This window comes from Leiobunum rupestre, chromosome 1 (assembly GCF_980474605.1).
Source record: "Leiobunum rupestre chromosome 1, qqLeiRupe1.1.hap1, whole genome shotgun sequence".
NCBI classification, from domain to species: Eukaryota; Metazoa; Arthropoda; class Arachnida; order Opiliones; family Sclerosomatidae; genus Leiobunum; species Leiobunum rupestre.
The window spans coordinates 36,611,000-36,682,441 of NC_143384.1; the positions used below are offsets into that span (position 1 = coordinate 36,611,000).

At 37.8% G+C, this 71,442-nt stretch overlaps 5 protein-coding genes and 1 non-coding gene across 12 annotated transcripts in view; 3 read left to right on the plus strand and 3 right to left on the minus strand.

Annotated features, from left to right (window-relative positions):
- Positions 1-19,162: 19,162 nt before the first annotated feature.
- Positions 19,163-28,931, plus strand: Smurf (SMAD specific E3 ubiquitin protein ligase). Of its 3 annotated transcripts, XM_090179288.1 has the most exons (19): positions 19,181-19,199; positions 19,291-19,362; positions 19,574-19,612; positions 19,691-19,799; positions 19,875-20,008; positions 21,652-21,814; positions 22,999-23,082; positions 23,293-23,494; positions 23,569-23,701; positions 23,778-24,027; positions 24,087-24,362; positions 24,459-24,570; positions 24,627-24,845; positions 24,904-25,082; positions 25,150-25,287; positions 25,366-25,486; positions 25,548-25,749; positions 26,343-26,427; positions 26,975-28,931. In XM_090179288.1, exons 2-19 carry the CDS (start codon positions 19,308-19,310, stop codon positions 27,072-27,074), a joined length of 2,601 nt encoding a protein of 866 aa, XP_090035414.1. In that variant the 5' UTR covers positions 19,181-19,199; positions 19,291-19,307; the 3' UTR covers positions 27,075-28,931. The 3 variants fall into 3 exon arrangements, with proteins under 3 accessions (XP_090035410.1, XP_090035419.1, XP_090035414.1); XM_090179284.1 differs by having other exon boundaries at positions 19,163-19,362; XM_090179293.1 differs by lacking the exon at positions 22,999-23,082 and having other exon boundaries at positions 19,164-19,362.
- Positions 28,932-28,957: 26 nt separating this feature from the next.
- Positions 28,958-35,117, minus strand: LOC149962251 (uncharacterized). Of its 3 annotated transcripts, none has more exons than XM_090179314.1 (2): positions 34,934-35,117; positions 28,958-30,394 (listed from the first exon to the last, which is right to left on the minus strand). In XM_090179314.1, exon 2 carries the CDS (start codon positions 30,339-30,341, stop codon positions 29,289-29,291), a length of 1,053 nt encoding a protein of 350 aa, XP_090035440.1. In that variant the 5' UTR covers positions 30,342-30,394; positions 34,934-35,117; the 3' UTR covers positions 28,958-29,288. The 3 variants fall into 3 exon arrangements, with proteins under 3 accessions (XP_090035440.1, XP_090035437.1, XP_090035430.1); XM_090179311.1 differs by lacking the exon at positions 34,934-35,117 and adding an exon at positions 30,457-31,039; XM_090179304.1 differs by lacking the exon at positions 34,934-35,117 and adding an exon at positions 30,451-31,039.
- A 3,750-nt stretch (positions 35,118-38,867) lies between these two features.
- LOC149962252 (diacylglycerol lipase-beta-like) lies at positions 38,868-45,441 on the plus strand. The gene is given in 11 exon segments (XM_090179299.1): positions 38,868-39,057; positions 39,494-39,573; positions 39,806-39,914; positions 40,680-40,845; positions 40,916-41,065; positions 41,145-41,281; positions 42,380-42,774; positions 42,777-42,900; positions 42,962-43,475; positions 43,798-44,173; positions 44,721-45,441. Coding segments are annotated over 9 exon segments (2,067 nt in total). The 5' UTR covers positions 38,868-39,057; positions 39,494-39,573; positions 39,806-39,819; the 3' UTR covers positions 44,831-45,441.
- Positions 45,442-55,719: 10,278 nt separating this feature from the next.
- Prx5 (Peroxiredoxin 5) lies at positions 55,720-57,138 on the plus strand. Its single transcript, XM_090167565.1, has 2 exons — positions 55,720-56,145; positions 56,725-57,138. Exons 1-2 carry the CDS (start codon positions 55,758-55,760, stop codon positions 56,928-56,930), a joined length of 594 nt encoding a protein of 197 aa, XP_090023691.1. The 5' UTR covers positions 55,720-55,757; the 3' UTR covers positions 56,931-57,138.
- Positions 57,139-58,040: 902 nt separating this feature from the next.
- TRNAS-UGA (transfer RNA serine (anticodon UGA)) lies at positions 58,041-58,122 on the minus strand. The gene has a single exon. It is a non-coding gene; the product is annotated as a tRNA-Ser (tRNA).
- Positions 58,123-59,725: 1,603 nt separating this feature from the next.
- Positions 59,726-71,442, minus strand: part of LOC149962255 (sulfotransferase 1C2-like) — a 17,142-nt gene continuing 5,425 nt past the window's right edge. For all 3 annotated transcript variants that reach the window (XM_090179320.1, XM_090179327.1, XM_090179335.1), the window contains exons 3-8: positions 65,663-65,720; positions 65,450-65,598; positions 63,786-63,917; positions 63,578-63,715; positions 61,082-61,227; positions 59,726-60,510 (exon numbers count right to left, since the gene is read on the minus strand). In XM_090179320.1, coding sequence (XP_090035446.1) covers positions 60,264-60,510; positions 61,082-61,227; positions 63,578-63,715; positions 63,786-63,917; positions 65,450-65,598; positions 65,663-65,720 — 870 coding nt within the window. In that variant the 3' untranslated portion in view covers positions 59,726-60,263. The remainder of the gene's footprint in view (positions 60,511-61,081; positions 61,228-63,577; positions 63,716-63,785; positions 63,918-65,449; positions 65,599-65,662; positions 65,721-71,442) is intronic.

Consider the following 71,442-nt stretch of genomic DNA (forward strand, 5'->3'; position numbering starts at 1 on the left):
CTTAGTACTAAAATGCTAAGAGAGCTCGCGCTCTTGGTCACGTGCCTTCCTCGGCGTCTGCTAGGTGTCAATTCCGCTGGGAACTCAGTAAGAGCAGAGATCCTGGCAGTTATAGAGATGCCAAACTCCGTCGAAAACCTGACAAAAAAATGCAAGCATCAGCGCCGCCCTTCGGCCGGAAGGAAACGCCCGTTTCAAGCCGAGAGACGCAAAAATTGTAAACAACGGTAACAATCCTAGGATCTCTGCGATTACTCCCCACGTACAGGCGTCGCTGCGATCGGCAAAAATTTGAAAAAAACTGGTTTGCTTAGGGTATAGGGAGTTTCGCATCTCTATAACTGCCAGGATCTCTGGTAAGAGCCTGCGTTACGTTCAAGGAGCTTGATTCCAATCTAGGGTACGTAGTTATATTATCTTTGATTTAATCCTTACGTCAGTCAATATGAACTTAAATTGAAGTGACCCATTATTCCGACTTTCCCATCATTTTCTCTCACACAACCTTCACAATAGCTTCATTTTCAAGCGATTTATTGCAGAAATAACAAGACTTAGCTGGGTGGTAAATTTTAAACGCGGTTAAGTCAACGAAGGCGAAAAATAGTAAGACGCGTTTCGGGTACAACGTGAAAACCGTGAATACTAAACAACGATTGCTCGTATGTAAAATGTTCATAGAACATGTTTTGTAGGAAATAGCTGGGCCCTAATGTTCGTAATTGGGTTTATAGTCGTACATACATTTACTAACGTAGATATTCACGATAAACCATTACTGTGCACTGGTTTCCCCCTAACCCCGTATGAGCGATTTGCGAACTATCCTAAAGGCGGATGCACACATAGCCTTCGCGCGCGAAATTTTGCTGGCGTCGCGTGTTTGGGCCTTTAAAGGCTCAAACACACATACGGTTCGCAAGCGATTTCGCCTGCGAATTTTCGCGCACGCGCCCATGCGCCATGACTTCCATTCTGTCACGCGACGCGACGCGATTTGCCAGCGAAATTTCGCGCCAGTGGCGTACCTAGACCCGTTGACGCCCGGGGCGGGTCACGAATTTGCCGCCCCTCCCAATTTCCAAAAGAGCCAAAACGCAATGTAAAGTATATATAATATAATATTATATTACTGTAAATAAGATTATTGTTTTGTACAATAATTATTGTACGTCTGGTAACGCTGATTTCAAGGCAGTCTAACAATGTAAGTTAACGTGAAGTAGAGTAGAACTCGTAATTCGTTAAGATGTGATAAACGTATTTAAACAGAACAAAATTGTTTGCACTCTTTTCGATTTTCGTGCTATAAAGGTTTTAAAATTATATTTCCCCATCATAGCGTACGTAGACACGTATTATACGTGTCTACGTATAACTATACGGTATAATTAGTATTTAGTAAAAATTAAAACGGATTATATATAACGGTATATTAGTATTACCTAAAAAAATTTATGTCGTCTTGTGTGGTCGTGCACAGTACTACATCATAACAATATGGAACGTTTGAAGGAAACGATAAAGTTTTGGTTTCACTTTAGATCGGTGTTGCCAGATGGTGGGAAATTTTCCATATTGTGGGAATGTTTTGGGTTAATTTTGGCTCTGTGGGAAAAGGTAATTTTTTTAATTTGACAATCAACAGAAAGCCCAAAATTATCTAGATCGAGCTGTGTATTTTCGTGAATCTTGTGATTTTATAAATAATATAAAGGAGGTGCCTCCTAATACTGCAATCAATCAATGCACAAGCCTAACAACCAAAATTTTTAAACATGGTAATTTCAATGAAAATTAATTTTAAAAAGTAATTTTTCAAAAATTTTGAAAATTATGGAATGTTTTCCGTTATGTTTTCCTTGGAGGCGGGGATAAATATGGGTGTGGGAATTTGTGGGAAATTTACTACCCAGCAATGAGAATTTCAACTTTCAAACATTGGCAACACTGCTTTAGATTATATATTGATAATATTGTTAGATTTTCGATTTTAAACCAAGGGTTAATTCAAGATTAATAAACTTGGTTAACAATTTACTATATGTATTATCAATGTCATGTAAAATTAATGAAGTAAAAACAAATACAGAAAAAAAATAACTTACAAACTTAAAAGTCGGTGTCAATGTCAAATGAGTAATCTACACTACACAGATATATTTCAACTATCCGTATAATCCGTTTCCGTTAATCTAAAAACTGAAAACGATCAGGTAAAACTTCGACGGACATTTATCTACGGTTATTAGTACGATAGTAGCCGCCGGACTCAGGAAAGTAAAATTCGTATTTAAAAACTTGTATAATTCTAATATTTCTTCATTTATAATTATCCCCGATTTATCAAAAAATCTTTTCCTAAGGATTGAAAACCATGTGCCGTGATAGAATAAAATAAAATCAAGGTCATAAAATGAACTAAAGAGGGGCCCTCTGGAACTCCCCAGGGCCGTAGCTAAGTCTCAACAAATTTTTGGATTTTTTCAATCCTTTTGAATTGTTTTTTTTTTTAATTTTTGTGGGGGCCCCTAGGCATGTGCCTAGGATGCCTTCCCTTAAATCCGGGCCTGCTCACTACGAGAAAAGACTAAACGTTAACCATTACTAAAAAGACGAATTGTTTTCTTGAGTGAAAAATGCCGCCCCAAAGAAGGTGCCGCCCGGGGCGGACCGCCCCTCCCGCCCCCCCCCTAGGTACGCCACTGCTTCAAATTTCATCGTACAGCCTACCTTAATTGACCGGTTGCAAGTTTCCAAGCGTGACGTCCTAAAAAAAACTCAATGGTTTTTGCTCAACCAAGGCACCAGGCCCGTTTTACTTGCACCCTAACCTCCTAAAATGTACTTCCCGCCAAATATCAGGGCCTCTTACTCATATATTTAATCTAAGTTTGGCTTCAGGAGAAATCCCTGGTTGTTATAGAGCTATCAATGTCACTCCGATCCCAAAAAAGGTGACCCGAATCTTCCTGAAAACTATCGACCAATCAGCCTCACCTGCCAAGTCGTTAAAATTCTGGAATCGCTTGTCAACGACGCGCTTTTAAAAGTGCTACTTGAGTAAGTTGAGTCATCCTTTTTCTCAAGTCATCAGCGTAGCTTTCTTCCATCGCGTTCCTGTACAACTAGCCTGTTGGAAGCCACAAATATTTGGACTGCTGCTCTAGAAAAGGGTCAACCTGTCGACATTATCTATCTTGATATCACAAAAGCTTTTGATCAAGTTCCTCATCATACATTATATCGACGGCTTCGGTATGCAGGAATAACCGCAGAGGTACTAACGTGGTTAATGGCGTTTCTCTCATATCGCGCACAACGCGTTGTCATACGTGGTTCCAGTTCTACTTCCTGCGCAGTTTCCACCGGTGTGCCCCAAGGGTCCGTGTTGGCTCCCTTGTTGTTCGCAATTTATATTAACTATGTACCTTCTACCGTCTTAAACTAATTTGCCAGCCTGTTTGCTGATGATACTAAACTCATTAAAGCTCTGGCATCTCTGACCTCTTCTACCGAACTGCAACAAGATCTCTTCCGTGTGGAGGCTTGGGCTGCTGAGTCTGGTCTCGGGTTCAACACATCGAAATCCAATGTTCTTCACCTTGGAAAAGACAACTTACTACCTTCATGGACAAGCGATATCGTCAGTAAAATCTGTTCGAGATCTTGGCGTGCAAGTGGACGAAAAGCTATCCTTCTCTGATCGTTGCACGATCATTTGCAAAGAAAATCTGGTCCGACGCACTTTTCACTTTAAAACACCTAAAGTCATTAAGACCATTTTTACGACTTTCATCTTACCTTGACTGGATTTTGCTTCACCAGTTTGGTCCCCCCACTTAAAAAGGGACTTGGACCTCATAAACAAGTCAGTCAAACAAACTCAGTAAATTAATGCCAGCCCCTCGGAACGAAACAGCTGCGTACCGACGTAATTTTCTTTATATACCAACTCTTCAAGAGCGTCATTCGGCTACAGACTTGGGTTAGGTTTTTTCAATTTTATCGGGCATAAGTATTTATAACTGTTTGTACCGCGTGTGACTATACATCGAACCGCAAGCACCATTTATATACTTACAATAAGACGACCGGAGGTGTTACTCACCGATTTTGTTCAAACTCGGGGATTTAGTAGATAGACCTTAGACCAAGAAACACAGGGACGTCGCACGGTAGATATTTCGCAGTCGACGCTTCGTTGCGGCTGCCTATTTCCTATTTATCTCGCGCTGTGAGTAAATTTTTATTGGCTATTTGAGTCACGTGCACAGCCCTACAATCTGTCAGCACGTGGCCTGCAACCGCATGGCTCCAAAAAACGAAATTTCTGGTATGTTTTTTAATATTTGTGTCCCTAAAATATTAAAAAAATATAAAATAATTTAAAAATATGTAACTCTTAGCTGATTATTTATTTTTCAAGTTCTTTAAAAAACGTTATTTTTATCTCTCATGGATGGCGCCTATTGTCTATCTGTATCACCTAACCCCCCTCTCCCTACCGCAGCCGCAACAAAGCCCCGCCGAAAAATAAAGCGTTGGGTATGCTATGAGCGAGACGTCCCTGTGTTTCTTGATAGACCTTCATGTAACTTGAAATTTCCCCAAGGGAAAAGTTTCAATGGGCTTCCGTTTTGCCATGGCAACCCAAAATGTTTTTGAAAACTAAACCTAAACTTTTCTTTACGGGATTTAACATGGGAAAATCTTAAAATAAATATTTGATAAAATTAAACATTTTGTTGTAACAATATCTTACTCAAATAAAGATTTTATTTTTTATTTTTGGTGAAATTCGGGTCATTTGGGTAAATTAACGTAAATTAGGTTAGAATAATTAAATTTTGGGTAAATGCGAATAGGTTTAGGTGAATGCGAATAAAATTTGGGTAAATGATAATAAAATTTGGAAATCCGAATAATATTAGGTAAATGGAAACAAAATTGGGTATCTGCGAATGAGTTTGGGTAAATGCCAATAAATTTGGGTAAATGAGAATATGTTTTGGTAAATGAGAATATGTTTTGGTAAATGCGAATAGTATTAGGTAAATGGAAACATAATTGGGTAAATGCGAATAGTATTAGGTAAATGGAAACATAATTGGGTAAATGCGAATAGGTTTAGGTGAATGCGAATAAAATTTGGGTAAATGATAATAAAATTTGGAAATCCGAATAATATTAGGTAAATGGAAACAAAATTGGGTATCTGCGAATGAGTTTGGGTAAATGCCAATAAATTTGGGTAAATGAGAAAATGTTTTGGTAAATGAGAAAATGTTTTGGTAAATGAGAATATTTTTTGGTAAATGCGAATAGTATTAGGTAAATGGAAACATAATTGGGTAAATGCGAATAGTATTAGGTAAATGGAAACATAATTGGGTAAATGCGAATAGTATTAGGTAAATGGAAACATAATTGGGTAAATGCGAATAGTATTAGGTAAATGGAAACATAATTGGGTAAATGCGAATAGGTTTAGGTGAATGCGAATAAAATTTGGGTAAATGATAATAAAATTTGGAAATCCGAATAATATTAGGTAAATGGAAACAAAATTGGGTATCTGCGAATGAGTTTGGGTAAATGCCAATAAATTTGGGTAAATGAGAATATGTTTTGGTAAATGAGAATATGTTTTGGTAAATGCGAATAGTATTAGGTAAATGGAAACATAATTGGGTAAATGCGAATAGTATTAGGTAAATGAAAACATAATTGGGTAAATGTGAATAGGTTTAGGTGAATGCGAATAAAATTTGGGTAAATGATAATAAAATTTGGAAATCCGAATAATATTAGGTAAATGGAAACAAAATTGGGTATCTGCGAATGAGTTTGGGTAAATGCCAATAAATTTGGGTAAATGAGAATATGTTTTGGTAAATGAGAATATGTTTTGGTAAATGCGAATAGTATTAGGTAAATGGAAACATAATTGGGTAAATGCGAATAGTATTAGGTAAATGGAAACATAATTGGGTAAATGCGAATAGTATTAGGTAAATGGAAACATAATTGGGTAAATGCGAATAGTATTAGGTAAATGGAAACATAATTGGGTAAATGCGAATAGTATTAGGTAAATGGAAACATAATTGGGTAAATGCGAATAGTATTGGGTAAATGGAAACAAAATTGGGTATCTGCGAATGAGTTTGGGTAAATGCCAATAAATTTGGGTAAATGGAAACAAAATTGGGTAAATGAGAATATGTTTGGGCAAATGCGAATAGTATTGGGTAAATAGAAACACAATAGGGTAAATGAGAATAGTATTGGGTAAATGGAAACATAATTGAGTAAATGTGAATAGTATATATAATTGGGTAAATGGAAACAAAATTGGGTATCTGCGAATGAGTTTGGGTAAATGCCAATAAATTTGGGTAAATGGAAACTAAATTGGGTAAATGAGAATATGTTTGGGTAAATGCGAATAGTATTGGGTAAATAGAAACATAATAGGGTAAATGCGAATAGTATTGGGTAAATGGAAACATAATTGAATAAATGGAAACATAATTGAATAAATGGAAACAAAATAGGATAATATTGTTCCATAAGTTTGTCACTTTGGTGAATATTTTACTGAGAGCTAGTAACGGAGTGACGTCAACACAAGAAAAAATTCTCCCCCTAGCGAGGCGCTGTCGAAGGCTACGTGTGACGCGTTAGTAAGCGGACGTCAAATGGCGACGAAGCCCGTAATTCAGTCTGTCTTGTGAATAGCTCTCAGAAAAACGTTTGCATGTGAAGAATAGGAAGTGTCACAATTATGTTATAATATTATATTATGACACTTCTTGTTGCTTTATTGGGTATTGCTTTAATGCTAATTTTCTAACCGATCCTTTTTTCGGCACTGATACTCTCTTCAAGCTGTGACTTGGACTCGCGTCTTACCGTTTTGGATGACTACTTTCTGATAAAATTTAAGCCTAATATCGGAGAGCACGTTCCGGAGTCGCGAGGGGCTTTGGCTTAGTTTTGAAGCCCGCGTGCGAATCACGCGTGATAAAAAAGCATGACCTCGTGGCGCCGAGAAAAACGTTATTTCGGCTTAGTGGAAGTCTCGCATATTTTAGACACAAGAGAGCTCTGTGCTAAGAAAACATCTTGATTACGTGCTAACTATGAAAATCAGTTTGGTTGTAAATCTCGTTAATTGTCATACTTATTGTTATTAAGTTACTTATGGTATTACGTATTGCGTATTGTATTGTATTGTATTATATTACATTATATCTATCTATCTATCTATCTATCTATCTATCTATACAGGATTGAAATGGTTCGACTTTATTACGAGAATGGTGATAACGCTCGAATTGCTTCAAGAACGTTTTAACTACGTCATCCACAACTTCGATCAAATCACGCAACAATTTTAAGAGTTGTAATGCTATTTCAAATAACCGGAAATGTCAATGGAAACATTGAAGAACGTACATGTAACCAATTAATGGAAATTGTACGTAAGCTACGCAAACGCAACATCTTTAAAGTAATTAGCCTTTCAACCTGGTCTCTGACGTAATTCATTTTCGGGCTACTTGTCTTTGAACTCGTTTTCCTATTTCGCAAATCAGGTAAGGTTCAAGCTAGTTAGCGATAAAATGTGACGAACTTCGTAACTCTTACGGTTCTCACGATAATTTTCGAATGACCTTGAACCAAGTCTTCAAGGTCATGGAAATTTTCATAGTCGGTTGACCCTCTGAGCGCTCTATAACACCCTAAAATTTCAAAATCGTAGCTAAAACACGTTTTGAGATATTCGCCCTGGTCCCTTTTTTAGTTGACACCTGTATAATAAGGAAAGCTTCGTACGTTGGTCATTCGTTCGTTCGAGAATTTGGTTAGCCAGTAAGGACTCGTCCACGGAACATGTGTCAGATTTATAGCCCGGTGTACCGGTAAGATTCAAACCACACCACCGGAGGTCTATTATCAGAATGCCCTACGCCGGCGTCCACAAGCCCGGACAGGTGACAAAACCAGCATGGGTAGCAGAACCCCACTACTGATGGTCACACCCTCGACGCAAGCCACTCAACCCAGCAGAAGCTGCAGCAATGGTTCGATCAGCTCGCCACTTCGCACACAGCAGTGGGAATGAGAGCGGATGCTCCGGCAACTCCGGCCAACACCCTACCTAGAAAGGTAGAGAGCCAAACCCTTTGGAAAGAGCTCCTAAAGGGGAACGACGAGCACACAGCAGCCCAAGTAACCCCGCACAGCTTGCACCGGAGATCCCGGTGGACCCCAAAAGGCCGGGAAACAGGGCCGCCGTGCCCACATATGGAGGCCCGTCTCCCCACAGCAGGCTACCCAATCCGCCGAGGTGGCCAGAGAGAAATCGAGACAGCCTTTCTCTTCGTTACTGAGCTGGTTTGACTAAGAGAAAGTGGTCCGCTGAACAGAAGGGAACCGAGACTGCCTTTCGCTTCGTTACTGAGCTGGTTTGACTAAGAGAAAGTGGTCCGCGGAACAGATGGGAACCGAGACTGCCTTTCGCTTCGTTACTGAGCTGGTTTGACTAAAAGAAAGTGGTCCGCGGAACAGAAGGGAACCGAGACTGCCTTCCGCTTCGTTACTGAGCTGGTTTGACTAAGAGAAAGTGGTCCGCGGATTAGAAGGGAACCAAGACTGCCTTTCGCTTCGTTACTGAGCTGGTTTGACTATGAGAAAGAGGTCCGCGGAACAGATGGGAACCGAGACTGCCTTTGGCATCGTTACTGAGCTGGTTTGACTAAGAGAAAGTGGTCCGCGGAACAGAAGGGAACCGAGACTGCCTTTCGCTTCGTTACTGAGCTGGTTTGACTATGAGAAAGCGGTCCGCGGAACAGAAGGGAACCGAGACTGCCTTTCGCTTCGTTACTGAGCTGGTTTGACTAAGATAAAGTGGTCCGCGGAACAGATGGGAACCGAGACTGCCTTTCGCTTCGTTACTGAGCTGGTTTGACTAAGAGAAAGTGGTCCGCGGAACAGAAGGGAACCGAGACTGCCTTTCGCTTCGTTACTGAGCTGGTTTGACTAAGAGAAAGTGGTCCGCGGATTAGAAGGGAACCGAGACTGCCTTTCGCTTCGTTACTGAGCTGGTTTGACTATGAGAAAGAGGTCCGCGGAACAGATGGGAACCGAGACTGCCTTTGGCATCGTTACTGAGCTGGTTTGACTAAGAGAAAGTGGTCCGCGGAACAGATGGGAACCGAGACTGCCTTTCGCTTCGTTACTAAGCTGGTTTGACTAAGAGAAAGTGGTCCGCGGAACAGAAGGGAACCGAGACTGCCTTTGGCATCGTTACTGAGCTGGTTTGACTAAGAGAAAGTGGTCCGCGGAACAGAAGGGAACCGAGACTGCCTTTCGCTTCGTTACTGAGCTGGTTTGACTAAGAGAAAGCGGTCCGCGGAACAGAGGGAAATTGAGACTGCCTTTCGCTTCGTTACTGAGCTGGTTTGACTAAGATAAAGTGGTCCGCGGAACCGAAGGGAACCGAGACTGCCTTTCGCTTCGTTACTGAGCTGGTTTGACTAAGAGAAAGCGGTCCGCGGAACAGAGGGAAATTGAGACTGCCTTTCGCTTCGTTACTGAGCTGGTTTGACTAAGAGAAAGTGGTCCGCGGAACAGAAGGGAACCGAGACTGCCTTTCGCTTCGTTACTGAGCTGGTTTGACTAAGAGAAAGTGGTCCGCGGAACAGAAGGGAACCGAGACTGCCTTTCGCTTCGTTACTGAGCTGGTTTGAGTAAGAGAAAGCGGTCCGCGGAACAGAAGGGAACCGAGACTGCCTTTTGCTTCGTTACTGAGCTGGTTTGACTAAGAGAAAGTGGTCCGCGGAACAGAAGGGAACCGAGACTGCCTTTCGCTTCGTTACTGAGCTGGTTTGACTATGAGAAAGTGGTCCGCGGAACAGAAGGGAACCGAGACTGCCTTTCGCTTCGTTACTGATCTGGTTTGACTAAGAGAAAGTGGTCCGCGGAACAGAAGGGAACCGAGACTGCCTTTCGCTTCGTTACTGAGCTGGTTTGACTAAGAGAAAGTGGTCCGTGGAACAGATGGGAACCGAGACTGCCTTTCGCTTCGTTACTGAGCTGGTTTGACTAAGAGAAAGTGGTCCGCGGAACAGAAGGGAACCACACTGCCTTTCGCTTCGTTACTGAGCTGGTTTGACTAAGAGAAAGTGGTCCGCGGAACAGAAGGGAACCGAGACTGCCTTTCGCTTCGTTACTCAGCTGGTTTGACTAAGAGAAAGCGGTCCGCGGAACAGAGGGAAATCGAGACTGCGTTTTGCATCGTTACTGAGCTGGTTTGACTAAGAGAATGTGGTCCGCGGAACAGAAGGGAACCGAGACTGCCTTTCGCTTCGTTACTGAGCTGGTTTGACTAAGAGAAAGTGGTCCGCGGAACAGAAGGGAACCGAGACTGCCTTTCGCTTCGTTACTGAGCTGGTTTGACTAAGAGAAAGCGGTCCGCGGAACAGAGGGAAATTGAGACTGCCTTTCGCTTCGTTACTGAGCTGGTTTGACTAAGAGAAAGTGGTCCGCGGAACAGAAGGGAACCGAGACTGCCTTTCGCTTCGTTTCTGAGCTGGTTTGACTAAGAGAAAGTGGTCCGCGGAACAGAAGGGAACCGAGACTGCCTTTCGCTTCGTTACTGAGCTGGTTTGACTAAGAGAAAGTGGTCCGCGGAACAGAGGGAAATTGAGACTGCCTTTCGCTTCGTTACTGAGCTGGTTTGACTAAGAGAAAGCGGTCCGCGGAACAGAGGGAAATTGAGACTGTCTTTCGCTTCGTTACTGAGCTGGTTTGACTATGAGAAAGTGGTCCGCGGAACAGATGGGAACCGAGACTGCCTTTCGCTTCGTTACTGAGCTGGTTTGACTACGAGAAAGTGGTCCGCGGAACAGAAGGGAACCGAGACTGCCTTTCGCTTCGTTACTGAGCTGGTTTGACTAAGAGAAAGCGGTCCGCGGAACAGAGGGAAATTGAGACTGCCTTTCGCTTCGTTACTGAGCTGATTTGACTAACAAGGAGACTACCCGAGGTGCAACTCACCGATTTTGTTCAAACTCGGGGGTTAAGTAGGCCTTAATGAATCATGAAAATTCTCAAAGGGAAACGTTTCGACGGGCATTAGTTTTGCCATGGCAACCAAAAATGTTTTCGACAACACAATTTCCATAATTCCTTACCGAAAAAAAATCTTGAAAAAATTAAAAATTTTGAAAATGCCAAAAAAATTGCTTAATTTTGATCAAATTTAATAAAAATTAATAAAATATGAAATATTTATCAAAATAATTCATAAATTTAATGAAATAGATAAATTTTAACAATGTCTGATCAAACAAGATAAATTTGACCAAATTTGACCAACATCATAAATATTATATATATATATATATATATATATATATATATATATATATGTTTAAAATATTTTTCTTTTTACAAAATTTACATCAGCGTGTCATGTTAATTTTGTAAAAAAAATATAATTTTTAGGCCACATTGCAAGTTGGGACGAATTTTGCCGCTGGAGAGCTCATTTTGGGCCTCTTTTACCCGTACTAATACAGCGGTCTGATAACTACGGTTCATTTACTTTTGATATAACTATCAGCTCGTGGGGGGAAATTCCCTGGTGGGAGCTGTGGAGTTCCTGTAACATGGCTGAGCGCTGTTGCTTCGGAATAATGACTCTGTTTCCCAGAAAAAGAATGTTGTGGAAATTTGAAAGCTCATCTTTTCGTTTGCGAAAAGGTGTCATGGCTGCATCTCTAGTATTTCTTTTCCATCCTTCTTTCATGTGTTCGTACAGTGTTGAAAGTTCATTGTCTTCCCTGGTCATTTTGGCCAATTCGTGAACTGTCAAGGTGTTAGGACCGTCCGTTATTTCTTTGATTGCATAAACATAGTCAGCTGGAACTGGCGTATGTTCTTCATCAGATGAAATGGGTAATGGCAAAAATAAATAGACATAAACAGAAAGTCTCGCATTGGAGGCAAAGTTCGCGCCATGTAATCTGAGAAACTACTTTAACCCCTTTCGGCGGTGCCAACCCCCTTCGCGGACCGTTACAAATTTAGGGCATTGCACGAGGTACATGCGAAAACTGGTTTTAAAAACGTCGCTCTCCGCGAAATAGCTAGCAGCTAAGTTCGTAGTCTCCGCGCGCACGTGTGTACCAAAATCAAAACTTAATGTTTTAGTTTTGTGTTATAATGATGGAAAATTCTCGGAGAGTTATGGATGTTATTTTTAAGAATTATGGTGAAGACGTAAACGTATTTATTTCATCCCATTTACTTAAAGGAATTATAAATCCGAATATTTCAGTGTTCGTTTCTTTCTCTTCCACAGATTTTGGATATTCAGTTACTAAGCCTAGGTCTACCTTATCTACGTCTTCTAACGCTTTGCTTTTTTTTTAAATATCTTCATTGTTTTCAATTTCAACGAGTTCAGTTCGAACTCCAGTCGTATGCAACTCTTTTATGTATAAATTACATTGACTTGCCTGGTTTTTAGAGTTTTCTGGCATTAATGCTGGGGTTTTTTTCCGAGCCATTTAGAACTGAAAATTAAGCGGACGATCGAAAGAGCTTATAGGAAATCCCGCCAGGGTGTTTAGCATCGCGAAACACTACTTTTACAAATTTCCGACCAAAATTTTCCAATGCTTTACAGGCGATCTGATTGGGTGGCACTCAAAGGGTGGGAAGCATTGGGGGTTTGCACCTTAGATTTCATGGAAACCAATTTAACCAAAGGGAAAGGTACAGAATACCGCAAATGCGAGACTTTCTGTTTATGTCTATTTATTTTTGGTAATGGTGACCTGCTTAAGGCGTCTGCATTTTGGTGGTCAGCACCTTTCTTGTATCTTATTTCATATGAATATGCAGCAAGTAGGAGTGCCCATCTTTGTAGCCGTGCGGCTGCCATCTGTGGTACTGGCTTGTTGGCTGCCAAAAGTGAGACCAATGGTTGATGATCCGTTAAAAGGATAAATGTTTTTTGATATATGTAATCTCGGAATTTCTTAACTCCGAAAATAATGGATAGGGCTTCTCTGTCTAGCTGTGAGTAGTTTTGCTCAGCTTTTGTTAAACTTCTTGATGCAAAAGCTATTGGGCGTTCATGGCCATCTACATTATGCGAAATGACAGCACCTACTCCTACTGGGGAAGCGTCACAAGCCAGGACGACTTGTTTAGATACGTCATAATGTACTAAAACATTTGATTTTTGTAATGTAGTTTTCGCAGTTTGGAAAGCTGTATCTTGGTCTTGCCCCCAATGTCATTTAGTTGTCTTTGGTAAGAGGTTGTACAATGGTGCCAACCTCGTGGCGTTGTTAGGAAGAAATCTGCCATAATAATTTAATATTCCCAAAAAGGAGCGTAGCGTTTCTAAATTGGTTGGAGTTGGCGCATCCATAATGGCTTTCATCTTTGCTTGTTGTGGATGTAATCCAGTCACGTTCAGATGATGTCCTAGAAAGTCTACTTGGGTTACTATGAATTTGCATTTTTTCCTTTTTAATTTGAGGTGACAATTTCTCAGAGTTGTTAGAGCCTTGTCCAAATGGAAAATGTGATCTTCTTCAGAGATGCCTCCAATCAATATGTCGTCTTGAAAAGGCAGTGCTCTCTCGATTTTGTCGAGTATCTGTTCCATTAGTCTTTGGAATATGGCAAAAGAGGAAGCGATGCCTTGTGTTAGCCGTGTGAATCGGAAGAGTCCAAATGGTGTGTTAACCACCACGTAATTGCGTGATTCCTCATCCAGTTCAATTTGGTTGTAGGCTTCTCGTAAGTCTAATTTCGAAAAAAACTTACATCCCGCAAGTTTAGCAAATAGTGTTTCTGGTTTTGGAAGCGGATATTTATCCACGTTCAGTTGTGGGTTGACTGTTCCTTTGAAATCGCCCACGATGCGAATGCCACCATCCGGTTTGATCACGGCCACTATGGGTGATGCCCATTCTGAAAAGTGTATTTCTTCAATGATTCCTTCTTGTTTCATTGTATGCATACACAACAGTAGGATAATTCCGTTTCCACACCACCTACGTGAGGTAGGAATCTAGGCCCTTTTTTATCTAGTGAAGGAGTTGTCCCCCGTAGGCATAATCCTCCTTAACCGGTAACGGAAACATGAACAAATAAAATAAACAGTCGAGAAAAACCGCTCTAAATATTTTTGTGGGAAATATGATAACCACTCGAAATATTTTTATATTTTTGTGGGAAATATGATAACCACTCGAAATATTTTTATATTTTTGTGGGAAATATGGGGTGACAATTTCAAAAATTACCCAGAGTGGTTGGGCTAAAGGGATACAAAACAAACAGAAGCGATTTCACCACGTTTAGAGATGCACTTACGAAAACCCATGCCGCCCCCTCCCCTTCCTTCACACGCGGGGCTCTGGGGAGGTGATAGTTCCCAAATTCCACAGAATGGCTGGGCTCCGAAGAGTCGCCAACAATAAAAAGGAGCACCCTCCCCCACCCGAATGGAAGCGAGAGGCAAGCGTTGAGGAAACCGTGTGTGAACGAAAACGCCAAAACGCCAGATGATCAGTGATGCCAGATCGTGGGATAAATCCCATATCGTGGAATTTTTGGGTATTTTTTTTTGGAAATGGGATAATGGGTTTTCTTAACCAAATCAAAGGGTTTTGTGGGATTTTCCACTTTTTGGGAGATTTTCGATCGCCAGTTCAAAATACCCACGAAAAGTTTTCTAAAGAAATATTGAGAAAAAAGAAAGTACCCCCTTCCACCTGTTCGGCAGCTTCGGCTCGATAACGGTCCTAATTTTACTTTTAATTCTCATAAGCCACTGTACCCACCCTTAGTCCCCCCTCCATAAAGAACGCAAGGCGCCGCGAGCCGCAAGGAAGACCGGGGGGGATCATGACGTGCGCCAAGTTCCAAGGAAGGCGAAAGGTCGCTGCTGCGGTTGCAGCTGGCCTTCGCATTTCTTGGAATTCGTCCACAGTCTTATCTCCTAAACAACTTGGGAGTAGAGAAAAACGAAGCTGTCCATTGTCCAATTTGAAGAGGAGCAAGGGTCAAATGGGTGGGGGGGGGGCGCATTCAGAGGCTTAAACTATCATCACGTTACTGTGGAATGCATATTGCAGACGCTTTATTGAAAATCCAGCAGCAGTTCATGAGCTTCTCGCATTGGCCACTACGTGGCTCTATGTAAACTGAAAAGGCTAAAAATATCAATTGCACTAACTTTAAGCCAGAGCCCCGACATTTCAATCTTCACAATTCAAAAATGTATAATGAATAAAATGGTAGAGTTGCTACCTATGGATAAGCAAGGAGGATAAAGTAAACTAGTTCTTTAAATATTTTTCCAAAAAAACAAAAATAAATAAAATACAAAACAAAAAAAACTAATTTAATTCAGTCCCAAAAAATTGTACCTGTTTTCCGAGGAGTTTTCGTGAATATATAGGGGTTGTGGCTTTTGGGCGGTTTTTCACCGAAACTGTGGGATTTTTAACTTTTGAACATTGGCAACACTGCAGATGATCACCGAATCCCGATTGCCCGGCTAGGTAGTTGTGGCAAGGATTCTATATTTTAAGAATCCTGGTATAACTATAGGAGAACTAGCTGAGAAGCCCGCCTTACAGGTGGGCCCTCAGCTAGTGGTGTGTTTCGAGGCACCCTTTTCCCCATATTCGAACCACCGCCGTAAGGCCTTCTCCCCCTTTTTCCCATGCGAGAATTACCGTGGCACCCTTTACCCCATAGTCGAACCACCGCAGTAAGGCCCCCGACCCTTTTTTCCACGTGATAATTTCCGTGGTACCCTTTACCCCATAGTCGAAGCCCCCCCCCCCAGTAAGGCTTCCTCCTCCCCCTTTTTCCCAGGGGATAATTTCCATGCAGGCCCGTAGCCAGGCTATAGATGTAGACCGGGCGAACCGTAATTTAGGAGGGGCAAGTAGTATTAAGTGCCGTCTTTATAGATTTACTTCGAGGAACGCCAGGTCGGGCAAACCCCCCCCCCCCCCGGGCTACGGGCCTGTTTCCATGGTACTCTTTTCCCCATAGTAGAACCACCCCAGTAAGACCCTTCCTCCCCTTTTTCCCATGTGATAATTACCATGGTACACCCTCCCCCCTTTTCCCATGTGATAACTACCGTGGTATCCCCTCCACCCATTACCCCATGTTATAATTACCGTGGTACCCCCTCCACCCTTTTCCCATGTGATAATAACCGCGGGCCCCCTTTCTCCCATGCGATAATTACCGTGGTACCCCCTCCCCCCTTATCCCATGTGATAGTTACCGTGGTACCTTTTTCCCCGCAAAAATAACACAAAAACTCGCAGGCGTCCCAAACTTATCTGAACTCCTTTAAACCCCCTGTATCCAATGGCTGTTTTACTCTCGTGACGAACAAATAAAAATACGCTCGTCCTTTAGTCCCGATTTACAGTGCGAAATTAGAGCCAGTGCAAAATCCGATCCGAAATTCCAAAAACAAACTCAATGACAAAAATATACTCAATGACCTAGTATTAAGGCGAAGCGCTAGGTAGTAGGTATACCTTCGGTGTGTACCTCCGGGTACCTTCGGCGAAACAAATTGGACGAAAGGGTCTTAGAGTTTTATTATGTAGATACTCAATGACCTAGTATAGGCGAAGCGCAACGACCACGGGTTATACACAGAGAAATTACCTTCGGCGATGTCACGTTAGACCCGATTTCTGAAATATACTCAATGACCTTTTATTAAGGCGAAGCGCTAGGCATACCTTCAGTGTGTACCTCCGTATACCTGCGGTGATGCCACGTTAGAGTAGCGAATGAAAGTCAGAAACAAAATGCGACGAAAGGGGCTTAGAGTTTTATTATGTAGATATGGCTAGCTTTCTACGGCCTTTCCCTCTCTGGTTTAAAACGCGAGCGTAGGAGGATTCTACCGTGGCGTAAGAGAACGACGTTATTGCCTATACTAGGCTCGTGTAAAACTAAAAACTGTCAAAAGGAAGGTGGTTTCTCTTCGCCGGTTCTCGGACTAAAAGTGTACTCTTTTTACCCTTATTAAACGTTTAATTCGCTTGTTCCGGGGATGAGAATTACTCCGGGCCATAAACTATTCGCTTGTTCCTGAGTATTATGGCTACTCTTTTTACTCCTGAATAGAAGGTGTAAACTGTAAAGGAGTAAATCGGATTTTGTCGTCTGCTAAAAAGGCCACAAGCAGCCATTTTGGAAAAACAATTTTACTCCGACTCAAACTATTTTCCACCACCGGGACAGAATCAGAGTAAAATGACGTCATAGCCTTGCACTTCTTACCCTACTCCGAAATCTGCAAAGGAGGAAATGTGCGTTCTTTAATAAGTTAGAATGCCGATTGTCAAGTTTGTTGAAAGCCAAACGCTTGGTTTCTACTAGGTGGAGAAGTGGTGTGGTGCTGGCTTAGATAGAGGGAATACTGTCGGAGACCAAATAATTATTTAAAAAGTAGGTTAATTCATTGTCCTCTGCAACGGTTTCACAACTAATTCGAAGACATTGGACACCAGTCCTGTACTCTTGGATTTACGTTTGGAGTTGATAAATTTAATGAAGATTTTGGGATTAGATTTTATATTAGAGGGGGTAGTGAGCTCCTCTATGAAACCGAACTTCCACCAAAGAGTACGATACTCTTCGAGGTTCGATGTCGAGATCAGTCGCCGAAATAGTTTCCCCGGTTGTTCCTTTTCACGCTTACCAAGACGGAGCTCTTTGTTTGCGAACTTATGACGACACTCTTTCTGTGGAGTGATGCAGAATAAAAAGCAAAGATAAATGTTTTGTATTGTTTTCAAATGTGTGCTTCTTCCCGACTCCCGAGGTGCAGGAGATTAAGTAGGTCCGGTTTGTTTTTGTAGTACGGTTGCACCATGAACGGTGGCTGCACAGCACGAGGAAGGAAGCGGGAGTAGCCCTGAGTTCATATGGTAAAAAATTTTAGTTCATTGTAGCATGGTAGCATGGACCGCATATAAACCATAGAAATCTCATAGGTAACTAGAATGCTGCCGTGTAACTGGCAAATGGGCCAAACGCCATGGCAGACGATAACCAGATCTCGGCCAATCAGAGCTCAAAGAGTGGTTCTGCCAAGAATTTAATGTCACCAGAGAGAATGACGTCATCTATCTCCCGCTATAGTAGCGGATCCAAGGAGGATTATTATCCTCCTTGGCGGAACCACTCTACGGCCTCTCATTGGCTGAAGGTTCAAGGCGAACTGGCGTCAAGCTCGGCCGTAGGCGGCAGCATTCTAGTTACCTATGAGATTTCTATGATATAAACGATCCGTGATTGTAGGTTGTAGATAAATTTTCATTACCTCAACAAGCACTATATAAACATTAATATGCAGGTCCTGGCTCTCGGAAATATTACTTTTGGCGATTTCCTTGAATATTGTTTTATTTAAGCGCCTATTTCAATTATCAGCTTATTTTCTTAACTAAAGTGATTTCGTAGAGTGCAGAAAGGTACTGCCCATCCTAGCCCTAGATGTTAGAAACTGTAATGATATTTATTGTTGAAATTAATACATTCAACAGCATAGTTTAAGAAATAAACAGAATTCAGATTCCAAATCAACGCCCTCGAACTAGAAAAATTTTATGAAACGAAAACGATAATAATGCGTTTTTAGAATGTTGGGCCATAGAAATCTCAGATTAAAATAATATCGCGTGGGGATCTCGAGTTATGGAATTTTAAAATGGACCAAAATGTTTTGGGTGGACCATCTTCTAGGCCGGGAGTAGTGGCTCACTCCTGTAATCCCAGGCGTCCGGGAGGCAGAGTTTGTGGAAGGCCGTGTGAGGACGACTACCAATCCCCCAACGGGTGGTCGGGATACTTCCGCCACGGGTGTGTCCACCCCTGTCCACACGTATCCCCCCGTTGGCGTGGCCGTTACACATATCTCACCCTGATTAATCAGTTATTGTGTGTGTGCTGGTGTCTAAGGCCTCTGGTCGACACTGATGTTTGTGTATCTAAAAAAAAAAAGGACCGTCTTCTAGTACCAGTTAATTAGCCATTCTCGGGCATTCTTTTCTCTATTCTTGTTTCCTTAGAAAAAAATGTTAAGCATTTTTAGTGAATGGCGTAAAAAGGTAGCCAAGCAAAATGCGTTTTGTACTACCGTATTTTTGTTCAATTTAAGTGTGTAGTTTTGTAAATTTTTTTAAATTAAACATGAATTAGTTAATTAAGGAAAATAAATGGCTAATCACTCCGCGGGACGCAGAAATGGAGCCATGAAAATAAGGCTTACGAGTAAATATCAAATTTTCTAAATACCAAGGCCTATGCCCAAATTCTTAAATTTGTGTTTTGTTTAGGCCGTTTCAGGCCTTGTTACAAGTTCTTTACTATTTTTTTTTTAATTGATAAGATCATTAAGCATTCCTAATTTAAAACCATATTTGGAATTGTAACTTTTTAAATTACGACTGCAGCTAATATTCCAAATTGCATTTTGTTTCAGTTCTGTGTGCTAAAAATCTTGCAAAGAAAGATTTTTTCCGTAAGTGTTAATTTTAGTTATGTTAAAGTTCAAACTTACATGTTCACAGAATTTAAAGTTTTGATTTGTTTTAAATAGGTCTTCCAGATCCATTTTGTAAAGTTAGCGTTGATGGATCTGGTCAGTGTCACTCAACTGACTGTTGTAAAAATACTTTAGATCCTAAATGGAACCAACATTACGACTTGTTAGTATATTGTTTCTTACAACATATAGACTAGTTATACATTTTACTGAGATTTTTTTTTGTATATTTATTTAGGTATATTGGGAAAAATGACTCAGTTACCATTAGCGTTTGGAATTATAAGAAAATTCACAAGAAACAGGGAGCTGGATTTCTTGGATGTGTTCGAATTATGGCCAATGCGATCCAAAGACTAAAAGACACTGGATGTAAGATACTTTTTTTCAATAGTGGCGCCTCAGGATAAAACTACTTTTTAAATTTATTTAGAAAATATTTTGTAGTAAATTACAATTATCTTGTTATAAGTGGGTTATATTTCCAAACCTTATTGTAGGCCTTTGAGCAACTAAACTATTGCAATGAGCCTGTTTTCAGTGGGGTTTTCTAAGCCTTAATTTGAAAAAATTAGGTGAGTTAGATACAGTTGGTAGGTCAGATTGAATAAAATAAAAATTTCTATTGTCAAAACATTGGTTTAAACAAATTCAAAAACGTAATATACTGTTAATATATTCTTGGGCTATTTGTTATGTGAACAGAAGTAAAAGTAAAACACTGTTTAGTTTAGTGAATCTTGGATCAATACGGCTATTTTTAAGAATAGCGCCCCCTCCTATAGTTGTTTTGATTGTGCTGTAATATAGTATTTTTCGCAAGGAATCTATTGCTGTTAAAATTATTTTGCGGAAATGAATACTTAAGGAGATATAGTTAATTTAAAATTATATATAATTGGTCGCGTGCGCATGCGCCCGTTGGTCTAGCACCTGTGTGATCGGCAGAGAAAAAAGAATCATTTGTGATAATTCTTGATGCGTAAGGCTTGGTTCTCTCCTCTAGGTGGCGTTATAGACGGCCCATCACTTTTTTTAGTATGGGGTTGGGGTGGCGCCGCGCGCCCCCAGCGCTTGAGTGAAGCAGGTGCGTGGTGCCAATGTATAGTCTTTGGACAATTTTTAATTAACTATTTTTCCTTAAGTATTCATGTCTGCAAACTAATTTTAACGCAATAGATTCCTTGCGAAAAATACTATATTTTAGCACACTCAAAACAAATGTATAGGAGGGGGCGCTATTCTTAAAAATTGCCAATACTACCCTGTAGCTGCCTATTATTTTCATCCCAAAACTAGTATTTTTATATGCGAGATTTCATGTGATATGATCAGCTTTGTTATTAGGCTATTGTCCACAATTATGCCTTCCATTTGAGTCATGCTTAACATCTTGAGCAATTCCTTCCGAAAAGTTATGTACATTTAAAAAGACTATAATTAGTATATCAGTGGGGAAAATCTATTAAGCTACAAAATTTTATTTCCTGGTATTTATGTAATCTTGCACTTAAATTTTTATCACTAAGCCTTGTAGCAATCTAGTGGAATCTCAAACCTTATCCGCTGTAAATTTCCAAATATAGAAAAAGCCAATGAAAAGAAAAAATTGTCTTAACTCTACAATTAACTGAAGGACAGTCACTACATCAATTCTTTTTTTCTGAAACAAAATTATCTCTTATCCACTTGTCAGGGGCTTTTTTCATCGGCGTAGTTCAAAGTGCGTCTCTTATAGCACCCTAGCCTCAAAGGTTTTACTATTGAAAAATATTATACGCTCCATTTAATCTCAAGCCGGAAATGATCTAATCTATGTTTTATCGGAATTAAATTTTCGCACTTCAGCATGTTAGAATTCTTATTACGTTGTAGAAACGTGAATGCCACAGATCTCCTTCGAAGGCTATCATGAAAACTGTCAGGCAAAAATTTAAAGAATTTTGTACGGGTTTTTATAATTATTATATTGCTTGTTACTTACGTTAATTTTCCAATTTGAATATCTTATTTAGATCAAAGGCTTGATCTCAGTAAAAGCAATTTTGAAGACCCTGAACCAGTTAGAGGACAAATTGTCATAAGTCTACTGTCAAGAGATGGTCATGGATGTGGTAGTCAGAATGTTGTTGTTGATCATCAAGGAAATTTAACTTGTCCAGATGAATTACCGGAAGGGTGAGTGTTTTTAAACTAAAACCCTTCTTAATGTTCAAAATTAACAAGGTTTAGGGATTAGAATGTTATTCTTCTGTATCACTCTCTTTTAACATAATCTAAATTTTAAAAATGAGCTGCTAACGTCACAAAAAAATACATTGATTTAATTCAATTGTTTTAAGATATTTAGGGACCTGGTTATTTTTTATTCTTAACCACGGCCAACTGTGATCTTACGCTATAGCGGCCAACCCCCACTCTATGTTAGTGGAATATAGTTCTTAGAATAGTTTTTGTGTTGAAACCAATATAAAAAACTATATGAGTGTAGCACCACCCTCGTTATAGCCTTGCTCACGGAATTTCAGCGAATGGGTTGGCAGCTATAGCGCAAGATCAAAGTTGGACAAAATTAAATGACAGTTAAGCCACGGCTCGTGGCTTAACTGTCATTTAATTTTGGTTTAGTTCAGTTTCTTTTTTAAAAAGAAAAACCCTAACCAATTAGTGTGGTATTTTTTTATCATTATTATTATTATTCAAACGCGGTTTTCCTCTAACATGTTGAACAACCTTTAAATTTTTTCATAATTGAAAAGGAGCTTGGTAGTTATTATATTCATAACTATATAACCAGTTTAGACTTGCATACTTTTTATATTAAATTCCGATTATAAGGTTTCCCATTATGATTGTAGATAAGTGGCATTGACACCTAACACTTAACTAATTTACCTTCAATTTGAGCTTCCGTGTTGTTTAACATCTTCCTTTTAAAATTTAATTTTGAGGCTGGGGATTTTAGGGTTCAACTCTCAAATTAGAAATTACATTACTTCTATCCTAGAATGCTTATAACCACGAATTTAGTAGTCTAGTAGAGTATTTTACGTCATCCCTAAAAAAGTAGATCTTTATGTTCAGGGTGCATGAGACCACCCAGGTATACCCCATAAACAAAGGGATGTTGTAAGTCAAAAAATGACTCCCCACATTCTTGTCCTGGCAAGATAGAAGGCTCGTATTTAAACCCGTAGAAACCTATAGTATTCAGAAATGAACACTTTCAATTCACCTTTACTTTGAGCCTTTTCTTATTTCCAAATTTTCAAGTGTTTTAACTATGGCAATAAAGGCAGTTTTATGATGGTTAAAATTTTTTATAATTTTGAGACCTATTTTTGGGGTTAAATTTTTTCCAGGTGGGAAGAGAGAAGGACAGCTTCGGGAAGGGTTTATTATGTCAATCACTTCACTAGGGCTACACAATGGGAAAAACCAACCAGGTAAGGGATACCCTTCTCATTACAAACAATCGATGTTTTCCACAATTTTCTTTGTTAGGTAGAGAGTTATGATAGGCCTGGAAATTTTTTTGACATATAGCTCTGCATCATGTTTAAAATTTTATTCCATGAAAGTTTTAAGGAAATTATTAAAAAAAACTTTAATTTAAAATTTAAATGTTAATCTGATCTTTTCGTTTAAATCTTTAGAACGGGTTATGAAATTGAACACAGTAGCAGCAGTAGTAGTCATGGTGTAAGCGCTAATAGTCACAGTGGAAGTAGTCGAAGCCACTCAAACTCTCGGACTTCGGCAAATGCCCCAGCGACTAGTAACAACAACAATGGCAGCGTTGTTACAAGCCCAACAAATCCAACTAGCAACTCCAATTCTGAGAATAACAATCCAACAGTATGGCATTTATTCTTGTTTTTCCGCGTAACAATGTTTTTGAAGCTTGCTGAACTTTCTCTTATTTCTTTTAGACACAAACTACTTCTCAGTCTGCTCCAAATCCTCCCAATAATCCTCATTCAATGCGTCGAAGGTCAACAAGGCATCGGAATTATTTGTCCCGAAATCAATTAGTTGAAGCTGCCCAACTTCCTGATGGCTATGGTCAGTTACATACGTATATTCTTTAAGCTAATATTAAGATAACAACCTGTGTTCTTAAAATTCCTCATTCTTTTAGAAATGAGGACAACGCAACAAGGACAAGTGTATTTCTACCATGTAGCTACCGGGGTTAGTACATGGCATGACCCTCGAGTGCCTAGAGACCTTTCAGGCATAAATACGAACGATCTAGGCCCATTACCCTCAAACTGGGAAATGAGGCACACCGGGAGCGGTCGTGTTTACTATGTTGATCATAATAACAGGACGACGCAGTTCACCGATCCTAGATTATCGTCTAGTCTAGTCCTTCAAAATATTATGAAGTAACTGTGATGAATAATTTTTTAATCCTTAAAGCAGTAACTAATTTTGGCAATTGCAGCACTAGACGAAGCGGTAATTTTGACCAATTAGCTAATAGAGTTAATCCTCCAACTGAATCAAATGCACCCCCTCCCCTCGAACCAAGACGGTCCAGTAGTCACTCTCATTTAAATCATAATAGCCAAAATAACAATAACAACAATAGTAATAGCAATAGCAACAACGGAAATGAAGCTAGCCCAACGCCCAATATTGGGTCTCCTACTAGCAACCTTGATAATTCAAATCCAGCTTCGTTGATGTTAGTTGATGGAGAAGAATCACCACTGCCAAGGTAAGTTTCAATTTACTTTATGGTTTTGATAGACATATTTTTTTGTCTAAGCCATTGCTGCCTCATATAAAATTAATTTGTACTTTATCGATTTAGGTATAGAAGAGATTTAGTCCAAAAACTAATAGCATTGAGACAAGAAATTCAGACGTTGCAACCTCAGTCTGGTCACTGCCGATTAGAAGTCTCTAGAGAAGATATATTTGAAGTATGTTTGAGTTGGATTGATGTTTAATAATTTTAATAACAATTATTGTTCCGCAGGAGTCTTACAGGTTAATAATGAAAATGCGGCCTAAAGATCTAAGGAAACGTCTTATGGTCAAATTTAAATCTGAAGAAGGTCTTGATTACGGCGGAGTGGCAAGGGAGTGGTTATACTTACTTTCACACGAAATGCTCAACCCTTACTATGGACTATTCCAATACACCAGAGATGATATATATACCTTGCAAATCAATCCCGATTCTGCGATTAATCCCGTAATATTAAATGTTAATTAATTGACTTTGTCATTTCTAAAATTTAATTGAATTTCAGGAGCATCTTTCTTATTTTCATTTTGTGGGTCGCATTATCGGCCTCGCTGTCTTCCATGGCCATTATATTGACGGAGGCTTTACCCTACCCTTTTACAAAATGCTGCTTAATAAACTAATTACTCTCGATGACATCGAAGGGGATGATCCTGAATTGCACAGGAGTCTTACGTGGATGCTGTAAGCTTCGACTTGTAACTCCTTTTAAAGATAAGAAATGTAATAGAAAAGGTTCACTTTCTTTTAGGGAAAATAATATAAATGGCGTTATCGATACTACATTTGCTGTCGAACATAATGCATTTGGGCAACTACAAGTTCATGAACTAAAACCTGGTGGAAAAGACATTCCCGTTACTGAAGATAATAAAAAAGAATATGTTAGGTTAGCGGTTAATTTGTCTTACCAATTCAATAGATTTTCAGCCTTAAAACATATTTTAAATCTTAACCTCTGTTTCAGGTTATATGTAAACTATCGTTTTATGCGTGGTATAGAACAACAGTTTCTAGCGCTACAGAAAGGTTTCAACGAACTCATTCCCCAACACCTTCTTAAACCGTTCGATGAAAAGGAATTGGAGGTACGTGTAATTTACTGTACTTTATCCAAACAAGATCTTTAAATTGATTTTGTATTTTCAGTTGGTGATTGGTGGATTAGGGCAAATAGATTTAGAAGACTGGAAAACTAATACGCGATTGAAACACTGCACACAGGACACTAACATTGTGAAGTGGTTTTGGAAGGCGGTTGATAGCTATAACGAAGAAAGGAGGGCCAGGCTTTTACAATTTGTTACTGGCAGCTCGCGCGTCCCCTTGCAAGGTTTCAAAGCTCTACAAGGTATGTAGAAATAAAGATTTCTTTGTAAGGGTTGGTTTTAACTAGTGTGAAAACTCTGCGACAGTAAGAGTAGATGCAAAGAAAATTGTATTAGACAAAATGAAGCTTTTTTGCATCTACATTACATTGTGATATTTTTACCCTAAAGAAAAGCAGTACTAACCAGAAGACTACCCAAGGTGTTTATCCCAGATTTCGTTCTAACTTTGGTGGTACGTAGACCTTTATGTAACTTGAAAATCCCAAAAAGGGTGGACAAGAATGGCTTTTCGTTTTGGCATGGCAATCGAAAATGTTTTTGACAACTTTAAACCTGATTTTCTCTACAGAAATTTAAGTTTACTTATTTACCCATATTTAAACAAATTTACCCAAACTTATCCAATTTATGCCCATATTTACACTGTCTACTTACCACCAGAGTTTGAACAAAATCAGAGATAAATACCTCATGTAAATAAGTTAAATGCGAAAAAGTAAGAGGAGACCAACTATTAGGGGAAACTAAACTTTATTAGGAAAACAAACTCTGTACTTTGGCCTATAGGCCTTCTGGGCAAATTCAAATTATTTTCGTTTCATCTGCGAATTAGGTTCAACTGGTGCTGCTGGCCCTCGTTTGTTCACAATACATTTAATAGATGCAAGTACGGATAACTTACCAAAAGCGCACACATGGTACGTTGCCTTTTTCTTATTTTATAGTGCTAAAAGGGTTCATACAGATTTGGAAAACTAGGAAATATTAGGGAATTAGATAGTCATTAGAAAAGTGAGGGAATTTGATAGTCAGCAAAAAATTCACATTACATAGTAAAAATCAGTGAAATTTATGAGGGAAAGTTGCCCTAAAGAGTACAAATTTAATTATGATTGGCCTTTATTACTTCTCTTATATGTAGTAATATAGAACCCATTTATAACGTTTTCCATTTGACTGCTCTAGAGCGCTCTAGGTCGCTCTAATCAATATTTCATGTTCCATTAGTGTTTTAGGATCTGCTCCGATCAAATTTCGCGTATTCCATTTCCCACTCTCAGGTGCTCTGAGATCGCCTAAAACTTTACTGCCAATTATTATTATTAAAACGGTTTTCCAATAGTTGTATGAACCTGGCTAAGGTTGTTAGGTTAATGAGAGTTCTGGCATTGTGAGTGACGTTGCGCGAAATGCAATTTATTATTTTTAATGAAACTTATTATGTGTTGTAATTTTTGTGTTCAGTTTTAACCGCATTGATATGCCGCCTTATGAAACGTATGAAAAAATGTACGATAAACTTACTCAAGCCATCGAAGAGACTTGCGGATTTGCAGTCGAGTGAATGATAAACTCAAATACATTAGGGGAAAAAATTTTAAATCTACAATATTTCTAGTACTTGCTGTTTTGCCAACGACAAAATTCCAGTGTGGGCTACAATTAGGTGTTTCTCACTATAACGGCTAGTACATAATAAGTGTTCTTAGAGCGTTAAAGTTTTCTAAATCAAAACAATTGAAGGATTCTATAATAAATTATTATGGCTGCTGTTATATTGTAGTAGGTGTATTCTAAAAAAACTCTTAGATCTGAAAAACTAATAGGAAAAAAATTGCAATTACTTTGAAAGAATGAAATTACCGGATTTTTTTGAGGTAAAGAATTGAAGAATTTAAGATTTGCACTGTGAAATTTGCAAATTTAGGCATAGTGACATTAACACAAAGCAAAGTCCTGAATTCATGAACCGAAGAAATAAATCTAGTTTTTTTACGAAAGGAGTGGTATTTATTCAGTGAAGCTCGATTGGTATTATGAAACTCCGCTTGCGTGATTAGATTAAATGGTATACTTAAATCTTATTAACGCAAATTTTGTATTTGCTTAATTTTTCCTCATTAATTGGCCATTTAAATGCGGTGGGCAAATAATGTAAGAGAGAAAGCACCATGATAAAAATGTACTTCTTTGACAATGATGCACCTTTATACAAATATTTGCATTGACAACCCGCATTGTTGGTCCAAAAAAATTTGCGTTAAATAGATTTGGATATGCCTGTTTTGTAAAAATATTGTAAATATGTTGAAAATGAATCTAAGTTTTCATTTAATGCGTATCTAAGATGTAGATGAGAACTTTAGAGCGCAACGAAACAATGACTTAACAATCCTGTGGTCTTTTAACTCCTCCTTAAAAATGTAAATAGTCATTTTTTAGTTTCTCTAGGATTTACAAATATGAAATTACATTATGTATTGGGTTATTTTGTTTATCATTGCCTTCCAAAGTTTTATATTTTCACAAATCACCGTAACTTTAGCATGTCTGATTGAATGTTTCCCTTCTAATGTTAATGTTTTACTCATAATACTCCCCAAGAGCATAAGTCTGTAATTACATTCATAATTATAGACTTATGTCAAGAGTTATCGAAATTAAGTGATTTTTTTTATTATAAATTGTATTTATAATTTAATAATTGAAATTTTTTATCACCTCTTTTGGAATATTTAAAGTTTACTCAACTCCATGTATTTTTTTTTTTTTTTCAAAATTGCATTACTCATTTTAATATTGGATATCTTTTAAATATTTTTTTGTATGATTGTGTAGATGATTATATACAAAGTTGGTTGTTGAGCACCCCTCAAAATCTTAAATTAACATTAAGTGTATAGGATGATATTTTTTTCTTAAGATCATACATCCTTAAGAAAAAGCTACAGCCTTGCTTTATATTGAAATTTTATTTAAAAAATAATTTTTGGTCTATATTCACTGTGTGCGTTCTTGGGTCTTTGTTAGGAAACATTGTACCTATCGTTAAGACGTAAGAAGTCTGTCAGACATGACTTCTTTTGGTAGAGTAAATTTCCATATTTATTAAATCCCTTTAGTTTGTAATTAAATGGAACCAATTTATGTTACTAACATTTTTCATACCCTCGGACATACCTAGTCAGGTGTCAAAATTGTTATTTTGTCTAAGTTTTAGGGGTCTCACCTTGCATGGGTTCACGTCATGTATATGCATTGGTTTTTGTCACGCAAATTTTGTTTTATCACTTTTAAAGTGGCTATATATCAGTATCATTTGATAGGGAGTTGCACGTAGTTTAAATTAAAGTTAGCCACATTATATTTGAAAGGGAAAAAGTTAAAAGGCCTGAGACTGTTAACTAACTACTGTTAATAAAAAGAAGCTTTTTATACGTAAATTTGTGTTTGAGATATTTTTACCCCAAAAACCTTATGGTTTAATTTTATTTGTTACCAAAATCAAAAATAACAAGCAAACCCAATACTGGTTTTTCTAACAAAGTTGAGGTAAGTTGAAGAAATTATATGGAATTTCTAACAAAATAGAAGAAAAAAAAATCAAGTTCTTTGGAACGAGCAAAATATGAAAATAAATGCTATCGGGAACTCTCATCTACGAGATTGGATAAAATTAACAGTATACTGATTTCTTGTGTCAATACATTCATCAACAAATGTAAATGTTTGGAACTAAGGACAAGAAAACTGAGCCTATAGCTTCAATTATCGCAAATCAAAGTAAGGCTGCAGATTTGTATGCAGTTAATGAGAAAATGTTGCTCTTAGCTTTGAAACTTTCAGATCTACGACGAGGTTTATTTAGATTAGTGAAAATCTTAGGCATGCTTAAAGAATTAGATCTAGTAACCCTTGCGGGAGTTATATTATCGATGCTTATAGTATTTGTAACCGTTTCGGGAATTTTTGACACAGTTTGATTCATTTTTATTTGCCGCTTTTCTTCATTTATATCTTCAGAACTGCTGCTACTTCGAGATTGCTCGGACAGTATATTCATTTTCTTAAACATTTTCTTGAAGTGACAAGAAAGTCTTTTCTTAGTTGTAACTCTCTTTCCATTAGAGTCGGTTCTTTTCAATCTACGCCTTCTATTTCTTCCACTAAAATGTTTTGGTAGCAATTTCTCCATTGCTGATTGTGACTTATCATTTTCAAATATTTCATTTAATTTATCAAATGTGGGGTAAGACCTTAATGGACGCCATTCTCCTGAAGCTTTGGTGGATCTACGCAAACGTCTATTTAATCTTTCGTTAAATTTCTTTTGCTTGGAACGATATCCTTTTAAATTGGCACTTTCTGACTCAGATGATGAAGTTTGCAATCGTACAGAAGATCGTGTAGTACAACGGCTACCTTCTGGTAAATTTGGCAACATCTTTGAAGTGTCCGAAATCTTAAGCCTTCGTGATACTAGATGCAAGAACTCTTTTGTTTCTGGGCTATAGTTGTTATTTAAAGAATCATTGGAGGTATTTTCAGTGTCTGTATCAATATCAAAGTTGGCTTCGCTTGCACTATCTTCTTTGTTACTGATAAGAGATTCATCCGTTCCACTTATGTCAGAATGTACACTACAGTCTTGCGGTTCCTCAATTTCCAAAATTGTTGAATCATTTTTCTCTGTGTTGGCGGTTTTCGATGGATATGGCGTTTGATCTTTTAGGAAATTATTAACTAAAACCTTTCGGCGGAGATCGTATGGTCGAGATCGTGAGCTGTGACGTCTTGCAACTTTATTGCGGTGATGTTCCGTTAACTTCATGTTGTTTTTTGTTTGATGTACAGTCCAAGTCTAAAGTTGCGCAAAGGCTTAATCTAAATCATAAATGATTTTTTAAATTCGTAACTTTTCAAAGTTATAAATGACGTACCTTTACCGGAAAATTTAACTTTTTAAAAATGTAATATAAAAAAAATTTAAAGATTCGTTAAAAATTAAGTAAGTGAAATGTTCGTTATTCAAGTGGCGAGTTTTCGAAACTCATGACCATAGAAATGAGACTAGAAGCATGATTAGATTGTGGTGAGATGTACGAGTTAGAAGGCTGCCATGAGAGTGGAATCGCCAGTATTCTTTGTGGGAGCACGCCATCTATTTTAAAATATTTAAAGTTTAATTTTTTTTAATAGATGGCACACTCCTGGGTGTATTAGTAGCGATTCCAGTATTATCATAGAAAGAGAAATGAGACTAGAAGCACGGTTAAATTGTGGTGAGATGTACTCGGGAGTTAGAAGGCTGACATGAGAGTGGAATAGCCAGTATTATTTGTGGGAGCACGCCACCTATTTTTAAAAAATTAAAGTTTCAATTTTTTTTTTAATTGATGGCACCTAGGAGCAACAAACACAACACCCCACACAAGGAGAACGCAACCCGTCAAAAGTCGTGGAGGTTCTTGCGTACGTTTTTCATTGGCTAGACGCTTTAGCGCCTGCTGCCGTCGGAAGGGGAAAATTCGGAAATTGTCTGCCCACCCCCCCCCCCCCCCGCTCGTAAACGTTCGGCGTAAAGGCTCGTGACGCTCGTCCAAAGAAATTCGTACACATCCATTCGTTAGCGTGTTTAAAGGCTAGCTGCGTTCTCCTTGTGTTTGTTGCTCCTAGATGGCACACTCCTCGAGGGGTAAGACACTCTGCGAACTCGGTGTACACTGCCGTACCTTTGACAGTGCTAAATGGAACTCGCGAACTCTGGAAAATATGTACCTTTAACAGTGCTAAATGCTCGAACTCGGTGTACAGATTATCTGAGACTGTCTTACCCCTCGGCACTCCTGGATGGATTAGTAGCGAATCCACCCTCATGGCAGCCTTCTAGCTTGCCCGTTTTCCTTGAGATTACTGGATAGCGCAGTGGTTCTAGTCTCATTTATATTTCTATGAGTCTTATGGAAGCCTTCTGGCTTGCCCGTTTTCCTTGAGATTCTCGGATAGCTAAGTGGTTCTAGTCTAATTTATACACTCTTTTTTTAGGAATTTTGCTGGGCTCGTTCATTTTGAGTTTACCCCCCTTAACCCCCATTCTGTCTATGCTCATGGCAGACAATGGCGAAGCAAACGCTATGACAAGTTGAAAACCCAGGGCCTGTTTTCAGTTTTTAATAATGAAAAAGTTAAACAAGATGGTCCTCCTAGCACTCTTGATTTTACCCCTTTGATTAAAAACTGCAGCTCAACGCTGGCATAGGTAGATAGAGAGAACTAATACCCATCGAATGACTCCCGAATTAAATTTATATCGAGTGCCGTATGTTAAGGGAATGCTAGCCAGGGGGTGCCACATGGTGGTATTTAACATTGACAATAGCAAGCTGAGCTAGGAGCCGCCACTTGACGATTAACCAGCATGGAACGTGCACGATATAATTTAGGTTATGAAGGAGTTTGATTAAAGCTATTTTAGATATTACTCAGTAACTTTATTTATAAAGCAAGTCATGAATACCGTGTCAGAAGTGGTGGGCAAAGAATAGTAAATTAATCTTTCCCATTAAATTAGCAACTTATCCCCTGTAATACCAAAGACTATATATTCCCTTCACTACATAGACTGGCGTCAGTAGTGTATGCATGATTTTTAAAAACCTTGGACTGGCGTGTTCAATGGCTCAACTTGCATACGATAGCAGACGCTGGTCAAAATTTTCACCGCGCTACAGTAGTGCATGGAATAACCAGAACAGTGCTACTAGTGGCGCCTCTAACGGCGGGTCAAAGGCTTCTCCCGTGTTTCGAAAGTGTTAACAGGTTTTTTTGTATGGAGACGCCTGTCTGGTAAGCGAAGCGTATATATAGTCTTTGGGTAATACCAAGGCCTGCGTGCAGTTAAGCCTTGCCGGAAGCAACCTCATTTCCGCATCCTACCAGCGACAACCCAATGGACGTCACCTTGTTCGAATCAAGCACCATGGAAATTTCCCAAGGAAGGCCCATTTCCAAAACCAATGCTGATGAAAGGTCATCTCGCCCAGCATTTCGAATACTTCCGGGAAAGCTATGAAGACTATTTATCGATTGCTCAACATACCAGAAAGGGTAAAAGTAGCACTTCTAAGGTCCTGTATGGGGGAGGAATGCAAACAAATTGTGAAGTCTCTTCCCATACCGGCTACGGATCTAACGGATGATGTCCATATTTTAGATGCTTTAAAGACTCATTTCAAGCCTAAAATCAACGTGCTTTATGAACGATCTCTATTTTTGGCAGCTCGGCAGTTACCGCTCGAAACCATCGACCAATTTTACTTCAGGCTACGGCAATTAGTAAGGGATTGTAACTATTCAGCGGAATTGTCAGACGAATTTGTACGAGACAAACTATAGTGTTATCCACGACAGACTTAAAAACCAAAGACATGTTATATAGAGAAGATCAGTTGATGTCAACAGACCAAGCACTGAGCTTTCTTCGGATCACGAGAGGGCGAAAGCACAGTTGAAACAGTTGGATACTCCGGCCGCTAGGTTTGCTAATAATTCTGGATCTACTACACATAATGAAGACATTTAACTACAGAAAACACATACTCCAGCGAGAAGGACCATTTCGAGAAGGGAACACTTTATCCCAAGGGACACTACGTAGTGGTTATTCCCCAAGTTCGGGACAAAAGGCTGCAAGTATTGCAAAAGCGAGCATTTTCACGCGAATCGTCCTAGAGACTGTCCAGCCTATGGAAAACAGTGTGGGTATTGTCAACTACTGCATCACAATTCGGCTGCCTGTTAAAAACGACAGAGAGACCATCCAAACCATCGTCATACAGTTCTTCAAATACGGGAAACTGGTCCAGTAGCTGGGCAATGCCAAGTTAGTCAACCATTATATTCAGCAGCCGCTAATCAGCATGTATGTCAGCGGCTCGCGACAGTTCCGCTGCAACAGCAAGGATATTGCTACCCGCACCAGCGAGATAATATTCAAGATATATTTCTGGTTGAAGAGATTGCACATGTTGGTCGAGAAGGAGTTTAACCGAAGAAATACTACGGAACTATCCAAATTCATGAACCAGAGCAGCTGCAGCCTGCAGAATTATGTTGCCAAATAAACACTGTAGCAACTTGTAACATATAATATCATATTATTATTGCTGTGTCGTTAAGCAGCATAGCAACCCACCGTTGTTGCCTTCCTCTACCCAGCTGCGACTGTATGATGGATCAATTCTTTATCCGAAGGGAGAATGACGTCTCCAATATTCTATTGCAGACAAAACGCACACTATTCAATTTCAAGTCCTACAAGAGCGTCTTACCCCTTTGCTTTCTGCAACCACGTCTATAGCGCTGGGGTTAGTCACAATGCACAATGTCCATCAGACGTCGGAAGAAACTAAAATAGGAAATATTTGTAGTCCAGTAGACCAAGCTCAAGCCGAGGCAAAAGCTAGAATTGAAGTGCTCGGGCGCATAGGAGAGCCATATCATATCGAACTGGATTCCTCAGTGACACCGGTGCATCACGCTCCGAAAAGAGTGGCGGTGACTTTATTGGATCCGTTGAGAAGCAAGCTTGACGATTTGGCTCAGCGAGGCATTATAGAACGAATTAGGAAACCCACAACCTAGTCTAGTAATAGTCTGCAGGTATGGAAAGCTATTCCTATGTTTTGATCCGAAAGATTAGAACAAGATTCCCAGAACTCATATGCCAACAATTGACTCCATACTGCCACGGTTACAAGGCGCGAAGATATTTTCCGTGTTAGATGCGAAAGACGGATTCTATCAAGTAGAATTAACAGAAGAAAGCTCTGATTGCACGACCTTTTGGACGAGGGGTAAGACAGTCTCAGATAATCTGTACACCGACTTCGTGCATTTAGCACTGTTAAAGGTACGGCAGTGTACACCGAGTTCGCAGAGTGTCTTACCCCTCGCTTTTGGACTCCGTTTGGGCGTTACAAATATAAGCGCATGCCTTTTGGGCTCGGTTCAGCTTCAGAAGAATTCCAAAGGAGGTTATTGAAGCTGGTGGAAGGATTGGATGGCGTAGAAGATGTTTCTGACGACATATTAATTTTAGCAAAAGCGACATAAGACCCAAAAGTGTGTCAGCACGGTATAATGTTTAATGAGAGCTTGTCGCGAAGTAAATATCATTTCAATCACGATTTAATCATTTCAATCACGATTTTATCATTTCAATCACGATTTTATCATTTCAATCACGATTTTATCATTTCAATCACGATTTTATCATTTCAATCACGATATAATCCGATTTAATCATTTCAATCACGATATAATCCGATTTAATAATTTCAATCAGGATTAAATCCGATATTTCGTCATTTGAGGGTGACCTAATAATCATGTTAGTGATCTGTCCCTCGTTTAGAAACGTACCTTTATAGTGCGGCGAGCATTTTTGCGAGCCTTGCCTTTAGCCTCTGCGTTTCGTTTTCCAAAATAAAATGGCGGTCTCATTGAAGCTCGTCGCCAGTCACGTTTTATTGAAAACCGAGAACGCGGTTTTTTGATATATTGAAACGTCGTTTTTTATTAAAAGTTAAGCAATGAATCTGTCACTAAATCTTGTAAGAATAATAGACGCTTCAATAAAACATCTTCAAGGAAATTGCCAAGAAGTAATATTTCCTAGAGCCAGCGAAGCTTTATATAGTATATAACCAAAATTTAACGGCCCCGGTGACTGGGCGCCATAGACAATACACAGTACCATCCACCGTCCATGGCTGTACTAGCGTTTACAATAAGTGACCGTCCATGAAGAGAGAGGCGTCGTCTTAGTTTGGCAATGATTTGAAATTAAAATAGTTAAAAAATAATTAAGAGTTTACCGCCCCTTTGAATAGACGCTTGAATAAAACATCTTCAAGGAGTAATATTTCCGAGAGCCAGGACCTGCAAGTGTCTGTGGATATAATGCTTCTTAAAATAATGGAAACTTTTCACCTATAAATATAACGTCGTGTTTTTGTTAAGCCTTAATTTGTCAAAAAAAGGTCCCTGGTTAAAACGAAATACTTGTACAAGCAAAAGCGACATAAGACCCAAAAGCGTGTCAGTACGGTATAATGTATTATGAGAGCTTGTCGCGAAGTAGTCTAGCTTCTCAGTAAATATTTTTAAGTGCGCAAAGGTAGAGTTGACACACTTTTGGGTCTTATTGGTCTTATGTCGCTTTTGGTACAAGTGAAAAGTGTACATTATTTCAACAAGCACTATACAGGGTGTCCAATAATAAACGAAAAGTAATAACTGAAAAACGTTTTTTTTAATTTCAAATTTAATAAAACATTCCTTCTGCAAGGGGACATTTACTAGTGTAAAATTGAATGACCTTAAACCATGTATTCAAGCATTAATTATTTTTTCTCGCAAAACTTCAATTTCCCGGTTTCTAATTAATCAAATTTGGTCAAATCCAAGTTATTTGAACTAATAGTATGGCGAGCAACAACTTTCTAATTGGAACCAAATCCGTAAACCCAACGGTTCTCGAGATATTTTTGAATGACCTTGAAGACATGGTTCAAGGTCATTAAATTTTACACTAGTAAATGTGCCCCTGCAGAAGGAATGTTCCATAGAAATTTTAAATTAAAAAAACGTTTTTCAGTTATTTATCTTTTTTCGTTTTTTAGTGGACACCATGTATAAACAGTAACTTGCAGGTCCTGGCTCTCGGAAATATTACTTCTTAACAATTTCCTTGGAAATGTTTTATGGATTGGAGCGTCTATTTGAGTTTTCCATTGAGTTGGGAATATAGTACTTTCACTCTTCCAGTGAGCTACCTGAGAGCAAAAGTCAAGTAAGTCGAGATACGTGACTATTGAAAGAAATTCAAAATAAGAATGCTTGAGTGTTTTTAAACTAAGGTGACCCAGTACAAAATTTTCAATATATATTTTAACTCTATTTATATCAATTTTCATTTTTAGATTATCATTATTATTATGCTAGATTTCGAACTTAAAACTGTTTTTTCTCAAATAGAGGTTTTCAGACTTGCTTGACTCTTGCTCTAAGGTAGCGAGTAGCCATGGAGGAATAGTAGAGGAGGGGAAAGGAAAGAAGGCACTAAATCCGACAGCGTAGTGCCAGTTCGAGGCCAGAGCTGCCAGATATAATTTTACCTTTACCGCCCAACAGCTCTTCAGGAGACCAATTTCCAGCCCAATTATTATAAATAGGCCATATTTTGTAAACAAGCCCAAATTCTAGCCCAATTTGGCGAGAGTTTATTTTTTAAAATGCGCGCTTTTCAAAATATTGGTGTTTATGTGATGTTATAGTTTTAAGTATCATGGGAAATTTTATATTTAATTGGGCTGTAAAAGAGCCCAACTGGCAGCTCTGTTGGAGGCATGGAAAAAAAAGCGGGGGAAAGTCGAGGTAGACTTTTTAAAGAATTCAAACCCTAACCGCTGCCTGTGTTGGAATATATAAATAGATAAAAGTCTACCTCGACATACCCCTCGTTTCTACATCCCCCTTTACGCGATTTCTGAAGTGGCGGAGCTGCCAGTTGGGCTCTTTTACAGCCCAATTGGGCTTCTTTTTATGTCTACTTGCGGGAAAAAATGAATTGGGCTGTTGGGCTGTTTTTTGGGCTACTTTCAGAGGTTTTCGATAATATACACTAAAATCGGTAGGATAACGATTTCAAATGAATACGCTTTAAAGCACTCCGAAATATATTACTCTCAATATATGTACAGTTTTTCTTCAAAAATTCAATTAATTTGTACTTAAAAAAATATTTCGAATAATAAAAATTGGAGTTTCTATAAAATTTCCCATGATACTTAAAGCTATAACATCACGCAAACACCAATATTTTGAAAAGCGCGCCTTTTAAAAAATAAACTCTCGACAAATTGGGCTAGAATTTGGGCTTGTTTATAAAATATGGCCTATTTATAATTGGGCTCCTTTGAAGAGCTGTTGGGCGGTAAAGGTAAAATTATATCTGGCAGCTCTGCAGTGAAGAGGAACGTCAGTGCTTAGCCCAATCAGAACTATCAATACCACTCCAGGGCTATTCCTGAATGCAGTAGCCAAAATTTTTATTTGCTGTGGCTGGTGTATCGAGGAACACTTTCTTGACATCATGTATCATTGCTCACATCTATCATTAGTCAGCGGCGCCACAGATCTTCCAAAGAAAATATATATTTTTAAACATCGTCTGCTCAGGGCCGGATTAACCAATAGGCCGAATAGGCCTGGGCCTAGGGCACCAAGCCTACAAGGGGCACCAAGAGGTATCGAAAAAAAAATAAAAGTACAAAACTTTATTCATTTGCTTTTCACAAAATATATTCCGGAGTAATTTTAGTAAATGCGTCCACCCCTATGAACCAAAAACGTTTGATTGTCACATTCTCTGACGGACTGCCGTACTAAATCTGGCAGCAAAATGAATTTTCCTTCCATTTCTCAATTATAAATTGAGGAAGCGCCTAGCTCGCTTCGCTCGCTATTGAAAGGGGGCACCCAAAATTAACTTGGGCCTAGGGCCCCATAAAGTCTTAATCCGGCCCTGCGTCTGCTTATACTCTTTTCACGCTATTAGATAGTTTCTTTTCGCCTGTTCTCGGACTCAAAGTGTACTCTTTTTACCCTAAAACGAACTATTCGCCTGTTCCGTTGATGAGAAATACTCCGCCCCATAAACTATTCGCTTGTTCCAGAGTATAATGGCTACTCTTTTTACTCTTTCTGAAAAGGAGGTGTAAAGGAGTAGATCGGATTTTGTCGTCAGCTAGCCCATGGACTAATTAACAACAGAATTTATCTGCTGAAAAGGCCACAGGAAGCCATTTTTTACTCCGACTCAAACTATTCGCCAGTCGCCACCACCGAATCGGAGTAAAATGACGTCATAGCCTTACTCTTCTTACCCGAAATCCCCGAACAAGCGAAAAGAAACCATCTGTTATAGCGCCACTATCTTAAATTATTCTTACCGCTGGCTTGCGGTAGATGACGCCACTGACTAATGATAAATTCGTATGTGATTTCAAGAAAGTGACCCCTGTCATCAAATAGAAATTCTGGCTCTAGAACTACTATATCCTTAACTCAATGGAGTTTTATTGGAAGATTTTTATAAATGAAGTCACAAATCAGAATCGGTAACATCATCATGGTTTGTGCAAGTGAAGTTATTTTTTTTGGTAAATTTAGGTGAAAAATTAAAAGTCATTTATATAATACTTTAAACAATAATACAATTCGTAGAGTGTAAATTTCAAAAAGTTAAAAGCCAAGGCTTACCGTCCGTCAAAGAACTCGAAGTTCAAGTTAGTGGTATCTTGGATTAATAATAGGACTATTATTAATCCAAGGTGGTATTTAATCGATGGTAGTATAAAATTAATACGCGCGGATGGCGGGAACTAATCGAAGGTCATAACGTTTAACCACGTGGTATATCTTATTAGAACTTCAAATAACGTCGCGAGAGTTATTTATTTACGTGATCTGCACGTTGCAGGGTGAGTGAGAATAACGATTGTCCGGGTAGTAATGTTGATAAACTTTTTTTAAGTCAAAAGGTATTTGATGACTTGATAAAATGTTCAAAGTTTATTAGATTTATATTTTTCATACCAATCCTGGTTAGCTGCTCCAGGAAAATATTTACAAGCATATTTGAACTTTAATCGCTGCCTATAAGTTAATCAGCGCTGTAATCCTAAGTAGATTATACTCAATTTTTTTAGGAGACCACTCGACATTCTGGAAGGATTAAAGATACACCTTTTTAGTGTTGTTTTTCCCCATTCTTATTTAATAACACATTTACAATATCACACTGATAGTCAACATTATTAAAATATTTTCCGTAAATTATTTTTTCATAAAATTAGGTTAAAACAAAAGCAAATATTTCACTTTTTGTCTGTTAATTTTTAAAATGTTTGCCCTTAGGGTTGAAACTTTCTCTTGCCACTACACTTCAGCTTATTAGAAAGAAAAGATGAAATCCAGGATAAAACCACTATGAAAAAGTATGATTACTATTATTTCTAATACTCAATTAACCTTAGAGGAATAAAACATCCTTGAACGTGTTTATTAAGCATTCCAAACAGGTTTAAGTAGTAAAGTCCTCTGGCAGTTTAGTTTTAATGTCTTACACTGTCTAGTCAGTTTTAGTCTTCTATACCGTACCTGATGTTATTGATATGTATTTTTCAAGGTCTTCCTTTTAGTAAAATTTAACTTTCATTTATATTTCAGTTGTGTTGAGGAAAATGCCTGGTTTGGTAGCCTGTAAGCGGCGCTGGAATGTTGGTAGTGATGATCTGTTTTTTCCAGCTTCGATTGAATTGTCAGTGCGGTCAGCATGGTATGATTATTCTTTTTTCTTTTTATTATTTGACATTTTGATCAGATTTAAATCACAAGTTTTATCTGGTTTTTGGCAAGAACTATATTTATTTTTGATTCATTATGATCCATCAAACATATTTTACATAACTCATTTTATTCAAGCTCTCTAAAATTAAACAAATTTTAATTTTATATCTTAAAAAACCAGCTTTGCTTGTTTTAAATACTCATAAACAACTAAATTTATTTAGATACTCATAAACAACTAAATTTATTTAGATACTCATAAACAACTAAATTTATTTAGATACTCATAAACAACTAAATTTATTTAGATACTCATAAACAACTGTATTTATTTGGATGCTCATAAACAACTAAATTTATTTGGATGCTCGTAAACAACTAAATTTATTTGGATGCTCATAAACAACTAATTTTTTTTGGATGCTCATAAACAACTCAAAATCTTCCAAATGTATTTAGATGCTATAATATGTATACATTTTCAAAAGAATTGAGCTTATTTAGACTAACTGGCCCCAAAACTTGTTTACCTACAACAAATGGGTATAAATTAATGAAGTTAACTTAATAATAATAATAAAGCTTTTATGCAAAGGATATTTCTATCAGATAAAACCAATTTATTATATTTTAGTTGTAAATTATTTTTTTATTAAATTAAGCTTGAGAATAGATTTTTATGTAGGATTTTTAAAATGGACATCAGCTGTTTGAAAATTATGGTTCATCTTTAATAACTCAAGTTTTGTTATAGGCTCATAGTGGTGTTTGCCATCTTTGTGAGTCACGAGTCACATGAAGAATGCAATGGTGCTTGGTTATTACATTTGTACCTGATTGGCCAGCAAGTTTGGCTATCGCTAGTCATTTTACTCAATGCAACTATTATTTACGTTAGCGCCAAAGGCACAATTGCCCAGGTACAAATATTTTTTAGCTTTACTTTCGGAAAATTCAATCATTCACTATATAATATTGTTATTCAAACAGCCTAAACCAAGAAAGAATATGCCATATCTTTTATATTTGCGTGGATTTTTTCTGTTTGTGGAGTTTGGCTGGGCTATTGTTGGTTCTATTTGGGCATTTAAACTTGAAGAAATTTGGTGCGAATCAGTTAATATTGTCGCAGTTGTGCAGGTTTGTAAATATTTTGGTTGTATAATTTATTAATTTTTTAACAAATATAGTTTAAAATTGTGTGTGAATTTTGGTTTAGGCTACAACAATTGGCAGTTGGTTCATGCTCGCTTGTTTTTCATTTGGAATCTGGTTGATCTATGATCCTATGGGCTGCGGTATTAAAAAAGATCCTTCTTGGGTTGGAAAAAAGTCAATTAAAGTTTGGCAGCGTCGGTAAGTATTATTATCTTATTAAGACATGTTTATGATGGTTGGGTATTAGCATAGACTAAGAAAGGTATACCTTTCTTAGTCTATAGTGTTAGTCCTTGATGGAAAGGACTTAAAAGTGCCCTGAAGCTAAACTTAAAAGTAAAAGGAAAATAATTAAAGTAATGAGAGATTTATGTTTGACCTTCAAAGATTTGTTTACCAGTATTTTCCTAGATTCTAAAAATTAACTTTTTCAACTTGCTATTTTTTCTATAAATTTTATTTTTCTTTAAATTTTAAAAGGCTTTTAGACATAAGTATTTTAATACATTTTTCTATCAACAACTATATCTTAAACTATTAAATTCACTTTCTCATAATTATTTAATAACTTTGAAGTTCACTTAAAAAGTGTCCCATTTTCTTAAAACCTTGCATTTAAAACAGGGTTGCCACAAGTCAGGAAATTTAAAAAGGGCATAAAACTGCAGGGAATTTTTAAGAATTTGTAAAATTCAGGGAAAAGTCGGGGAATTCAATTTTATCTTCCCAATTTTTTAAGGTAATTTTATTCTAGATCTATAACAAATTTTATGATTATCATTTTCTTGAAAGTTTGGCTAATTTTTTCAACATTCCAATAGCCTTTTTACTGAAATAGAAGTCCATTTAAATTTATTAATTTCTGATAAAAGTAAAATAAAATTTTGGGCTTAAAAAGTCAGGGAAAACCTCTTAAAATGGTCAGGGAAATTTAATCCGAAAATTTTGTGGCAACCCTGACTAAGTTTTTTTGAAATTTCGGTATTTTCTTCATTTCTTAATATTCTTTAAGCTTAGATTAATTTTAAAATTCGAATTTGGACAAATTATTTTTTGTGTAATAATTTTGGAGGAAATAATTACTTTTTACATTGCAAAGTTTTCCTTGTAAAAACAGATGTTTTTCGTTGCCTCATTTTTTAAATTATACCCTATTTATGCTTTCAGAAGTAAAACTAAGCACACATTGTTTGAAATTTAAAAAATTTATTATTTAAGCATAACAAATTTTCTTTATCATTGATAGAAATATTGTTAGCTGATTTATTTATTATTATTCACTTGATTTTGTTTCAGATTTAAATTCCTATTCTTCAGCGCTCTCTTTGATGGAAACTCTCGCAACGCTTATCGCGGTGTTGCGCAAGTTGTTGCTGATTACTTTCAAGATGTTGATTTAGTACCATCCGATGTTGCAGCGGGATTAATATTGTTGCAGGAAAAGTTGTTACACGAAAATGAGCAAAAAGGCTTGCAATCGCCATTCATCCATTTGGAAGATTTAGTCTCTAAAGCCGGAGATGAAAACAGCAATTCTGCAAAATTGCACGCAGATAATAACAAGCCTGAGTGGATGAACATTGATAATGCACTCTATTTTCACAAATTTGCTGCTTCGATGTATGGCAGCCCTTATTATTTATATCTTCATTGTCTGAAAGGATTTTGTCGATTATGGAAGTATCTTAGATGCTATGTTTCTTAGATTCGAATCGCATCAAAGGTGAAAATTGTTGCTTAGGCAGCTTGGCCACTTTGAAAACTTTAAGTGTTATTGAAAATGAAGAAGATATAATTTTTGCATCTTTTAAAAACAAGTACGATACCGTCATTGATTGTTTGTTGTGCGATAGTAATTTAAACTTTTTATCATTTTAGGGTTTTCGAATCTCCTTTTTCAGTCATATTAGACCACAAGTCAAAATCTGTTGTTGTTGCCATTCGGGGCTCACTTTCATTGCGAGATTGTTTGACAGATTTAGTATGCGACAACGAACCATTCCACGTTGAAGGTTGCCCAGAAAATGTAACATGTCATCATGGAATTTATAAAACTGCTCATTGGATACGCAACAAGTTAATTGAGACCAAAGCTTTAGAAACTGCTTTCACTCGCTGCCCCGAGTACAATTTGGTTATAGCTGGGCATAGCTTGGGAGCATCTGCAGGATCTCTTTTAGCGATTATGCTGAGGCCTTCATTTCCTAACATCCGATGTTTTGCATTCGCTGCTTCGTCTGGATTGATTAGCATTGAAGGCTCAGAATATTGCAAGGATTTTGTTTTCACCTTGGTGTACGGAGATGACTTGGTTTCCAGATTGAGTATTCATTCCATGGCAAAGTTGAAAAAGGATATTATCGAGTGTCTACTTGAATGTGATAAACCAAAAGTGAGTTAAAGGATGTTATTAAGCTATTTTATGCCTCTTATTGTGAGAATCGAGGTTTTTCATGCCATATAATTCATTTGGGCAACCCTTTTAGCTAGTTGTAGTTTAGATCAGTGCTTGAAATGGACTTATTCATGAACCAGAACGTGTTTTCTTTCAAAACTGAAAAATGGGAGCTGTGCATTACAAAATAATCTTTACGAACCAAAACAATATGCGGAAAAACCTTTACGAAACGGAACGGCGTTCTGGTCCATTTTGAGCACTGTTTCGGATTTAACAAGTGGCTCTGAGATAATGTCATACTTGTTTGATTTTTTAGCATCGAGTGTTTTTGCAAGGTTGCTGGTCAGTCATAACTGGAAAGCCATGCAGAGACAAGTCGACAACATCTACCGAACCCTCTCAAACAGTGAACCAAATCCGTCCTCTTTTTCCCCAAATCGTTGCAGACCAAACTGAAAAGAATAATACTTTCCCAAGCAACTTGGAGACTGTTATCACAATTACTGCTCAGCCTACTGAAACGAGGCCCTCTTTTAATCGTTCCGATAGTGTTTATGTACCAAATTTCTCGTCAATAGATACCACAAGAACTAGGTTACATCCTCCAGGTTCTCTTTTACATATATTTTTAACTCCACATGGCCTAAAAGCAACGTGGAAAGCTCCTGAACATTTCAACGAATTTGTCATAAGTACGGCCTATTTTTTTAAACTATTGTTGGCTGATATCTTAATTAAACCAATATTGGGTGCTTGCTCGTAGCGTTGTAAGCTTATTTCATAAATAAGCCCTGCCTTAAAATGGCCACCATTATATTAATTTCAAAGATCGCAAGGCAAAACGCTACGTGATCCTGCAAAATAATCACCTGACCACCAGAAACATCTTAATGTCATGTCTGACCCATACGCGTTACCATAGCAACGAACACAAGCCACATTTACGAGCAAGCTACGAAATCGAGAAATCGTTACTGTTACCAATACTTTACTGATTTATACTGTTACAATTACACAGCTTATGGTACAATAATTGGGGGCCTGTGGTAGGCGAATTAGCAAATCCGTATTTTGGAGAAAATTGGAAAATATCGATATTGGTATTTTTAAAAGCGAACAGATTAATGGGTAAAATCGCAATATTGGTAACTGATACCGATATATCGGTTTTGGTCCATCACTGTTTCAAACCTTACAAAGTTTCTATTTAATTTATTATAAACGCATTACTTTTAACAGGCACGGCTATGGCTTGTGATCACATGCCCGAAAAATTATTGTATTCGCTGAAAGATCTAAAGGAACTTAGGGATGCAGAAAAAGTGGTTTCTTCAGCTGAAGCAAGCTGAATATACTCCAGTATGCTGTAAATTAAGTGAAGAATGCCAAAACTATTTAAGATGGATGTATCATTATTTTTTTATTCACATATTTGAGATATAGAGACTGAAAAGTTTTTATATTATAATGCACTTTAAATTCGACAAAATCAAAATCAACTATTTTTATCAATTATTTTTTTCCTTTTAATGATCTATCACTATGGAATTTTTATTACTTATGACGACACTTAAATCTAACTGATCCTAATTTAAATAAAGCATAGGCCAAATCAAACTTAAATAATTTGCTTTCTTGACTCTGGGTGTATGTACTCTGTAACTGTATTTCACTTATTGGATAAGCAACTTAATTGTAGTTAAATAGTGTAACTTGTGTAAATAATTTCCAAGTACTTAATTTTTTAATTATTTTTGTGCCAATGCCAATAACTTTGTTCCAGATAAATGTTAAATGTACAATATTGGTAATTGTTGAAACGTATATCAGCGAGTGCTTGTACGCTCAATTTTACCCCAAATAATTCTGTGATAAGATAGAGGAAACGAATATAATTCATTGTATGTTATAAATGTATATTTGTAGATCATGCATAAACTAAATAAACGAATTTTTTATTATTTTCTATTTTGGTTTTATAATGGAACTCTTCCTTAGAGCAACTTGTTCATGTTTTGAAAACTAATGGCTCTTTTCAATAATTGAGACAAGCGAGCATAGCTGCTCTCATGGGAGCGAGTTCTATGGGAAATTCGTGTCGCTCAGTCAGATAGTGTCATTTTATGTTGTTGTTGCAAGGCGAAGGCAAAAGAGTAGGGCTGTGCGAGTACTCGATCATCATCGAGTACCTGACATTTTTTAGGTCAGGTACTCAAACTCGATTAAGAAAAATGCAATACTCGTCGATTATCGAAAATTTACATACTCGGGTACTTGAATAAGCCACCTTGCTTAATTCGCCGGGTTATTATTTTCCCCATCATGTTCGGGTACTCTGCTATTCGACAAGTATTTTACTATTTTGTGTTTCCACCGCCATAATTTCAACGCGAGGCTCTCTGATATTCCTATATTATAATAGGTTTGTAACTGAAAGAATTTAGTAGTTTAATACAGTTAATCAGTCAACTTATCTATGAATTATTAAATTTTTAATCGTATATATCATTTTTTAATATTATTACTGATATAGACTAGTTAATTAAGTACTCGGAACGTGCCGTTTTTCTTAACTACTCGAATAAGGAGTGTTTTGGCTTAACCGAGTACTCGATTACGATCTACTCGACGAAAAAAATTCAGATACTCCATACCCGACGTGATTGCCCAAAACCACTACTCGCACAGCCCTACAAATGAGGGAAAAGAGTAGATATAACGCGGCCGCTAGGAGAAGAAAGAGTCGCGCCGTCAGATCATGGATTAATCCATGGTCAGATGTATTTTATGCTATAAATGCCGAAAACGCGGCCGCTAGGAGAAGAGATAGAGCTTGGAGCTATACCACTTCCAGATTGAAGGGGTGGTGAAGAGAAGCTTGAACAGTCGTCAGGGTAGGAGACAGAAAGAACTTTACCAGTTTCAGGTTGAAGGGGTAATGAGAGAGACCACTTCCAGATTGAAGGGGTGGTGAAGAGAAGCGCGAACAGTGTAGGAGACAGAAAGAACTATAACAGTTTCAAGATGAATTGGTAATGGGCGCTATACCAGTGTTTCAGATGGGAGGTGATGAGAAGATAGTTAACCAAAAATATTTTTGTTTTCTGAAGGAACAATTAAAGCACTTTTCGCAAACTTTGTTCACAATTAACGCACTATTCGCAAACTTTGATTACAATTAAGGCACTATTCGCAAACTTTGTTTAAAATATTATTTACACACGAGCTCCACTCGGGTCTGTGTTGAAAATACCGCTTTCGGCTAGTTGCCAGAATAATATTTTAGATCTCGCACAAACCAACTTTAAAACCAGCCCAAATTCCCGCACAAGCCAAAATCCGATTAACCCCAAAAGAGCCCAAATTCCCGCCCAAGAAAAATTACCGAATTCTGCTATAGAACGGGAATTGGCGCGTTATTTGAAAATAATTTTGGAAAATTATTGAAAACATCACAGTTTGCAAAGCTGGTTCCAGCTTATATTTTCTAGGAACGTTGATTCCCGTTATGAAGGATGGGGCTGAAAGGGGGAAAACTGGTACCCCGTTACTTCGCCTTGAATTTTTGGAACGAGCCCAAAAAACCGCCTCCCGCCCAGAGGTTTTTTCCCCGCAACAGCCTCCGCAAAGCAGCCCAATTTGGGCGGAAAACCGCCCATCTGGCAACTCTGTTCGGCTTTAGCAACGTCCTAGCCATAGAAATATCATAGGTAACTAGAATGCTGCCGCCTACGGCCGAGCTTGACGCCAGTTCGCCTTGATCCTTCAGCCAATGAGAGGCTGTAGAGTGGTTCCGCCAAGGAGGATAATAATCCTCCTTGGTTCCGCGTAACTATAGCGGGAGCTAGGTGAGGTCATTCTCTCTGGTGACATTAAATTCTTGGCAGAACCACTCTTTGAGCTTTGATTGGCTGATTTCTGGCTATCGTCTGCCACGGAGTTTGGTCCATTTGCCAGTTACACGGCAGCATTCTAGTTACCTATGAGATTTCTATGGTCCTAGCATGGTACTAGTATCTGACATGCGCAGTTACAGACGAAAAATCAGACGAGGATGATACTTTGAATCAACATGACCTACGTGATATGTCGTCAGCTTAGGCTTCCTTATGCATATTTTTATCGACGAACCTTGCCTTGCAACCAGTACCATCCTAAAGCCCCATTTTCATGCTCGCTGGTAGCGGGTAAAAATCGTCAAAATCCGCTTCAGCTATACACTTTTTCACTTTCCGCGTCGATCTGTTTCAAACAGATATTTTAGCTTTATTTTCACGCTTGCGAGTGGCGGAAGCGAATTTTGACGATTTTTATCCGCTACCAGCGAGCATGAAAATGGGGCTTTATGGTCATTTTTAAAGTCGATAGATGGCGGTGCGGTTATTGAAACTCGCTTATTTCTATGCTCCCTGTAATAATATTTTATAGAATTAAAAAATTAATCACTAAAGTTTTTGCTTATTTTAATTTTTTGGGCCACCTTGGTAGGATTTGGGGGACCATTTTAAAATTTTTACTAAGGTCATAGCACACCTTTCTTACCCCCATAAACCACTACCAGGAATACATACCTCTAGCTAGGAATGGTTATCCCATCCGGCCGTATTCCCTATGGTAAGATCTCGGGGACCGTTTTCGGTGACGTGTAAGATAAAAAATTCCCCTCCTCGCGCGCGTCTTCTCTCTTTAGGAGTTGTCAACTCTACACTCTTTTACGCGGTATTTACCTGGGCGCGTCTATGTTTGGTTTTTCCCTTTCAGCCCCATCCTCCCAAGAGTGGATGCTAGACTCCCCGCTGAGAACAGAGGCAATGGCAAATAAGAGGGGTAAAATAAAGGCGCGAAAAAGAGTGTATTTTCGGTAACTCTGGGGAGTACAGGATATTTTTGATAGGAGATTTTTAAGCCAATGAAACTCGTAAGAAAAGACACTTATGCTCTGACGTCAAAATGATTTAAAAAAACAGTCCCCTAGATAGAGACGGAAATCGGCCGAGATAATCATTCCAAGTTCGAGTTATGAATTCCTGCCACCAGAAATACATGAACCGAAATTATCAGCGAGCTTATTTTTGTCGGACGGCAATTTCCCCGTGCGAAAGGGGAGGGTTAACAAGCGAGGCCTTGTTAATTTTCCGCCTCCCGCGACTACAGGGAAAATTTCGAATGCACCACGGGTAACTAGACCGCCATCTAGTGAGGCTAAGATAAATTATTTCATCGAAGAAGATCGTGAGAAACGTGGTCTGTAAACCTAGGCTTAGCCTTGTTTTGTTTTTGAGAGGTCAGTGGAAGGCGGTAGCTGCAGCAGCTGTTCAATATGGAAAACGTAGATGAATTAAAAACCTTTTCAACTAATCTTAAAAGACCATTTATGTATGAAAGAACAGAAAAATACTTAGTTTTATTAGAATCGGAAAATATATAAATTACTTAATGGAGCTACTTAAGATATATGAAACCCAGATAAAAATATTTAGACCTGCAGTAGCAAAGAATATGGGAAGACCAAAGAAACAAAAGGCTACGGAAGAAGAAGAAACTGAAATAAACCACAAGAAAAGAACTAGTAGAAATAAACAATAGAAATGATGATTTCGTTTACGAGTAAAGGCCTTTTCACACGAGCCAACTTTTCAAATCAAAATGCTGAGTCAGCAAAAATGGATCAGTGATCCATTTTTTTCTCGCGTACTTTTTTGGTGGATCAACTCATCAAACTTTTATTCACACGAACCAACTAGTTTACTCAACTCAAGTTGGCTCATCTAGTTGGATCAAAAAGTTGGCTCGTGTGAAAAGGCCTTAAGGCTACCTTTATGTTTCTATTCAGATTTATTTTTCAAATAAAACATGTACAATTATTGTAACAAAATAATACAAATATTTATTGTTTATAATTTTTAACGTAGTCAAGTTAAACTAGTTTTTATTAGTCGTTAACTGGGCTTAATTAATTAATAACAATTAACTGATTACGATGATATTTGTTTGAGCTATTCTTTCCTTGGACGTTGCTTCTAATGGTGACAGCCTTTCTTCCACTGACACATGATGCACTTGTCATTTTTCCCCAGCAGCATATTTCATTTATTTGTTTTTCGAGAAAGTTTCGCTCGGCCGTCGCCAGGTAGCGTATTCAAACCTTCGCCGCGGATGTGGGGAAGTTCTCTTTTCGAGGAGGGGAAGATGACATCCGGCCACTAAGGTGGGGGAAAACGGGGAACTTGCCTCCCGTGTTAGAGGAATAGGACGCTGATAATTTCGGTTCATGTATTTCTGCTGCCACTACTTACGTTGTAAACGTTCTTTCCTATCAGGAGGTAAGCGAGAGGAGGAGTTATTGGATTTTTACCCGGATTTTTCAACCGCGTTTGTGACCCTTTAAAGGTATAACCCAGGAAACATGGCTTACATCATACGAAAGAAGGGCCAAATTTCTATGTCGTCCAATGGTTGTTTATTTCAGTCTGGTGGTGGTTCTGAGTTATGGTATTGTCTCCAAATTACGAGAGTCACGGTGCGCAAGTTCTCATACAGTCGGTAGTTTTATTTAATGTTTATTTTCGAGAATAATTTAACTATCCGAGCAGTTGTCAACAATGTCAACAGAAAAAAGTATTCGCAACCGAAACAAGTCTAGGGGGCGTAACGGCGCTAGCTTCTCGAGGTTTTGCCTAGTATTATCTAGCGTCTGCTACAGAAAAATTAAAAAGTCATAAGAACGTTTTTTGTTAAATAAACTTATCAAAATATCAGCAAACTATGCAAAAGTTGTATAAAAATGCAAGTATCATTATTAATAAAGTCAAATTTACGAATAACGATAAGGAAAACTAACAAGACGTACGACGGTCAGAATACACACAATCCTTCTAATGTGTTAAGTTTGTTTGAGTTATTCAGAGCAGCCTGCAACGCCGATATCACAACCAATATATATCCACGGCCACACATAATTGTATTAACGCCTATTTACTTATTTGTTATATCTATTCATAATTTGAAAGCATCGAAGATTTCTTTTACTTCTGATCACACTTATTTGTTACTTCAGGTCATACGTTGTAAGCATCGCGTATTACTCCGATAAGTGTCACACTTATTTGTTACTTTTGGTCATATTAGAACGGCCTCCGATAAGTGTCACACTAAATTGTTAGTTCGGGTCATACGTTGTAAGCATAATACTCCGATAAGTGTCACACTTATTGGTTACTTCGGGTCATACGTTGTAAGCATAATACTCCGATAAGTGTCACACTTATTTGTTACTTTTGGTCATATTAGAACGGCCTTGGAAAATGCCAGAGGGAAATTCGCGTAAAGTCTCTATAACCACACGTATTCCCAATGTTGGAGTTGATGGGGGTACTTATACGCTGTCCAAAAAACCTTACTAAGAATTAAAATTAAACAACGAAATTGCAATCCTAGGTTATATGTAAACCACAGCTATTCAAAAATATAACTTTCATGAAAATCGGATTTAAATTACGGAACGTTATGTCGACTTTCAGGCGGAAATATAAAACCACGAACATAATTGGGGTCCAGTAAATGACCCCGAAAACTATACTTAAATTTAATATTTACTGATATAACCGAAGTTGTAGTTCAACTGAATCCTAACCTATCCAATAATATTTTTTTTAACGTTATCGGACTTAATTTTAAAGAAAATATCTACCACATAAAGGAAATCACCGAAAATAGTAAATTGGGCAAATGCCCAACTTCTTGGGCTCCGATTTGAAAACTTTAAGAACGGCTATCAATGGCGATGTATGTACATTCGAACGAGATATCATTGACACTTCTAGCCCTAACCGTTGAAGAGGTATGCGTGAGCAGCGTGACACGGTGGCATCGGCATCGGCAACGGCTACACTGTACGTGAGACTAATACACACAAATCCTTAGGATTGTGTGTAAAAACGAATAGCGTTTGCTTTAGCCGCAACCTATTTAGGTTTCAATGGCGAAAAAAGTTACTTAATTTAATATGTCAGTTGGTACAATTTTTTTGATATGGTAGCAGAATATGTAGCTTAATCACTCATAAGTATGCCATAAAAGAATTTTCTTTAAAGGGAATATAACCTGTAATATTTCTGTCGACACTAATCAAAGATAATATAAACCTCGTACCCTAGATTCGAATTGTGATTGACGTTTTTGTAACGAAGCGTTTACCCACTTCCAGCACGTGACCTCCAAAATGTCGGCCTCCATTGGTCGCTGCCATAGTTCTATAACAGCCAACTTTGATGACGCGCTGCTGTTCGCGCCACAGCGCGTCATCAAAGCTGGCCGTCATAGGACAACGCCCTGTTACAAAAGGGTGTACTTTGTACGAGCAAATAAAAAACCTTTAATACAGCGACCGATGGAGGCCGACATTTTGGAGGTCAACTGCCGGAAGTAGGTAAACGCTTCGTTACAAAATCTTCAATCCGAAAGCTTTCCGATTTCGAATCTAGGGTACAAGGTTTATATTACCTTTGCCCTAATTAAACGGTTCCAAATTGGAATTATCAGACGACAACACTCTATAGATTTTGAAAACTTGTAACGTCACAGCCAGGCTTGGAAATAAGTGGTGGTCACTGGGTCCACGACCAGTTTATTAATTGCTCGAACCAGTTTTTTTATTCAAAAGCTAGGGGTTCACTGGTCCAGTGACCAGTTTATTAATTCAAAATTATCTACCGTATTATTAACCAACTGGTTTACGTGACCACTTAAATAATTCAAGAGTTGGGAGTCACTATCCAAATAGACCAGTTTAGAAATAAACCTTATTTCCAAGCCTGGTCACAGCTGTAGTGTTAATAGTGGCCGCCATGACGGTTACCGTTTTTTATCAATAGGCAAATTACAATGGTGACGTCGCAGGGTTTCAGACGACAACACTCTATTGGCCGATCCCTCCTATATTAAGTCATTTTCAACTCACAATGTCAGTGAACTTTATAGAAGGGAAACCCCTTATTGTACTTTTTGTGTGAAACAATTAAGGTCTCATTGAATTTTTTTCTTTAGGAATGTTAAATAGATACTTGTAACTTGTAAGTGATTATGTTGTGGTAGCAGTGTATATTTTGGCGGGAAAATCAAGTGATGTCTTTGAGTATTCTTGTTACGAAATAGCTCACGGTACTCTTGGAGCGGTACTAGAGCTATTAATTAATAGACGCTTCAATAAATCAACCTCCAAAGAAATCTCCAAGAATTAAGTAATATTTCCGAGAGCCCGGACCTGCAAGTCACTGTTTATATAGTGCTTGTTAAAACAATGGAAATATTCACCTTTACGACAGCAATAAGCGTACCCCATGGCGTTCCTTAAATGAATCATCCTCTAGTAGCCGCAAGGTATGGTTTTAATAATAATAATCAGCTAGGCTAATACCCAAGGCACCGCCTTACGCCTAAGTCATCAAGCGACTTTTAAAGCCGTTAATTCAGATAGCTGGGTTACAATGCGTAGGAGGGTGGTGGCCAGCTCTTCATGCCACGTGAGCCAACAGCTCCCTACACTTACTATTACCATAAACCTCTACAAGTTTTTATGGAAGGGAAAACCTAAGAACTCGAGGGAAAACCCCTTAAACCAGTAGGGAGAGAACTTGCAAACTCAACGCAGAAGGAGTTGTTCCGAGTTTTAACCCAGTGCCACAAACTGGGATCGAACCCAGCTCCTCTTGCTGCGAGGCGAAAGTGCTAACCACTCCACCACCCCACAGTTTATGAAGTGCTTGTGGAAATAATGGAAACTTTTCACCTGTCCCCCGGTATGTATTAATTTACGGTACGGGGGTATATAGATTTTTAGTGTATGTAAACAGAACCAAGGATCCTATATGTTAGAAGGATATGAGGCGAGGGACGAAAAATGGCAGCGCCGTCGGTGGGTCATGCGCGATAGAGAATCCGTCTTTAGATTCCGTCAAGGACAAAACATGGAGGAAGCACCGCCAAAATTTGTCCTTGAGGGAATATAAACAAGACGTCCCACTTTTAGAGGCTCTCTTTATATCGACGGCGCTGCCGGCGTTTTGAAAACACGGGCTGGCCGGAGGGCTACCTATCTTTCTAACATATAGGATCCTTGACAGAACGTCATGTTTTTCTCAGCCTTAATATGTCAAAAAAGTTACATGGTTAAAAGCGAACGCTTGTTGCTGCCGTAAAAGTAAAAAAAATTCCATTATTTTAACAAGCACCATATAAACAGAAACTTGCAGGTCCTGGCACTCGGAAATATTACTTCTTGGCGATTTCCTTGGAGGATGATTTATTGAAACACACGCTGGTGACGTGCTGCCTTCCCCTCGCATTCGTGAACCAGGAAAATTCGATCATGATGCCCACGGATAGTCAAAATAGTCTTTCTCCCTAAGTTGATATAATATTAGAAACAATAATTTGTTTATTTTAAATTGCTTTATGATTTATCTATTTTTCTTGTAATACCGATATAAAAACGCCCGTTCATAGAAAGGGGTCAGAGAAATATCCCCAGGCCCCAATCAAGAATTGATCTATTTATATGCCCCAATCATGGCTTTAAGGGGTCAGCTCCCCCTGTAAATTTCAATCACCGATCAAACGAACATTTAAAAATAACTTCAGGTTTTCTAAGGCACATTTTATACTGTTTAATATATCTGTAAGGAGTATAGCGTAGTAGGGTGTGGTCTACCGACATGTTAAAAATTATTAGAATTTTATAAAGAAAATAACAATGACCAGGCACCAACGTAAATAAAAATAACTTTTGCTTAGTCAAGTCTTTTCATATTGTCTACGAGACTGTGAAATTTTTAAAATACCCATCGTCATTTATTCAATTACACTACTTTAGGTAGATTCTTATGAGCTAAAGTTTGCGTAACTTTCACGGTAAACAGAATGGAAATCGAAAGAATAAAAATTCACATCCGTCTGATTAATATTTCCCCGTTTAGTTCGTAGAATCGCAACCGGATGTCGCTCCCAAATTTATGAAATCCCGGTTCCCCCACTTTCCAGCGTTGCCAGATGTCGATAATCATCGTTCACGTCGATAATTTCGAGCTAAGTCTTGGGACGTACGATATTTTCAATGGCGTACTATATTCGCGACCGAAAACTCTCCCAACGCCCCTTTTGGCTCGCTATTGAAACCTATGTAGGTAGTGGCTAAAGCAGACGCTATTAGTTTTTCATCTTTATTGGTAAATTTGACTTAATAAATAATTATACTTGCATTTTAATATATTTTTACATCGTTTGTTTTTATTTCGATAAGTTTATTTAATTTGACTGTAGCAGACGCTAGATCATAGGCATAGTAGATTTTAGAGGATCGGTAAAAAGCCTGGTTTTTAGCCCCCCCGTAAACCAATCACATTAAGGGAGTCGTCCAAATTTATATCGCTAAGAGTGGACGACACTGTTCGAAAAAAGAAAAAAGATAAACACGAAGTACATTTTTACGCCAAAAGGTATTTTTTCACGTTTTTATAGATTATGATATATTAAATATCAGTTGATAGTTTTTATTGAATTAATAAACCAAAATTAAAAATTACTAAAATATAAAGCGCAAAAATTACGTAACAATATCAACCGCATTAGATTGCCATTTTGAAATTTTAAGATCACGTGGTACAAACGACCTTGCAAGACTCCCTCAGAGTCTCTCGAGCTGATTGATACGCGGGGAGAAATAAAATGCACTGTGGAAGGGTATCGAAAACCTGTCCTCTTAATTTACTGTCCATGATCTATTCTCGGACAAAGATAATTTAAACTCGTACCCTAGATTCGAATACAGAGAGCTTTCCCATTGACGGTTTTTTACGAAGCGTTTACCCTTTTCCGGCACGTGACCTCAGAAAAATCGGGCTCCATAGGTTACGGTAAGGCGCAAACCATGGAGTGGGTAAACGCTATCGGCAACGCGCGAGAGAGTGATTTCGAATCTAGGGTACGAGTTGAAATTATCTTTGGCTCGGATGAGCGTGAATGTTTCTCGACAAACCTTAGGAGAAGCTAGCGCCGTTCGCTTGTACGATTAGTTTTTATGTGGCTGAAAACCAGTTAAAATTTCGACTTTTAAAAATAAGTTTTTAATCGGTCGAGCTTTAAGTGTTATTAAAAATTTTGATTTCACAAGAAATTTACTGCCAGTTTTCTGAAATCGATAATTTTTTGGCTCTGGTACAATAATTTGATTGTCAGGAACTGGCAACGCTGCCACTTCCGGAATCGCGGTGAAGTTATATAATGGCTTTTCTCACCTCAGCGTGTTTAAGCACAAATTTAGTTCGCAACAGCAGTAACGTTCCTGCTTTTTGTCATCTTTTTAAACGATTTTTGTCGGTCAGTCAATCGGTAAAAATGCCCATCCAAGCCGGTGATCCTTTACCAAGCATTGAGCTTTTCGAAAATGCGCCGGATAAAGCGGTCAATATCGCTCAACTTTTCGCGACCGGCAAAGTCTTAATTTTTGCCGTACCCGGCGCCTTTACTCCCGGCTGTTCCAAGACGCATTTGCCGGGCTACGTCGAAAAGTTCGACCAGTTGAAATCGAAAGGAGTTGATACCATCGCTTGCGTATCTGTCAATGATCCATTTGTTATGGATGCTTGGGGACAAGCGCACAATGCACAAGGTACGCTATTATTTTCTATATTTGCATAAATGGTAAAATGATTTGGATTGTGGCAACGTAGTATTTGTTATCATAGACAATGGAAGTTGACCAGAATAGATTAACATCTATTTTTCGTGATAATCTTTTAAAATTTTTCAAAATACGTTTCGAAAGAAAAATGTTGTGCCGGAAATTGTTTAGTACAGTGATTTTCTAAAAATATTTAAAAAAAATGGCTTATAAATATGTAATGAGTTTTTTGTAATTTCAATTTTGAGGCTGATGGAAACACGCGGTAAATTTAGTCCTACGTCTCCGCGATTTCGTGGTCAAATCGCGTGTATAGAAAAGACGCTATACGGCCTGCAATGGTAAATGTTTCGTTTTTACATCTTAGATTGATTATAGATACTTCACTCTTAAGAGAGGTATTATATACTTCTGGTTCGACGTAAAACGTACCCGCATTTTTTTGTGATTTCTAAAAATTCGTATATAACTACGTAACTAATTTTTCGTAAACCTTTAAAAGTTACTATTTTTGTGGAATTTTGTAATTCGTTATATCCGTATATTTAAAAAAAAATACAATTTCAGGTAAAATTCGTATGCTCGCCGATCCAGCTGCCACTTTTACTAAAGCCATTGGTTTGGATATCGATGTAACTGCTAAACTAGGCAATGTACGCTCCAAAAGATACGTCATGTTGGTGGAAGATGGCAAAGTCAAGCAAATCAATGTAGAACCAGACGGACTCGGATTGACCTGCTCATTAGCCGACAATATTCTGAAGAATCTCTAAATTTGTGGAAGTTTCTAAAGAGGATGTTGTTTTGACCTTGAAAATTTAAATTTTAATACTGTTAAACGCCAAGCTATGCATAATATTGTATAAAGGAACGTTAGTGTTACTTAAATGATTGCATAATGTTTTTTTGTAGTAAATGTTACCATTGTTGTAGGAAACGTTTGATTTTCATGTTTTCAATGAAATAAAACTATTCCTGAAATAGTTGGTTTTTTTTAGGATTAAGTTAAATATTTGACAAATTTTTTCCTTTCAGTACAATATTTTTTTTATATCATATGCAAGATAATAACGCATTAGTATGCCATGAAAGTACTTTCTTTAGTAAAACCTTGTTCAAGAGATATGACTTAAATTACGTCACTTCCAACACCGTGACGAAAACCGCGTCATCAACTTGATAGAAGGGAAACAGAAGTAACTTACGTCGTTAGTAGATTAAGCGGATACTTGAATACGCGTTTTTTCAATGATAATGTATGTCTTGTGAATGTGAATCGCGATCACAAGATTTTGTTTACACGATAACTTGTTCTATTCGTAGCTTGTGTTCATTACCATGGTAACGCGTATAGGTCAGCCATGCCAATATGACGCCCATGGCAGTCACGTGATTTTTTCGAGGAGTCTTGACTGTGGCGTTTTACCTCGTAATCTGTGACGCGAATTGTCATCGCGGGGCTAAACAACGACGTATACCTACGTTACTGAGAATAAGACATTTCAAATTTTTAGGTCCATTTGTATATAGAGTAATGGTACTGTGACGTCCTAGTACGTCACCCATGTTCTTTCCTATAGATTAATAAAATTGGCGGCCATGGCGCCGTGCTATTACTCTATATATACCGTGTGAACCAAGGTCCTGGTTATGGAAATGTTATACAGAGGCATACTTATGAGGGGTTATAAATTTCATCGCGATTTAGAGGCATGAAGACGCTTTTGATGATTCCGAAAGTCAATTGGTTTATCTTTTGTGCGCGCCGCGCGGCATTACCTCTACTTGTTTGAGTTTAGGTTGCAGGTTTATTTGCTTGCCTAACGTTTAGAGATAATTTCACGTGGAAAATTGAATTTCGTTATCCAAAAATATTACAACCTCGCAGTCGGCAGGATTCGAACCTGCGCGGGAAGATCCCAATGGATTTCAAGTCCATCGCCTTAACCACTCGGCCACGACTGCCTTACTTGCGTCGAAATTTAGTGGTTTATTTGAACCCAAGTTAAAATAGTTCTGCAATTTAAATTTTTATTGTTCTTTAGTTCTTTAGTTCAGTTTACGCCCGACAAAGGGTTATAAACCCATCACGTCGAGACAAGGAGGAGCTAGTCGTACAGGTTCAGGTACGCAGCAAGGGCCTTTCGGAATTGGGCCCTGTTGGGGATATCGTTAAGATAATCAGGAAGGGAATTCCACTCCTGAACGGAGGAGGGAAGAAATGAATGCTTGCATTCTAAACACGCTGAATTAATTTTTAAAGTTATTACTCAATTTATCTATTATATAATATATTTAAAATTATTGATTTTATATGGTTTTACTTAAGACAGATGGCGCCATGAGTTTCACGAAAGGTTAAGAATCTAAGGGGTCTCACCATGGATTAATCCATGGTCTCACTGTTCCAGATATTTTAACACGGTAGGCGTGGCTTACTGAGGTACATCAGCCACTTTGAAGCCCCTCAAGAATTCTGTTCAACGATCACTAGGACAGTACGTGTCACGTGTGAGAAAGTTAGGCAAAATTTTTAAGTATAGAAATGAAATGGATTCCAGCGAATTTGATTAAAAAGTCACAGCTTACTGGATATTTTTACTTAACACCATGGTTAATTACCATTACTTAAACCATATGTAACATAATTACTCATAAGTATGCCTCTGTTTAACATCTCTGTATTAAAAATTTAAATGAGACCTTGTTTCACAGCCACCAAGGAAAATACGGACTAAATTAGTAATTAATAACTTTAAAAAAATATATATATATTTTTAAACTTTATAGTATCGCCATCTACCTCAAACATTATTAAATAGGAAGTACCTCGGGTGGATTTCGCCCCTTTTTTAATATTTCCCTGTAGACAATATGTGAATGCGTCAATTAATCATTTAACCAACAACAACGGCGCCATTTTGTCAAAATTGAACGAAAACGCTACAGCTTCTCTACGAAACTATGTCGGAAAAGAAAATCAATCCTTGCTATGATCGACTTCAGCGACGCCAACTAATATTTTTCCTATTCCCAGTATTAACGCGAGCTTTCTAAAGCCTGAACCATAGAGTCCCCTTATATTCTTGGTCCATGGTTAAACATATTCCTGGACCAGACCTGGATATAAGGCATTTGACTACTAAAATAAATGCTTTCGCTACTAAAACTAATCGAAATCTGGGGGGTCACTAGTCAATTTGACTAGTGAAAATTTACCTGAATATTCATAAACAATGGCGAATATGGTGTATTATAAATTCATCAATCCCATGTTTTAAAAAAAAATCACATCATGTAACTCAAGTGATAATAAACTACTATTTTAATTCTGACGGGTAAAGCAAAATGTTGGCTGTCCTTATTGTTTTTATAACCCCATTTGTCAGTGAGTACAAAAATAAATTTAGATACTAGAGGCTCACTAGTCAGGCTGACTATTTAAAAAATATCCTTATGTCCAACTCTGTCCTCTACAGTTTTGATTTTAGTTTTAGTTTAAACTAGATAGATGGCGTCAGCTGTTTAAGTTATTCCCGCGTAATTTGAAATTGATAAAAGCCTAGAATTATCAAAACTCAAAATATTTTTATTTTTTAGATTTATTTTTTGTTATTAAAAATATAATTCACAGTTTTTAAAATAAAACGTTTGGTATAGTAATATTTTTCAGATATCAATAAAATAAAAAATGCCAAGCCGTGGGTTTCGACGCAATGATAAAATGTAAAATTGTCATATATTTACAAAATAAATTTTACTTATTATTATAACATTTATATTTTTGGTTGGATTAGTTTTAATAACAGAAAATAATAAAAAATGATTAAATTTTAAATTGGATAGTGATCAGGTTTTGGATCGTACGTAGTTATTTACTTTTCATGACATTATAGCTTTGGTTAAAATTTTGGCGTGTGTCATTAACTGTGGCTAACTAATTTCAACGACTGAAGTTTACCATTTTTCAAGTCCTTTCTCCGAAATTCAAACTGTGGCACTTTAATTGAAGTAATAAACCAAATACTTAACTCGGATCAAGAATCTTTAAAACTTAATAACACACGGCCATTTGAGATTTAAAAAAAAAATAAATCTCTTCGATATTAAACATTCTTCCATAACTGCAATAATTCGGGAAAGTTTTTGCATTTATCTTGAAACTTGGCTTCCAACCTTTCCACCTGTTCTGGCTTCATTAGGCTCTTGTAGTCTCCGACCACACCTTTTCGAACAAACCCTCGCTCACTCTCGCCCTTCTTGTGAACACTCCCCGTCAAAGCTACCTTGGCAACACCTTCGGGCAATGTTTTTCCAGAATCAGCGGACTCTTTTGGGTTGATGAAGACTCCCCTGTGAATGTTTAATTTTAGAAAAATGTTTTAGCAAGTTTTATAGAGGTTCATGTAATTTTAACTAGATATTAGTTTAAAGCAAGTGGAGGCTATATCATTGCCACCTGTATTATGATAAGGCCCTTGTTATTAAATATGGCAATGAATCTATCAAATTCTTCGATAAAACGACTTAACTTGAGAGCGTGGTGCCATCTATGAATGGCAAAGGAAGCTAAAATTCCAAGTAGCGAAACAATAACATCGTCAGAGAACAACGACAGGTTTCTCCGAAGTAAAGGGAAGGGCGGCTAGGGACAATGCCCGCATATTAGGAAAAAAAACTACTTTAACTATTATTTTAAGTGTAAGTAATAAAACGTAATATTTTTCGCAGCTTCTAGATACATCAAAATATCTCCGTTTCAGACTACTAGCGCCATCTGGTAAGACTTTGGATATTAAAAAATCGACCTACAATGGCGTTAACCCTTTTCCCTTAGCAAATGAGTGTATATTTTATGTTAAAAAATATTTCTTTCGTAAATGAAACGAATTCATTTAGGAAATTAACGGCTTATTTTATTTACCAAATTTCGTTGGTTTGTTTCTTCATGAAATCGAAACTGCTGTAGTGTAAAATGTCCGCCATTATTTGGGGGTTGTTCTCCAAGTCATCCACGTAGTTTTGACCCAAGAATTGGGCTATTTTCATGATGGATGCCTTAGGATTGGCCTAGAAACAAATGCAGGTTAGTCTGAGACTCTTGTTCACCAAAAACAACTAACTAGATTCATTCAAGTGAGATTGCATTCAGGTATCTAAGGGTATGAGGCAATACGGACATGGCAGCATGACGTCACGCCATTCCTTTGGCTATGGCCGCCATGCTGGTATGCTTTTTTTCCAATTGGAAAAAGCACGGATGACGTATATCCCTAAAGAATTCGTCTCTGCATGGTATCACCCTCACCGGGAATCCATACCTCTACTAGGAATGCTTATCGCGGCAGATTTTCGTCTCGATGTGGCTGACGGTTTTGTTGACGTCACTATGTTAACTTAACAAGAGGGGAGCGCGCGCAGAGGAGATATTTTTCTCTCGTAGGCGGGGTCCAAGCCGTCAGAGTGATCTTACCATACGCGATACGCCAGGATAATCATTCCAAGTAGAGGTATGGATTCCTGACTCCGATCAATTATCGAGTGTTCCGTTTATTGCTCTCGAGCGCTCTAAGATCGCTCTCGGGTCAATTTTTTAGGTGTGTTCCAACGCGTTCCGTTCCGTTCAGATAGATTTATTTCGTAGTAGCTAAGACCCTGAAAGGGCCACCATGACATAATTTCACGTTGGAGATCACGTGGCAAAACATGACCTTGGCTGCGTTCAGTAACGCCCAACGGCCGGACTCAGCGTAGGGTAAACGTTGAGTCCGGATTCGTACTGAAAGGGTTTTTCACGTTTCCGGTTTAGACGTCACGTTGCCCGTCCGTTCAGCAACGAAGTCATCGGCTGTTACACTGCCATACGTTTCAGAAACGCATTATCGACCATTTTTTGACTTTTTGAGTTTGAATACTAAATTTAGGGCGCTGATTCTAATTTGAAGTCCGTTTTTTCCCTAGGTTCGTAAAAATGCTCACCGGTTTTTTCCTATCTGGTCTAGTTTCCGAGATGTGAGAATTCAAAAACGCATTTAAATCGAAAAGTTCCGAAAATACTCCGCAGAAACGCATTAACGACCGTCGGAAACTTGCAGAAACGCATTAACGACCGTCGGAAATTTGCAGAAACACATTAACGACCGTCGGAAATTTGCAGAAACACATTATGTCGTTATTAACCAACAAGAGTCTTCATTTCGTATAATTTCGTCTGCTCTAATTTCTTTCATAATGGCCATTATACCACATAATGCGTGTCTGTCGTGTTTTTGCAGTATGTCAAATTATTCTGAGATTTACTTAATTTTGGCGATAGCCTTGGTCATATTGAGATTGCGGACTAAAAGAAACGCCGAACAACTAGTTTTCAGTTACCTAAATAATGTAGTATTGTTATTTTTCATAAGAATTACCAAAATCGATTTATCTCGAAATGCCATTTTTGGAGATAATGCATTTTTGAAACGTAGGGCAGCGTAAGAGCAGGTTTTTTAGTTGCTCAACTGTCACGTGACGTCGCAGCACGGAGGTAGGCTAACTGCAGAGTCAGACAATATTTTACAAAACTAACAACAAGCGTAAAAAGCAAGCTTTCAATAAGATCCTACGTCACGTACGTTTAGTAACGGTCTCAACGAAAATAGTTTTTCGTTGAGCGTTATTGCCTGAGATGCAAATAATAACGTGACCACCATGGGCGTCTTAATAATAATCAGCTAGGCTAATACCCGTTGCACTACCCTAGGCCCAAGTCATCTAGAGACTTTTAATGGAATTAATGCCAGGTTACAATGCTTAGGAGGGTGGTGGCAAACCCTTCACGCCACGCGAGCCAACAGCTCCCTACACCTACTAAACTCGTTACTACGGCAACGAAAACAGGACCATAGATATATGAAATGTATATAAAAATCTAGATAAATTTCGGGGCGTCTAAGCCTAACATAAAATACGGAATTGACACCTAGCAGACACCGAGGAAGGCACGTGACCAAGAGCGCGAGCTCTCTTAGCATTTTAGTACTAACTTTCCGCAGGCCGTAGTCTTTAGACACCATCTGTTGGTGACTTTTAGTATACTTTTTAAGCAGGAGACAATGGCTCTGGCGACGATAGCACGAGCTTTCTTACCGATAGATAGCGCCTTATAAGGATAGCCTGCAGAAATTACGAGTTTCTGCTACCTGTCACCTCCGTATTCACTCCCTTTGAAATATTTTATTTTATATCAGCTAGCTAGGCTAATACCCAAGGCACCACCTTAGGCCCAAGTCATCTAGCGACTTATAATACCTTTAAACAGGTTGAGCGTTTCCTATATCTATGAACAGGACATACAGGAAACTACTAATATTCTTGGTACCTTAATGCATTCTTAGCTTAAATTGAACTAGAGAAAATGATCTTGGTTCCGTCTCACCTTCATACTCTCGAAGGTGACGAACAGCACGTTGGGTTTATCCTTGACTTCGTAGTAGCCGATCAAGTGGTCGAAGTAGTCGTTGAATTCTGACTCCCCCGTTATGAACAGTTCAAAAAAGTGGTCGAAATTTCCTTCCTGGTTAGAATTAAATGGCGAGGTTGGAGAATCTCCCCTGAACAAGCGAATTGAAATACTGAGGGCTTACTTGGAAGTTGTACCCGGGGAAGAGCCTGGTGTGGTGAAACATGGAGACGCAGCAGTCCTTGGGGTTCCTGGCTACGTAGATGTACTTGGTTTTCTCGTTCCAATTTTTCAAAAACTGACGACCCAAATGAATCTGACCAAGAAAACAAGTTCTTTGGTAAAATAAATTTATATTTTAAATTTTACAATTTTGCGTATAAAGTAACGTGGCCTTCTTGTTTTAATGTTGCTCTTACGTCACAATCTCTTACTTTTATATAGAGAGCAACAAACACAGCACTGCCCACACAAGGAGAACGCAACCCGTCAAAAGTCGTGCATTTTCTCGCGTACAGTTTTCATTTGTTAGACGCTTTAGCGCCTGCTGCCGTCGGAAGGGGAAAAAGCGGAAATTGTCTTCCCCCCGCCCGTAAAACGTTCAGCGTAAATGCTCGGGACGCTCGTCCAATGAAATTTGTACAAGACACTGCCTTAGCGTGTTTAAAGGCTAGCTGCGTTCTCCTTGTGTTTGTTGCTCCTAGCTTTTACAAGTCTGCGAGCGCGTACTACAATCGCCAGATTAATATAGGTTTCCTAGCGCATGCAAATCGCCCGTGCGTAGGATACACTAAAGCCGCGTTCACACTTTGAATACGTTTCCAAACGGTTTCGAAAGTTCAAATTGTAAAATTTTGGTGTCGAATGTATTTATCGTATGCCTATTAATACAGTTGACTCCGAAAATGTTGAATTTGATCTTTCGAAACCGTTTCCAAAGTGTCTAGTGTGAACGCGGTTTAATGTAGCTGCGTCTTGTGACGTAAAAGCCACATTTTAACAAGTTGGGCAAGACCTATTTTTTTTTTATAAAATCAACTATTTGTAATTTACAATTTACCAACTTTTAAAATTATCTGACATTTCCCTGATTTTTAGACTAATTTTTAAAATTAACTGACATTTCCCTGATTTTTAGACTAATTTTTAAAATTACCTGACATTTCCCTGATTTTTAGACTAATTTTTAAAATTACCTGACATTTCCCTGATTTTTAGACTAACTTTTAAAATTACCTGACAATTCCCTGATTTTTAGACTAACTTTTAAAATTACCTGACAATTCCCTGATTTTTAGACTAACTTTTAAAATTACCTGATGTTTCCCTGATTTTTAGACTAATTTTTAAAATTCCTTGACATTTTCCTGATTTTTAAAATTCCCTGATTTGTAGACTAATTTTTAAAATTACCTGACAATTCCCTGATTTTTAGACTAACTTTTAAAATTACCTGATGTTTCCCTGATTTTTAGACTAATTTTTAAAATTCCTTGACATTTTCCTGATTTTTAAAATTCTCTGATTTGTAGACTAATTTTTAAAATTACCTGACATTTCCCTGATTTTTATACCCGTATTAAAATTCCCTGACTTTTCCTGGAATTTCAGGTTCTCCAGGTACCATGGCAACCCTGTTATCAGTTTACTCTATTTACTCCCGCTTTTGAGGAGGTGTAAAAAGTGTAGCCCCGATGCGAGTGAATAGTTTGTGGGGCAGGGTAAATCTCGTGGGTACAGGTAACAGGCGAATAAAACATTTGAATGTAAAAAGAGTACACTTTGAGTCCGAGTACCGGCGAAAAGAAACCACCAACTAAATGGAATCTTTAGTTGGTGTCCACTCACTTTGAAGGCGCCTGGCCTGGGCATTTCGTCGACGGCTTTTTGTCCGCACATTTCGAAGAAGGGCGTCAAGCGGAAGAAGTCATCGGCCGTCTCGAAGGGCTTCCCTCTCCTGATGATCAACGACACGATGTATTGCATCCAAGTTGTACCTGCGACGGGACACTCATTCGTGACAAAGTTCAAACGGGGAAATACGCTTCAACTTTTACGTACCACACTTCGGGTAAGTTGCGATTATTATGTCATCGTCCCTTGGCTTGTACTCGATGGCCTGTAAATAGGTATATGTAAATAAGAACGTGCTATATAAATAAATATGTTTTATTTAAATAAGAACGTGCTATGTAAATAAGAACGTGCTATGTAAATAAGAACATGCTATGTAAATAAGAACATGCTATGAAAATAAGAACATGCTATGAAAATAAGAACATGCTATGAAAATAAGAACATGCTATGAAAATAAGAACATGCTATGAAAATAAGAACTAGTTATGTAAAAAAACGCGCTATATAAATAAGAACGAGCTATGTAAATAAGTACGCGCTATGTAAATAAGAACGCGCTCTGTAAATAAGTACGTGCTATGTAAATAAGAAAGTGCTATATAAATAAATATGTTTTATTTAAATAAGAACGTGCTATGTAAATAAATGTGTTATGTAAATAAGAACGTGCTATGTAAATAAGAAAGTGCTATGAAAATAAGAACATGCTATGAAAATAAGAACTAGTTATGTAAAAAAACGCGCTATATAAATAAGAACGAGCTATGTAAATAAGTACGCGCTATGTAAATAAGTACGCGCTATGTAAATAAGTACGTGCTATGTAAAGTAAATGCTATGTAAATCAATTTCAAATTTGCTAAAACTACCCTCTTATTTAAAATAATACTAGCTACTAACGCAATAACGTGTCCGAAACTAGTCGGGTCTAATATTTATTTGTTTTAAATACACTTTTCTTGTGCACCTTATAATATCGTTGTCTTTTTCGTTTTAATTTCGTCTAAATTTCAAAATTATAAAAACTATCATCTCCATTTAAAATTTATGAAAAACTACCCAGCTCAATTTAAAATTTATGAAAAACTACCCAGCTCAATTTCAAATTTATGAAAAACTACCCAGCTCAATTTCTAATTTATAAAAAACTTTCCTCTCAATTTCTAATCTGAGAAAAACGTTTTCGGTTTCAAATAGATGAGTGTAAAAAGAGCGCTATAAACACATGATTTCCACGTGAGCAGACCAGTTCTTTCTGTGCCATTGAAAGTATAATATGAATTAGAAAAAAGGTTTCCTGTATTTTCCTTGAAGGTTACTGGGCCAATTAAATTTTATTTACCCCCTATTTATAACGGAACCTTGGAAACGCCGATTTCAATTAAGAATTCGCTTAAGGGGAACGCAATTCGTATATAGTTAAAAACGTATCAGCAGCAATTTAAATGTATGTTGAAACTTGGGTTTCTAATAAGATCTAGGCGTCACTAATGGTAAAAACGATATGGTTCGGGCCATTGTTAAACTGTTAAACTTTGTCAGACCGTATTAAAAACGGATAATTTAAGAACAGTTAATAATTGCTTGAACAAATTTATTATTTGTCTTCTGGTTATTTTGGAGGGTGTATATAATCGTACATTTGTGCTATGAGCAACAAACTCAGCACCCCACACAAGGAGAACGCAACCCGTCAAATGTCGTGCATTTTCTCGCGTACAGTTTTCATTTGTTAGACGCTTTAGCGCCTGCTGCCGTCAGAAGGGGAAAAATCGGAAATGGTCTTCCCCCCGCCCGTAAAACGTTCAGCGTAAAGGTTCGACCAATGAAATTTGTACACAACACTGCGTTAGCGTGTTCAAACTTTAAACACGCTAACGCAGTGTTGTGTACAAACTTTAAAGGCTAGCTGCATTTTCCTGGTGTTTGTTGCTCTTAGTTGTCAGTGATACGACGATATTGTGGTGGTTTTCGAATCGAACGTTTCGAACGGTTTCGAATTGCTTTCTAAACGTTAATTAAAGCACAGAGCACCTACCACAAGAGGGACATGCATCTCTGGTAGTAATTTCAATTTTGTTATGTGATGCGACTTTTTTTTAAGAACTCGCCATCTCACGGCAAGTAGAGGCAGTTTTAAAGGTACACAGACGAGCACGCGCCAAAAATAAAGAAATGTATTGTAGAAGCTAGCTCACTCTCGTCTTTTTTATTAAGTGAAATAAAGAATTTTCCCATCTCACTTTTGAGACACTTTTTTTTCGAGGTTGATGCAAGTCCTTCTTGGGGTAGGTGGTCTGTGATTTAAGCGGGCGAAATTAATGGTTGTTTTAGACTTTAAATCGCCGGTTATGGGCTGCTTATAAAACATGAATTTAAGTGACGAAATTAGGGTTGTTTTAAACTTAAAATCACTGATTTCGGGTTGTTTTAAACTTAAAACCTGGGTTTCGGGTTGTTTTAAACTTTAAATCACTGGTTTCGGGTTGTTTCAAACTTTAAATCACTGGTTTCGGGTTGTTTTAAACTTTAAATCACTGGTTTCGGGTTGTTTTAAACTTTAAATCACTGGTTTCGGGTTGTTTCAAACTTTAAATCACTGATTTCGGGTTTTTTCCAAAACTTCGAATCAACAAATTTTGGGTTAAAAGAACGATGATATTTCAGTTCTATTCTAAACTTCAACAACGAATTTAAGGATGTTTTTCAAACTAAAATCGATTAATCGTCGAATTTCGGGTTAATTGCCGGAATTCGAGTTGTAATAAAAACTTCGTGTTCTTTATTAACCAAAAAAAGAGAGTATGATTTAAAGAACTTCATTATAACTAGGAAAAGATCTAAATATCATTTCCCGCTTCCTCCTATGGCTTCAGATATTTTGGGCGCTGGTTAGTGATTTACCGCCTAAATTTTGAACATAAAAAATATAAAAAACCCTTAAAAAACACTTGAGGTTATATTCCCTTTAATAGTTAAACCAAGAATGCATTTATAGTTAGGGATATTGAGTATATTGAGTCAATTGGTGGGCAGCGCGGTCTAGTCCCCCGCCCCCCCCCCCAAGATAGGGGGGATGGAAAAACGTCACCCACGCGCCCTTCGATCGTATCGAAAGAGTCATCTTGTCATCTTTCGGGAACCAATGAGATACAAGGCTGAGTTGATTTGTAATTTTAGGGGGGGAGGAGCTTACCGTTAGAGCGCGAGAAAGTTTAAATAAATACATTCTTGTTTAAAATATTTATCTTGTTTCTTATCTCTACCAAAATAGTAAAGGCGTTTTTGGATATAAAATACCGTTGATAACAAAGCCTCCTCTGAATAGTAAGTAGAGGTTAATTTTTAACGAATTCACGCGTCTAGTGATCGGTAAAGGTAAATTCTGAAAAACTGGAAACTGGGGCATTGTTCCCGCGAACCCTACCTGTATAGCTTCCGGCATAAATAATTCTCGTTTACTATTTGCGCATCAAATGGAACAGCTGCGTTGTAAATGCAGTTCCGTACTAATTGTGGATCAAACACCAGGTTTAACAGAAGCTACTCCTCTCAATTTCAAAATCTGAAACCCATACTATATAATAACAGGGTTATTGGAGGTTTCTCAACTTTAAAATCTAATCCCATATTATGTAATATTAGAGTACTACTCCTCTCAATTTCAAAATCTAATCCCATATGTAATATTAGAGTACTACTCCTCTCAATTTCAAAATCTAATCCCATATGTAATATTAGAGTACTACTCCTCTCAATTTCAAAATCTAATCCCATATGTAATATTAGAGTACTACTCCTCTCAATTTCAAAATCTAATCCCATATGTAATATTAGAGTACTACTCCTCTCAATTTCAAAATCTAATCCCATATGTAATATTAGAGTACTACTCCTCTCAATTTCAAAATCTAATCCCATATGTAATATTAGAGTACTACTCCTCTCAATTTCAAAATCTAATCCCATATGTAATATTAGAGTACTACTCCTCTCAATTTCAAAATCTAATCCCATATGTAATATTAGAGTACTACTCCTCTCAATTTCAAAATCTAATCCCATATGTAATATTAGAGTACTACTCCTCTCAATTTCAAAATCTAATCCCATATGTAATATTAGAGTACTACTCCTCTCAATTTCCAAATCTAATCCCATATGTAATATTAGAGTACTACTCCTCTCAATTTCAAAATCTAATCCCATATGTAATATTAGAGTACTACTCCTCTCAATTTCAAAATCTAATCCCATATGTAATATTAGAGTACTACTCCTCTCAATTTCAAAATCTAATCCCATATGTAATATTAGAGTACTACTCCTCTCAATTTCAAAATCTAATCCCATATGTAATATTAGAGTACTACTCCTCTCAATTTCAAAATCTAATCCCATATGTAATATTAGAGTACTACTCCTCTCAATTTCCAAATCTAATCCCATATGTAATATTAGAGTACTACTCCTCTCAATTTCCAAATCTAATCCCATATGTAATATTAGAGTACTACTCCTCTCAATTTCCAAATCTAATCCCATATGTAATATTAGAGTACTACTCCTCTCAATTTCCAAATCTAATCCCATATGTAATATTAGAGTACTACTCCTCTCAATTTCCAAATCTAATCCCATATGTAATATTAGAGTACTACTCCTCTCAATTTCCAAATATAATCCCATATGTAATATTAGAGTACTACTCCTCTCAATTTCCAAATCTAATCCCATGTGTAATATTAGAGTACTACTCCTCTCAATTTCCAAATCTAATCCCATGTGTAATATTAGAGTACTACTCCTCTCAATTTCCAAATCTAATCCCATGTGTAATATTAGAGTACTACTCCTCTCAATTTCCAAATCTAATCCCATGTGTAATATTAGAGTACTACTCCTCTCAATTTCCAAATCTAATCCCATGTGTAATATTAGAGTACTACTCCTCTCAATTTCCAAATCTAATCCCATATGTAATATTAGAGTACTACTCCTCTCAATTTCCAAATCTAATCCCATGTGTAATATTAGAGTACTACTCCTCTCAATTTCCAAATCTAATCCCATGTGTAATATTAGAGTACTACTCCTCTCAATTTCCAAATCTAATCCCATGTGTAATATTAGAGTACTACTCCTCTCAATTTTAAAATCTAATCCCATGTGTAATATTAGAGTACTACCCCTCTCAATTTCAAAATCTAATCCCATGTGTAATATTAGAGTACTACCCCTCTCAATTTCAAAATCTAATCCCATATGTAATATTAGAGTACTACTCCTCTCAATTTCAAAATCGAATACCATATTATGTAATATTAGTGTACTACCCCTCTCAATTTCAAAATCTAATCCCGTATGTAATATTAGAGTACTACTCCTCTCAATTTCAAAATCGAATACCATATTATGTAATATTAGGAGTACTACTCCTCTCAATTTCCAAATCTTATCTCATATTCTGTAATATTAAAGTACTCCTCTCAATTTCATACGAATACAAAATTCTAAACCCACCTCAATCAAAACTCATATAATAGGTCCGGACTGGGACCTAAAACCGGCCCGGGCATTTTAGAAACGTCGGCCCCTACTTCCCACAAAAACACTACATTGTCATGCTGGCTAGATGGCCTCACGGCCCTTTGACCACACCGGCGGCCCATCGGGCATTTGCCCGATCTGCCCTATGGCCAGTCCGGGCCTGTATAATATCTAAATAGCTTCTCACAACTCAAAAATTTATTAAATAAGTAATAATAATTGCTTAAAGGGAGTACAAAAGTTCCATATTTGTGGTGGATTACGTTTTTACACATTTCTGTCTCCAGATTTAACAGAAGATTAGTGGGATTGACGCTAACAGGTCGCAGCGGGTGTTAGCAGGCAATTTTTCGAATCCTACTTTCTACTCCCTTTAAACAAAGTGTCGACCGGAATTCACTACTTCAGAGCAAAAGTCAAGCAATTCTAAAAAC

Bases quoted from the DNA above. Each gene is read 5' to 3' on its own strand.
- Smurf (XM_090179284.1), top strand. From the start codon at position 19,308: ATGGCTAATCACTCCGCGGGACGCAGAAATGGAGCCATGAAAATAAGG. The intron at 24,571-24,626 runs GTATGTTTGAGT...ATTGTTCCGCAG, and splicing joins CTAGAGAAGATATATTTGAA to GAGTCTTACAGGTTAATAAT. The intron at 25,083-25,149 runs GTAAGCTTCGAC...ACTTTCTTTTAG, and splicing joins AGGAGTCTTACGTGGATGCT to GGAAAATAATATAAATGGCG.
- Prx5 (XM_090167565.1), top strand. From the start codon at position 55,758: ATGGCTTTTCTCACCTCAGCGTGTTTAAGCACAAATTTAGTTCGCAAC. The intron at 56,146-56,724 runs GTACGCTATTAT...ATACAATTTCAG, and splicing joins ACAAGCGCACAATGCACAAG to GTAAAATTCGTATGCTCGCC.
- LOC149962251 (XM_090179314.1), bottom strand. From the start codon at position 30,341: ATGAAGTTAACGGAACATCACCGCAATAAAGTTGCAAGACGTCACAGC.